We start from the raw sequence: 72089 nt of genomic DNA, 5'->3' as shown, positions 1-72089 counted from the left end.
CACTGTCGATAATAAATACCAGTTATTGCTGTTGCTTATCCACACCACGATTCAAAGAGACAATCAAACTAGGATAGGTTTCCCATGACTTTAATGGTACACATTTTTGCTTGCAAGCATTTCTGCAGGAAAAAAAGTGCCCTGAAGGCCCTCCTACATCTTGCCTCTTCTCACAATTCCTCTCCTGTTTTTTTCTTGGGAATGTGTTTTTTTTAACAGAATAGTTAATCTTGCTAGCCATGTGGCTCAGCCAATGAGGGATCCTATCACCAGCATGGTGCTGTCATAGCACCATGTAACCAATCAAGTATAATTAAAAATTTGAGTGATGACACTCAGTGAGAACTTTTTGCTTCATTTCCTAGCCTCCTGCCAATTATTACAATGGGCAGGTGGCAGGGGATCTTGCCAACTACCAGTTGCAACTTTTATATTTACTGATTTTATTTAAAACATATGTTGCCTCATTTTTCTCCTCCACATAAAGGATTTGCCCAAAAAGTATAAAAGCGTAAAATCATTTTCAATTTAGCTTCAGTCACAGCCTTTAACAAGGAGGAAGAAGATTTTGTTTACTGCTGCTTTTCTTGCAGAGGTGCCACAGTGGCCTGTATTTGCTCTTCTACTCCACTGTTTCAAGAACCCTGGTCTCTTTTCTGTCTGTGAGAAGTTGAGGGGAGGAGATGGGAACATAAAAAAAGGAAGGAGGCACACCAAAGCTTATGCTCCCAGATCTGTTGACTGGGGGGTCTTGTGGTGCTCTGGTGGTCCCCTTCCACTATTGTAGAGGAATTCCATATGGATCTCTCCAAAGCTCCACAGGGAAACTCCATAGGCATAATGCTACCATCAGAGGTGTTCCCACTGGTAAACACCAGCAGAGACTGTGAACCAGAACCTGCTGTGTGTCAGACAGAGTAATGGTTGGTCTCATCCATTGGATACAAGGTTTGTCCTTTCCCACTGAGGCCCCAAGCAGAGGCCAACCCCAGGCTGACTTAGGGATTTCTTCTTCCATGAAAATCACTGGGAGAGGGAAATGGCTGAGGTCCAGCAGAAGAAAAACTGGTGAACCATTCACCATGCCCCCATCACTGGTTTGCCAGTTGTGTTGTGGCAAGATTTGGGATGCAGCAGCGGCTTAGCATGAGCTAACCTCAAGTTCAGGTGTGCAGAATGAGCATCATGAAAAGCTCCATGCATTGATTGAACTCTTTCTCAAAGGCAGTAGAGTCCGGCACCATTGCTCTTTAGACGCAAGGCTAGGCTGGCCATTTGGGAGAAGCAGCCCACTTTAGGCAGCAGATTTTAGAGGACAATTAAAGTGTCCAGCACTGGCAACTGCTCAGCTTATTCTGATATATTTATATACCGTGAGGTCTCATTTGAATTTTATGCCTCAATTATAAAAGTGTCCTCTTGGGATCGCTTTTTGCTTCTCTTCTCTTGTGTTGCTCCCTTTGCATCTGATTAGCACCTATTAATACATAATACTGACATCCTGGAAGGCCACTTACTCAACCTCTAAACTCAGTTAGCGGCACAATTAGACTCAGGACATAGTAGCCTTACAGGAAACTGCCTTCTCCCCACCCACCTGCAATGATTCGGTGTATTGCTTCACTTAGTTCAAAATGTGGTAAGTCAGCCCTGCAACACTACAGCGGATGCTCTGGATACTTGCCCTAAACTTGAGCTCATTCTAAACTTGAGCTCATTGAAGTTGTTTGAATATAGAGCACGTTTCAGTTCAAATCTGTATCAGGTTGTAAGCTTTATTGGTGTTTGCATGAAAATCTGCATACATTTTCCTGCATATTTCCCAAAGATATGAATTGTGTGCATCTTTGAAATGTATGCATTCTCCTCTCATTGATTAAAGAATCTTTCTGTGCATTTTTCAAAAGTATGTCTTTTTCAGCTGCATTTCCCAAATGTTCACACACTGTTGAACACATTTAACAAAATGTGAATCACCCTGCGAACTTGGAAATATATGAATTTCAACTGCATATTGCATCCAGGTCTGAACTCTGGGGTTTGGAAAATCTCCTTAAAAGAACTGAGCACACCAGTTTCATTTGACAAGTAGAAACAAGGCTTTCTGGAGCTCTGATTGATAGCTGAGATGGATAAACGTACTTGGAAATCTCACAGTCTACCTCCTGCAGTGCAGATGTGATACAAAACCGCAGTGAAAATGTATATAAGAAGACAAGGGGAAAATGTTTTGGCAGAACTCACCGTCTGTGGGTAGGAGAGAGGCCTCAAGCGGTCATAGTCCTCCTGGCCAGCTGTATCCCAGAGTCCCAGATTCACAGGTTTGCTATCCACCATCACATTGGCAGAGTAATTATCAAATCTGTAATGGGCATATGTGTTGGGTCATTCAAGTTTAACGGAACAGGAAGTATTTATTTGGGACTCTTCGGGGGAACTAGCTTTAGCTAGTTTCACAGAAAGAATTTCCTCCCTCCCTTCCTACCCCTTGCAGCCACCCAGACTAATGCAAGATGGGGCTAGCAATGGAAGGGGCTTGTTTTGTTGGCCCACATTTTAAAGTAAACTAACCTAATTTGCAGTTCCTCATCTAATATGTTGATTAAAACAGGTGTCCTTCAGATTCTGCCCTTCTCTGAATGTTGCTCAAACCAAAATGCTTATATTAGGAAGAGTTGCAAACAAAAATAAACTTCTTGGGTGACACTGCATGTTAGGAAATTGTGTGCATATACACAATGCATGTTAGGGAAAGTTGTTTATATACATTCAAAGATGCATGTGTGTTATTTAAAATTGTAAACTGATGTGGAAATTGGATGAAATGATTGAACATGTGCAAAAATGACAAAGAACAGATACATTTTGTCTAATCCTGGATGGAGCTCAGAAAACTGTTCTCCAAACCCTTTACCTCGCCCCTGTAACTTTACTTACACAGTAGGGATATATTCTCCTGGGAAGGCATTTGTGGTATAGCTGATCAGGAGGCAGGTTTTACCTACAGCTCTTGAAGAAAGAAAATGAAAAGCACTTGGTACATGTTTTTGTAAGAGGTTCCCTCTGGCCTAAGGAAGGCCCAAAAGGAAAGGATAGCATTGCCCTGCCTTGCTTTATCACTGAATAGTCAAAGCTAAAAAGATAGCATGAAAAGATGTCATCATTTTCATTAATTCATGTCATACGTTCATTCATTTGCAATATGAAGATATTTCTATTAAAACACTCAAACGAACACACATGTTCTTAAACTAGATAAAACACACAGCATTAATAAGATCATAAATAAGTATTATAATAACAATTAAATATAACCCTCAATTGCCAGTTTAAATGCCAATATAGCAGGAATGCAACTTCTGATCACAAAACATTATTAACCAAGAAAGTATTTTGCAACTTAACTGGGTCCAGTACCCAGTATGACACTCAAACATTTACCAACATGAGAAGCAGGCTTTTCGCAGAGGTCTTCTCGAGCCACCAAACATCTTATCTGGCTTATCAGTCATAAGTGAACATCTAGCAGCAAAGCTGTCTCTGCTTTGCATTATCCAGACAAGACAGGGATAGACGAAATGTCCAACTGAACATCCCAAGGCTGCATTGCCATGAACAAGAGCCAGGAGCTTTGGATACTGCTCACAACAGGTTTAAGAACATAACACTGTCCATTTTCGGTCACTGACTAGAGCACCATTTTTCTACTGAGTCCTGTTACTTTGGGTTGCATTTCCTAAAGTACAAAGTGCCCATATTCTTGGTATGGTTCAGAAGCACCCAAGAGAAGGAGAAATAACAGACCAGCCTTCCCAACCAGATGTTCTCCAGATGTGCTGGACTGTAATTCTCATATCCAGGAACAAATGGTCTGGGAATGATGGGAGTGGTGTCCAACATTGCTGGCAGGTGGGAAGTTGGGAATGGGAGGAATAGACACAAACTTTATAATATCCACATGAAGAAAACATGCAGGAGTCCAAGTGGTATAAAGCCTCATCCCATCCTCCATGTCCCCAAATCTTGGAGAATGTCTTCCCTGCGTTGTTTCTCCCTGATAATGTTGCTCCAGTGCGGCCTTTCCCAATGTGGTGCCATCGGGGCATTTTTGAAGGCTGATGCCATGGGCCAAGCTGGTGGAAGTTATAATCCAAAATACCTGGAGGGCAACAGGTTGGGGAAGGCTGCTTGAATGCCTCTGCTAAAGGAAATTCAGATGAAGAAGAGCTCTTAATCAACAGAAAACCATGAAGAATGTCCCTCAGTTTAACTCCTTTGGTGGCCAATTGTAAGGCAAAGCAAGCAGCAGGCAGCCACTTCCTCGTCTTAGTCATGCCCCTCAGCTCAGTGAAAGAACATGAGAGAGCGTCACTCAATTGCCTAACAATTTGATTGTGTTTGTTTATTTAATTATGAAGTCATTACATTTCTCACTGCCCATTGGTTGACCCTCTTTGGGCAGTTTCGTGGTGACACTAAGAAACTATCCCTTTCCTTTCCCTGCATACTGCAGAATGAGTGAACTTTGGACGTGTTTATAGGACTTCCTGAAAAACCAGTGGAGTGCAGGGATCCAACCACACAGCCTGCAAGAAGGCCTGAAAGGTTAGGGCTGATATTTTGACTCAGCCCTGGATGAACATGGCAGTTTGGCTGGCAACCAATGCTGTGCAAACATGATTGCCCATAGAGATGATGAGCTAGAATCTTTCCTGCCTCTACATCAAGTGGTGCCTTTCACATGGGAACTGACGGTGATGAGGTATCACTCTATTTTGCTGTCCCTAGATGATGAGCAGAGCAAAATTCCAGTGCTCATCTGAAAGCCACCATTTTGATGCAGATCGGAGGAGATGCTGAAGCCCTGCATCTCAGTTAAGTGGACCTATTTCCAAGGCACTCCTCATGTTCACCCGGGAAAGGGCAATGCCAACAACCTGTGCTGGCAGGTAGTAATTGCAGTTATTAAGCAGCTGTCAAAATATGTGGATCCCCTGCAGAGCACATCAATAAGATCCAAATTTGTATTCAACAAGAACTCCATGCACACTGGAACAGGCAGGGCATTCTCTTCATTTTGGATCTCAGTGTTGGCAGAAGGTCAGTAGCGACTGTGTGGGGAGGGATATGGCAAGGCAAGCTAAGATCTCTGCCGTTGGCAGAGGCAAACAAGGACAGGATCACTGCCATTGGCAGAAAGTCTGTTGGCATATCAGTTTTGCCCCCAGTTAAAAGGAGGCAAATTGCAAACCAAGCAATGCTGTGGAGGGATACTGCACAGGTAAGTTTCTTTTATATGTTTTGTACTGATTCTTTCAGATTAGGGTTGCCAGGTTTTCGAGTGGCCCCTGCAAATGTGACTTTAATAACAATGTGCTGATTTTAGCAGGGGAACATACCAAATTTCCATGCAGAGCTGGTGTCAGGATTTGCAGAGCAACATGGCTGCCTCAGTGGTTGGTTAGAGCAAGCAGCCTGGTTCACTGTACAAGTGTTTTCAGAACTGGTATCAGTCCTGTAGGTGCTTGCAAGGATTAGAAGCACTGCAATCAGGGACACCAACTGAAAAGCCTCAAGAAGGTTAGAAAAGGCCACTTGGCCCTGCCTACTTTTGCTGGAGCAACATAAGTCTTTGTTCTGCCTGCTGAAAGTTCCTCAGTGTCTTCATCTGTGCCTTGACTCCTGCCTGTTCCTGATTCTACATTGCCTGTGGTCCTACCACACCTTGCTGGTGTCTGACCCTTGTGTCTGCCTTTATCTGTGCCTCTGGCCCTACTGCATGTCCCTAAGACCTCCATCCCCTGCCTTCATCCCTGGTCCTGGTACTCTAGTTGCAGATGCCTGTGACTTGCATTGTTGCCCTAGCAGCTGGCCCCACCTTTAGGCGGGTGCCATGGAGCAGCAGTGAAGCATCGGGAGGGCAGAGCTAGGTGCATCAGATACGCCCTAAGCTAGCTTGCTGCCCTGGGTGCAGTGAAGAATATTGTCAGTGTTGAAAAAAAAAGATGCAATTCTCAGTCGGGTGGCTTTTTATCCATGCGGTCAGGCAGGGTGCTATCTCGCCCTTTACCTCTGGCAGGAAAGTCTTTGGCCAGCCCTGCCTCCGGGTTGTGATAAGGCTTGTCTGCACATCACACTGTCTCTAGAGAGTCAAGAGTAGGTTTAGTCATTTAATCTTGCTCAGTTAACAACCCGAGTTATGCTTGGCTTGGGGGCAGCCAGCATGGACAACAAGAGGGGATGTTGGGAACTGGAATTCACAGCATCTGGATGGCATCAAGTTATTTTAAGGCTTGCATCCTATGCACTCCTAACCAGAAGTGATACCCAGCAACATCTGTTGCATTTATATGTGGAGAAACATATTTAGGAATGGGCAAGAATTAAGGTATTGAAGGTCCAAGCCTAGCTAACTTATGACACAAAAAGGCCTACAAGTCTCAGCATGGCCCATAGTCCCCAACTTGGTACCCATGGCTATGCTACCTGGGAATGAGAGGAGCTGCAGTCCAACCCATTGAGTGAGCACCAGGTTGGGAAGGCCAACTCCTTTCACAGAAGAATTAATCTTACACACTGTGTTACGTTTCTGCCCTCCACTTTAGACTTGTTTAGACTCTGATTTTGGCAATGTGTGTGTCCGTTTTCAGACTTCTTCTCTGGAGCCTTTTAAAGCTGCAGGGTCAGGGCAGAGTGTACTTGCTGTAAAGATTTTGGTTTTTGTTGTTGTTGTTAGTTTGCTAGTGGGTCAGGTGACACATTAGAAAACCTAGCATGGGAACAAGTTTGCTGCTAAACTTAGGGAAGTTTAAGGAATCCAGGGTTGGGGGGGTGAAAATCCAATAGATTTTCACAGTTTGCTCACACTCTGAATTCTACTTCATTAGCACTGCACTGCTGCTGCTTTGCTATGTAATGGAAGCTGAGCTACCTTACAGACTTCCGTCTCCAAGACAGACTGAGATTTGCACATTTTAACCAACTAATTTGCACAGATAAGCACCCCAAAACTGTGACTTTATGATGAATTGTGCAGAATCAGCCAATTTGCATGAATTGCATATTTGTGCAAATTATGATTTGAACGAATCAGACAATTCGTACAAACTGAGAAAGAATCGTGTAGTTTTGGCATCCATATTTTCACAAATCTCATTAGCAGATTAAAAAATGTACAAATTACAGTCTGTCTTGGAGAGAAATCTGTGGGAGGAAACTGTTTAAGTCTTCATCTGATCACTGGATCAAAAGCAGGCAGAAAATCTGCGGGGCTTAAGTGAGCTAGATTTCCCTGTCTCAGTATACCGCTAGCTGAGCTCAAACTCTCAAAGCAGGCTTCTCTCTTCATCCTAACTGCTAAGAGTACCGCTCTTACCAGATGTGTGCAAAGAACCTGCCTGAGATGCAGGAAACTGATAGTACAGTTCTATACATTTCCCCTAAAAGCATGTACCATGCTAAACTTGGAGTGGGTTACATTTGAATTAACATACATAGGATGGTAAGCCTTTTACGCTCGTATGTAGACAAGCAGTAAGTGTTTAATGAACTGACTTCAATTGGAGGAAAAAATGGTTTCAAGCCACCAAGGGCAAGAAATCAGGAAGGACGTGAAGATTCAACATAATGAGGAGCTCTCTTTACTGCAAATTCTCTTAACCCATCACACACTGTTTCCATTTTATTGCTCTTTCTTTCTTTCTTTCTTTCTTTCTTTCTTTCTTTCTTTCTTTCTTTCTTTTTGTAACTCTGCTGGCATTAGATCATGGCTTCTCTCTCGATAAAATGTAGGTTTACAGAGAAGGTGGAATACCGAGAAAGGGAGAGGTATGTGACAAGCCAAGGGCCTAACCCCACTGTATGTCCGCAGAAGTTTGATGGCAAGCCCAAAAGCTGCTCTCTGTATGACTTCCTGCCTTTGCTTCTGAATGGCAAACTACTGGGCCAGTTGCAATTTGCAAAGAAGAAGCAATGCATCATCTCCTCCCCGCCTCTGCCCCCCACGCACCCAAAGAGTGCAAAAGAAACTACACAAGGAACATATACTAATTTATATGTATCGATCCAACTTCAGAAATAATGACTATACTTTAACTATACATACAGTACACCTCTCCATTGTGTGGAAGATTGTGACCAGAGATCTGTGTGCCTGCATAGACTACTGTCACGGTGCTCTGTATTGATGGGAAACCTCAAGGCCCAGTTCCCTTCTGAGGGTTCTTCAACTTTTGACTGGACAGCCTTTCCAATAGAATATGTCTTCCAACAGAAGGCTGCTTTCTGACAGGCCCTCAAATAGAGGACTGTCCTCCATAAAGTAAGGTTCATGGCTAAGCTATTTTTCAAGAACAACTTTCATCCCTTGAAGCCACAGCTAGTTCATGAGTAGTGACATCAAGAAGTAATCATTCAAATTCCACCCCCAGGGGCCCTGTAATCTTGCATTTGAAGCTTCCAAGCTGCTAATGCTCCAGGCCTTCTAGAAGCAAATGTTTTACTAATTTCACATGCAAAGTGTTGTCCATGAATGATCAGATGTATTCTGCAGGTTAATCAGTGTGGAGAAAGCACAATCAAGGCACATGATCACAAACCGAAGGACCATACCTTCATTCCTAATTCAACTGTAAGTCCGCTACATTGTTCCAGGCTCACTATCCATCAATGCGAAGGATGCATGCATTCCTTATCTGAGAAAAGTCTATCTGTCCAAGAGTGCTTTAAGAAAGTGGCCTTAGACTAACAGTCTCCTTCACTCTGTCTCCAATTCCACCACCAGTGGTAGCTCTGTCAGAAAATGCTGCTCAGAAACAACACGTACTTTTTTACCGGCAAGCATTAGCTGAAAACATCTTGTCTTTATGGTCCATTTTGAAAGAGTGAAGTGTTATTTCCCCACCCGCGATGCAAAGCACCGTTCCTTCTTTTGCTAGCATGGCCTCTCTGAAGGGCAGAGGGAGAGATCAAGCAAGCATGCCCACACAGCCCCAGAGGGTCTCCACAAAGACAAGCAGCCCGTCCACACAGAGTCGACCCTTCCACCATGCTCTCCTGATCCTCAAAAGAATGGTACATACATACCCGTCTCCCACCACCACACACTTAATGGCTTGCATGACTATGGCCTAGCAGAGTCAGGAAGTCCAGCAAGTCTCTTGGGCAGAGATAATGGCTTTCTGTTGATGGAGAAAAGTCTTCTGCGGTTATGTCAAAACTGAAGCTGAGCTGAACAGCAGGTTGTGGGTTAGGGAGGAAAAGGAAGGGAAAATGTTTCTCAACCCGCCCACTGCGCCCTTCCCCCAACAGCAGCAGTGCCTGTTTGCTAGTAGGGGGAAGGGCATGCCGTTCGAAAGATATTTCTATCTTTGCATGCCCCAGATGGCTAAGAATTTCCTCTCATCACACTCTGTGACTCCAAGCCTTGGACAGTATGGGACGAGGTTGCTATGCAGCTTCCACCTAGGAAAACCATCCAGATAGCAGATGGAGAGGAAAGTACACACACACACTCCCAGAGGACTTTTTTTGGTGGAGGGTAGGTACCTGGTTGTGGAATTATTTGGCTTCAACACTGTCTCTGATGCCATACTGAAGAAGGAGAAGTGTTGGACAGAGAGAAGATGGCTTACATCAAAAATAGAATCCCAGGTTTTAAAAGACACCAAAAAATGGCCATGGTCCACTGTATAATATTGTCCTTTAAACTTCCAGAACACTGTCAACACCATTGCTGGCTCCAGGTTTGCAGGGGGGTGTCCGGCCTGAGTGGGTCCCTCTTCCCCAGGCTCCTGTCCTCAGTCCCTTTTCACCTGCAGTGTTCCTCTGGATCCATCCTGCACAATTGCCCAGAGGAGAGGACAAAGCCAATAAAGGGTGCTGCTTTATCTCCTAATTTTGGTCACTGCTTACACGTTTGGAGACAGCGGGTGAACAAGAACTGACAGAGAGGAGGGGGAGAAACAGCAGGGCCAGGAGCTTGCAAGGGTAAGCAATGGGTCCCCTTTAAGAGTTTGGACCTTGGCAGTTGCCCAGTAATGCCTTCTGCTGACACCAACTCTTGGTTCTCACTTCCACTTAAGGCCAGAGGGGGCACAAGACATGTTTCTGCCTGAGGGGGAAAGGCAAGAGTCCACTATTTCAAAACCTTTCCGTATGCTACAGATGCTGATGGGATTACTGGTTGACTCTTGCCTCAACACTGGTGATGGGACAGCAATTCTACCTCACTTAATGGCTTGCTATCAACATTTAGCAGCAAAACACCAATTATTTTTGCCAGCCTGCTGGGGATTTCTGCAGGACTGCACTGGCAGGAGTGTGGCCTGCAAGGTGTGTACAGAAAGTGTGCCCTGGATACGCTGAAGTTTTGCCCAGCCCTGTTACAGATGGACACATGTGCTAGACTCAGAAGATACGGTGGCAAGGAACACCGTGGAGGGAGTGGTGGTGTGCTGATGATCCCCATCCATTTAAACGCAAGTCGCTCAATTTTAACCAAGGATGTTCATGTGATAATTGCAGCCATCACGTGATAATTTCAATAATGGGTTCATTAGTAAGTGCACTACGTGATCTCATCACAGTGACCTATTATCATATCAAACAATTATCAGACAATACTGCAAGTCACTGGCCATGTGTCAGCTCCAGAGCCATGATGGGATAATTCTAGGGCTGTGGAGGGGCAGATGGATCATGTCCTTTAACACACTGAGAATGACATGGCTTTTCACAGTACTTGCAACCTTTCCAAGGCATTGTATCATCAGTGGCTGTTCAACACAAAAGGTAATTGCAGAATTACAATCAATCTGTCTTCCTGTTCCATCCATAACAAGCCCTTCAGTCTGTGGATCTTTCTTCCAGTGCCCGCTCAAGAGCTTTCCCCTGCAATCTTCCTTTCACTCGCTTCTCAAGAGCCTCCATTAGCCTTCATTATCCCACCTGCCCATCCATTCCATCCCTTCCACTGGTCCTCCCACTTCGGCTCAGGGCAAGTGTCATTTCTAGAGCAAAGATGAGAAAGGATTTCCCCTTCTATAGTCACTAGAGAAGTAGTGCTGCTTGTACACTTTGCTGAATCTATGCCAACTTGCCAACAAATATACTGGGGTGGAGGATGGGGACTGCACTTCTGCCACTCCTGGAACATTAAAATTTGGCAATTAATGACGCCAAAAATAGGAGCAGTCTACCACTAAAATTCGACAGCAAATCAGAGATTCTAATGGGCCATCTTTAACTTGCATTTTGGTGTTGAACTCCAAATTATTTGTGTTGCCACAAATTTTGGCAGTGTGGTAATGGGTGCAGTGGGGGCCACACGTGAAGCCATGCGGAGTCCAGGACACCTAAATTTCCTGCCCCAAATTCAGCTGACAAGGTTTTATTCCAGCTAGGATCTGATGTCTAGAAAGCAAGAATGTACAGTCCTCTGGGCAGGATTTTTGGGTGGCGGCGGTACAGGTTCTCTGGTCATGAAATAACCTGCCCAGATCAGCTAACTTGGTTACTTTTCCTATAAGCTTTTTGATAGAACATGAAAACATTTCTGGCCTTCAGATGTTTAGACATTTATGCTAGCAGAAATTAGTTCCATTTTCTCTTTCTCTTTTTATCAGTGATGTTGTAGAGGAGGATTGCGAGGAAACATGTCTTCTGGACTTCTTTTTTTTTAAATGAGGATGACATCTGCCAGGGCCCCTGGGTAATTGAGAGATCCTCTGTATTCTGGCAAGTGAATAATGTGATAATAAAACTTCACTATGTGTGGCATTTTAGTATAGCAGAAGTTAGAGAATGGGGAACAAAACCAAGCTGCAGCTAGACATTTCTTTCTTTTTCTCTGATAGTGTTCCTGCTTCATGTTAGCAGTTGCAGTGGTAACATTTCAGTGCAAGGTTATGTGCATTCCTCATTATGATCAGAAGGTTGCATTTCAGCAGGTCAAAGATCTTTGCTAAAATTCAGTGTATTTCACAAGTCAAATGCCTACAGAAGAAAAGAAACACTACTGAGCCGAATGGAGCTTACTTCTGAAAACTGCACACAGAGTTGTTCTCCTGGCCCAGAAACAACTGCGAAATTTTATTAGTGATTTCTTTGGTTTGGGCATCTGTGATTAATGATGAATCTTTTATCTAGAAATTCACCTGTTAGCCCCTTTAAGTATGTGTAGTAGGGAAACAGAGTGTAAATAAATATATCCTGGAGCTTGACTATGGATTCTCCTTGGGGACACCACTGCTGGGGCTGTCCTGATGAGCATCTGGGTTTTGTGGTTAAGCAGTTCCCAAATGTGCTTTATCTATTTTTGTTATCATACAATTAGGGAGCAATGCTATGATGTCCAGATGGCATCTGAGGCTTGACGTTCCTTTCCTCTGATGTCAGGAAAGGAACTTCAGAAAAGGGGAAAGGGAATTTCAGGGGGCAGGGAGGAGACTGGGCAGGCCAGGATATGCGATATCTTGAAGGCACTCTGGCCTTCTTCCCTTCCCCTCTAAGAGGGGGAAAAACATTCATTCAGCCATTTAGCAGAAAATGTAGGGCAGGAGGATGGGCAGGAGAAGTTCCCTTTTGCCACTCTTCATTCTTTACCTAGGATGCTCATTTGCTGTTAGTCGCGAAGTCGTGTCCGACCCATCGCGACCCCATGGACAACATTCCTCCAGGCCGTCCTGTCCTCCACCATCCCCTGGAGTCCACTTAAGCTCACACCAACTGCTTCAGTGACTCCATCTAGCCACTTCAATCTCTGCCGTCCCCTTCTTCTTTTGCCACCAGTTGTTCCCAGCATTAGGCTCTTCTCCAGGGACTCCTTCCTTCTCATTAGGTGGACAAAGTATTTGAGTTTCATCTTCAGGATCTGGCCTTCTAAAGAGCAGTCAGGGTTGATCTCCTCTAGGAAGGATGCTCATAAGCCTTGATATTCAGGAGCTTACAGGCCTTAAGGTGCAACTCATGCAGGGCGGACTGGGAGATGCTGAGAGTGGTAGATCTTTTCTTTCTAAACATGCATAGGATGATGATGGTGATGATTACATTACACTACATTACATTTATACCTCACCTTTCCTCCTCCTGCAAGGAACCCACATCAGCTTACATAGTTCTCTCTCACTCCACTGTTATCCTCAGAACAACAGCCATGTGAGGTAGGTTAGGCTGAGAGTCTTTGGCTCAGAGTAACTCAAAGGCCAAGTGGGGACTAGAACCCAGATCTGCCAGGTCCCCAGTTGAATACTCTGACCTGGCTCTCTATGCCCTTATCATGTTTGAATATTTTTTCCCTGTAAATTGCCAAATGCCTGGCTGTGGCCTCAGCATCTAAGCTATCTCTAGGAATGAGCATCTTGGGGGTTATTAGCTTTCAAAACACCTGTTTGGAAGTGTATTATTTTGGTTAAGGTAAAGGGCTACTTCAGGCAGAAGCAATCTGTAATTTTTGAATGTGCCTGGCATATTCTATTCTTTCTTTTCCTATAGGCAGTTTCCAGTCACATAGTGTGGATCTCAGATGTTGCATATATAACAATTCTGGATTCCAAGCAGGAATCCAGACATCATGTCCATCTTGTAAGGCCTGTAAGGAGGATCAAATCTGACCAAGCATGTCTGGGATATTGTTATACTGCACTTGTACAACATTGTATTTGGAAATAAGCATTGCAACTATATACAGCCTCTGGACATGATATACTGATTTTATTCACTTATTTTTATTGTATTTATACCCTACCTTTGTTCCTTCAAGGAACCCAAGTTGGCCTATATATCCCTGCTCCTCCTTTCTATCTTATCTCACAACAACCCCATGAGGTACGTTAGGCTGAGACTGTCCTGAAGTCACCCAGTGAGCTTCATTGCCAAATGAGGAACAGAACTCAGACCTCCCAGTCCATGTCTCTAACCACTAAACCACACTGCCTGTCTTACAGTCATGTGATAGGGCAGTAATGATGCTGCCGCTGCTCCCTTCACTGCATTCCTCTTGGTCGGCTTGTCCTCCAATCTCTGTATCTTGTATAAGACAAGTGCTAACCAAGTAAGCTCAAATAGAAGCTGTCCTATCTTAACCTTGGCCATAGTGTCCAGCTGCAGAACTGCTGAGGCGGTTTATATGAAAATATTCTAGAATTGTATAGCACCATTTAGAGTCCTCCTTTTTCCTTCAAGGAATTCCACCAACTTTTCTGAAACTCACTGCTCTTGTGCAAGGGTGGAGGGCGTCATTTGGCCCACACTCAGAGATCAAGTTTGCTATCAGCTGAGAGGACAATGTTACTTTATACTGTTCTGATCACTGGCCTAAAATCTGTTAGCTGGAGATGGAGAAGCAGCAGGTGGAGAATTCCAGAGGTTGCCGATAGCTAGTGTGGGTCCAGGTTTTGGGGGACCCTTGAGCAATGCCCCCATGCCCCGTGAGTCACCGGCTGCTCATGCTGTTGGCCCAGCCCTCAGCTTGCTAGACAGTGAGAGAGCCAGGGACCAATAACCAGTGACATCCTTTCCTTCATGGCCATTGTCCAGGCCTGAGCAAGAGGAGGGCGAAGAAACCCATTGCCACGGCAATAAAGCAGAACAGCTCTAGGGGTCTTTTGCCAGTGTACCCCTGCTGAGGTGTTGCCCAACCTCACTCCCACCTTTGATGCCAGCCCTCGCCATAGCCATTTGCCAGCCAAGAAGTCAGAGCTTAGCCCTTCTTGCTGCTGCTGCTTCTCTTCCTCTTCCTCCTCCTCCATCTTTCTGTCCAGCTGGGGGCGCTGTTGCTCAGGTCTTTTGATCCCATGAGGAAGACACTGTGAAAAGGGGAGTATCAGCTCGGAGCATTTTCTGTTTTCTGCCCTGGCCATTTGAGGAAGCTATTAAAGAGAAGTGGAAGGGAATAGTTGATCTCTTGGCTCCACTCAGCTGTGCCTTCTGACTCACTGGAAACAAGACTGCGGCAGTGTAGAATGCTAGCGGTGTGGGGGAAGGTAAAAATTTGTGGAACTCAATGTACAGCTTTCTCCAGCCATAGATCCAGAGAATGGGATAGCTCAGATCTTGGGAGTGCTTCTAGGCTGTTGTTAAAATGGGTGTGTGTGATCTGTTTACATGTCTGTATCTAAGTGCTCTTTATAGCATGCACCACACTGTATTTCAAGGGTTTTAATCTTTGCAAACTGCATAGAGAGATTTGGTTATTGGGTGGAATAAAATGCAATCCTTGAAATGAAGCAAAATGAAATTGCATTTCAAAACCCAGTAGAATGAGTTTTGGGAAGGAGCAAAGGACCACTTGAGGGAAGATTCAGTCACAGCATTAATATAAGTTGCCTCAATGTAGGGTCAACTCTTCTTCCAGAAAATGCACATAAATTAGGGCAATTGTCAGCAACTTGGTGTCCTCTAGATGTGTTGGACTACAACTCCTGGCCTGTCCCAACCAGCCACGCACAAATGTGTACTCTTCAGATAGAAAGGAACAGCCAACCTATGGCCACGTTCTATGCCTAGTCAGTCCCATTGAACACAATAGGACTAATTTCTGCCTAAAGCAGAAGGAATCCTGGCCTTTGACGCTATAAGGACTATTCCATCTCTATTGCTGCTCTGAGCTGTTTCCCACCTGAGAAATGCAGTCCTATAAAACCCTGTGCATGTGCATTTCTCTACAGGGAGCAGGCACACATGATCAGCACAGAGATGCATTTGTCATAGTGTTGGGACTGGCTCTGATTTCCAGATTCTGTATTTGGGCAGATGAGCATGATTCTATTGGATAAGAATGTGAAGGCTGCATCAGTCTTGTACTGAACAGCAACAGCAACAACAGCATAAACCATGTAAGTGCTATAAGGTTTGTGATGGCTCAAACCTGGCCCACCAATGGGGGATCTTCTATTTATTTATTTATTTATTTATTTATTAACAACATACCACTTAATATTAAAATGCCCAAGTGGTATCTATACTGATAGCAAAATCACATTTAATACAATATTTAAATGCTATTAAAAACAATGTCAACCACAACAATCAAACACATATTTAAAATGCACAATTAAAACAATTTAAAAACAACTGCAGCAATGCAAAACTGTAAAAAGCAGTATGATGGATCAGCATATGATCAACTACAGTTACATAGAAGTCAAAAAAGCCAATGTGCATTTTCAGGAGGCATTTGAAACATGCCGCAGTTTCTGCCCCCTGAAAAGTATGGGAGAATGTGACTAGGGATGTGTGAGGAATCAGCCTGAGGGCAAGAAATGGATGGATTTCCTTGGATCAGCTCCCTGGACTCCAGTTCATTTCGATGCAGCCGTGAGTCCAAGTTCCTGCTGAAGCACCCAGTGTTCATGCGCAATTCACCAGGAATCAAGCCCCACGCAAATGCTGTGCAGGCAGCATCCTTCTGCTGCTCCTGTGCAGCAGCCTTGGTAAGTGCTGCTGCCCATGCTGTGGAAGCAAGCTGCTGGAGTGCGTTCTGCAAGCATTTGTAGACTTCTTCTCACTTCTTCTCAGCCACTTCAGGGCCAAGAGTGAGAGGAAGTCCACAAATGCTAGAGGGACAGATTCTGCAGAGCTTTGATACATCCCTCGTGGCAACCTTGTCACAGAATGACCAGCAAGCCTCCTCTGATGATCTTCACACTTGGCTGAGAGCAGTCAGCCGGATGTGCTGGTCCCAAGCTGTTTAGGGCTTTGTATGATTGTTACTTTACATACATTTCCCATCTTTCTTTCTCTTGCAGGGAACCCAAGGCAGCTGACAAGATTCCTTTCCTTTGTATTTGACCCTCATAACAATAACCCTGTGAGGTAGGTTCGGCTGAGAGTCAGTAACTGGCTCAAAATGAGCTTTGTGGCCAAGAGATGAGTAGAAGCCAGAACGCCCAAGCTGGCTCCAGCACACTGGCCGCCATGCCACTTTGTCTGTACGTCAACATTGTACCTGTGAATGTGGATAAGTAGCTAATTCTCTTAATCTATAACTCTCCTTCTCTCTCTCTCTCTCTCTCTCTCTCACACACACACACACACACACACACACACACACACACATAGAGAAATCTTATATGCACTTAGTTAGGTGTCCCACTGAGTGTTTGAGCTGCTGCATTCCACACTAGCTGCAACTTCCACACTAGCTGCAAGGGCAGTCCTAGTAGCCTTATCATGAAGTTACTGAGCGAGGGTACCTGTGCCGAGGCTGTTCTGCCCAGGAAAGGATGTAGATACCAATGGCTCCTCTGGGCCTCTGAAGTCCCCTGAGCCTCCAGTGATGTAGATGGATGTAGGGGCATCCTCAAACAACATCCTTCAGAAAATCATCCCAAACAAGGAAACAGCCCAGTTTCTAGACCTGGGAACCACCCTCCCTATAGGGTCTCTTTCTTCTGAGGAGACAACAGCTTCAGTTGTTTCACCTTCATCCAACCCACAACTGCATCCAGACATCAGTTTGGAATATGCACAACTTCTCCTGATTCTGATATTACAAAGAAACTGAGCTGGATGTCATCAGCACACCAGTGCCACCTCCTCAGATCACCTAATGACCACTCCCAGTGGTCAGATAGCCATGACGTCCCTGTGGCACCCCACAGTTCAACTGCTAAGGCACAGTCAAGCAATGTTATTCCCTGCAACTGATTCTGCAATGTTATACCTGAGCCATTATAAGGTTGCGTCTCCAATCCCAAATTCATGGAGAGGATGCAGAAGGATCCTGTGGTCAATGGTATCAAAAGCTACACAGTGATCAAGAAGAAGCAAGTCTCCCCCTGTCCTTTTCTTGAGGAAGGTCACCCCTCAGGCCAACCTAAAGGGCCTGGACCTATGCTGGAATGGATTCAGATAATCAGTTTAATTCAGGAGCACCTGCAACTGAGACACCACCACTTTCCTAAGCACTTGGAACATGAAAGGGGTATTTTGCCTGGACAATAATAGCACAGGTCTCAGGGGTGGTTGTGGTAGGGGGCTTCCTCTTCAAGGCAGTAGGGACCGCATTATCACGCAGTGATGCCTTTACCACTCCCTGATCCATGTGATCTGATCTCTCCCCCATGGCCAGCTTGAAGAAGCTGTGAAGGGCCAGGATCAAGATAGGATGTGCTACAGACACAAGGGATCCAGACAACAGCCCACTACAACATCTGTCACAATTGCACTGGGCGTGTTCCAAGGGCCCATACCTCAATGGAGGCCCACTGAGAAGAGTTCTCTAAGCTTGCTCCTCCTTTTATTATGGCACTCGACTTGTTCCTATGCTTCTTGCGCTAACCCTGCTCAGCACAGAGATGGTCAGAAGGAAAGAGGAGCAACAGAAGAATAAAAACTAAGATATAAGTATTTAAGACTCAAAACTGAGAAATAAGTCCACGTCCCAAATTGCTTTAATTGGAAGCACTGGGGAAACATAAATCCAGGACACAAAGAACTTTAACTTACTCTACTGGATTGCTGTGCAGAATCTGAGGAGCAGGATAGTTAGATATATATTTTACAACACAAAATCACCTCTTGAACATACAATCAATTCTAGAAACCTTTCTCAACATGGTATCTTCTCAATGTGGTGGACAACAACCTCCAGTTAGGCTGGCTGAGGATAATGGAAGTTGTTATCCAACACAGCAGAAGGGTATCAGATTGGAGGTATGGAATCTCCACGTACTTTCTCTCCTACTTCATCCAGAGTGCAAACAGCTAAGGTGATCATTCCTCACAACTCAGTGAAGCCTGCTGAAGCCAGGTGGTGTACCGCACAGTACATTTTGCAATTCAAGACCCTTCTCGGCAAAAGCTGTCTGCTTGCACATTCTAGACTCAGTGGCTATGCTGTGGGTTTTTGTTCAGGAAACAAGCAAAATATTATCAGCACTCATTTCTGTACTATGAGCAAATGGCTTCCTCTGTCAATCTGAATGCACAAAGAGGAACCAAGATCGGGTGGAGTCTCCAGTGAGCATAGTCCTCTGGGGTTACTTCACGTTCAATTATTGTTCCTTTAATTCTGAAGAAGTACAGTGTGGGGGTAAGGAACTGTCACAGCTGAGCAGACCTCCATGATGGATACTTGCGCCACCAGTAAGTTGTCTTCTAAAGATATAAGGGTTGTGTTTCTTGATGCTGCCTTCCAGATAGTCATGCTGCATGGACCTAGCAGTAGCTGTCTCTAAGTGGCCTGAACAAAATAGTAGGGAGAGCTGAGATAACAGAGGGTCTCCTGGGTTGGAGTATAACGTTTGTTGTTTTGGAGGATTCCTTGTTTTACTTGCTAACCTCCTGTTCAGGTTATCAGTGGTTTAAAAGGGAGCCATTTCTATGCCAATTCTTGATTTTATCATGCTTGATTATGTATTGCAACTGTGAGCTTCCTCGAGACCATTTGCTGATTGATAATAGATACAGACCAATATATTGGTCAATCAAACTTCAAGAGGAGTCCTTTCATTCCCTTTGGAGTATATATTTATCCTTGGGGGAGAAGGTGATAAAGAAGACAGGGTTCTTGAATCTTTCACAGTTTTTGGAATAGAGGGAATTTCTGCAGCAGTCCTATGCAGACTCAACCCGCTGAAATTCTCTCTTTCCCACAATTACTGAAACTGTAGGAGCCTGGTTGTCTTCTGCATCTGGCTGCCCCCTTTATGGTAGGCTGATGGGTCGCCTTGGTTCAGCTCTTTACTGTATCCTTTTCCAATAGTGGTGAGTAGACACAGCCTCTTGGTGATGAAGGATGCATGCCAATGACCTAGAGAAATAAATCAGGATATAGGAAAATATTGAAAGGAAGAGTGAGCCAGAAGATTAGGAGCTGTGCAACTCTTATGAATTTTAATGGTATGAGAATGCTGTTTATTTGTGCCTTGTGTAAAAGAGATGAGGACTAAGGTTGCAGTCATAATACTTTTCAAATATGATGAGGAAAACACACAGCAGGTTAGTCTTGTGCTACTCTCTGCTTGTAGAATCAAGCAAGTCAATTAAATGTGTGTGTGTGTGTGAATCCACCTGCCTCCCTGTCTATCATCTATCTATCTATCTATCTATCTATCTATCTATCTATCTATCTCCCGTCATTCATTCAAGGAATTTGAGATGGGGTACAGCATGATGCTCCATCCCATCATATCTTGTGGGCTAGGTTAGGCCAAGAAATAGTGACTAGCCCAAGGTCAACTGATGAAATTTCTGTTCCATTGGAGAGTTGTCCTCGCCCATGACTCTGACACAGGATCTAGAAGCAGAGCGGCAAGTTGCTGCACTTCAGGTCACAAGCCCTGGGGATGTTGCAGAATTCTTAGACATCTGGGGCAAACTGAAACCAGTTTGCAGTTGTGGCAGTGGGAGACGGGAGACGTGCTTCCTTGCAGGGTTTCCTGGGATACTGCCTGGAGGAGCAAGAAGAAGGAGCAGCAGAGAGGGAGTGAAGTACCCACAATGGTTCTGTGGGGCTCACAGTGGGCGCTCTGTGAAACAGCCATGCCAGTGGGCTTACTGCCGGGACGGGTTGCCCTCTCATGCAAACTCAGCCCTTGTAATAGCCAAGTGCATAGACAAGTCAGAGGGGTTTCTACAGGGGCAGCTTAGAAGTTCTGCCCAAAGGAGCAGAAGTTTGCTCACTGCCTCAGCCCATTTCGTTGCCAGAAGCCGGGATTTAATCTCAATGGTGGTAGTGATTCCTCTGGGTGTTCCTTTGTCTCTTCAGATGATAGACTGTGGTGTGGTTTAGATTCTACTTTTATTGACTGCCCATTCATTTGGAAGCGGTGGCCTTTTTTAACCCTCTGATCAAAACATCCAATTATGCTTCACAAGTCCAGTACAATTTAGGTTACTTGAATTATACACAGTGGTTATAAAGTAGAAAAATAATAATGAAAAAACCTTGTAGGAAACATTTCTTCCATAATTTTGAACCTATGATTCTATAAGGGGTGTGTATGATTGTACATGCATGTTTGTATCTACCATCAGCTGGGCTTGCATTTTGGATTTTTATTTATTTATTTGTTTGTTAAATTTATATGTCGCAAAGTAGTCCAGCAGGACTCTCTAAGCAGCATACAACAATTAAAAATATAATGAATTTAAAACATTGCAATATTAGAATCAATAAAACTAGTAAAAACCAACCAGATAAAAATGTAACAATAACCTAACAATGGTCATTATTATTATATTAAGGTGAGTAAGGACAACAATTATCAAATCATGAAATATAAACAGTAAAATCATGTATAAAAACAGTTTATTAAAATGTCTGGAGAAAAGGATAGTTTTCTCCTGATGCCAAAGCAAAAAGCAATGATGGCACCAGGCAAACTTCTCTGGGGAGCCTATTGCATAGATGTGGGGCAGCCACTGAGAAGACCCTTCTCCTATTTGGCATGCCTTTCCCTTCCTTGAGGGACAGGTCTTCAAGAGGACCTCTTGCTCAGATCTTAATGGGAAGGTAGGTAGGTATGGGAGAAGGAAGTACTTCAGGTAGCCTGGTTCTAAGCTGTTTGGGGCTTTATAAGTTAAAACAAGCATTTTAAATTGAACCCAGGCTTCAACTGGCAATCAATGCAATTTATATAGAATAGGTTTTATATGGGGCTGTGATCTGGTACCTGTGTGCAGCCCTATTTGGCACCAGTTGCAGTCTTCAAACCATCTTCAAATACAGCCCCACATTAAGATCATTACAGCAATCTAATATGGGATATTACCCGTGCCTGAGTAACTGTGGCCAGGCTCTGTCTACTCAGGTAGGGGTGTAGCTGATATATTCACCACAGCTGAATGAAAGTGCTCCTGGCCACTGAGTCACTTGGCCTCTAGCAATAATTTTGGGTCCAGGAGCACCCCAAGCTGTGGACCCTGTCCTTTAGGGGGAGTGCGACCCCATCCAGGACAGAGTAATGGCCACCCAACCTGTCAGGCAAATCACCTACCAGCAGCACTTCTGTCTTGTTTGGATTGAGCTTCAGTTTATTGACCCTCATCCAGCCCATTACCAAGCTCAGACATGGATTCAACACAGAGACTGCCTCATCTGGATTAGATGTGCACAAGAAGTCAAGATGAGAGGTCAAGATGATCAGCCCAAACTTCTAGATGACCTATCCCAGTGGTTGTTGAGCAGCATGGTGGATAGTATAGCGCCCTTCAGAGCAACCATCCCCCAGCACCACCTTCTGGACATGTTCAGCCAGAACGGAGTGAAACCACCACAAAGCAGTGCCTTCCACTCCCAACCCTGTTAGCCTGTCCAGAAGGACACTACATGGTGTCAAAAGCTGCTGAAGGGTCCAGAAGAACCAACAGAGTCACAGTCCCCTGCCTCGCTCCCACCAAAGGTCATACCACAGGGCAACCAAGGCAGTCTCCATCCCAAAGCCTGGCCTGAAGCCTGATAATCCACTTCCTCCAAGAGGGCCTGGAGCTACCTGGCCACCACCTGTTCCAACACCCCTTGGATCAAACAGAGAATAAACTCTGGCCAATCAGGGCCAATGAAAGAGGTGTGGCTGCCTGGAGCAGAGCAGCAAACAGAGCCAGTCCCACCTACACAATCTCACAATCGCCTTTTACCCTAGCAGTGAAAATAGAAATAGAGGCAAACAAGAGGCATTTTGTAGGAGCCACAGGATTCAAATTCTTCCCATTCCCCAGGCAAGCTTCTGAACTGGCAGCATGTCTATGCCAGCCATGGAGCTGGTATAGATCAGTCTTCCCCAAGGTGGCACTCTCCAGATGTTTTGAACATCAGTCCCATTGGTCCCAGCCAGGTTGGGGAAAGCTGGCGTATACTTATTCCCTGCCATTGCAATTGATGGGAGGGAATGTGGACAAGGGGTGGAGAATGGCCTAGAAAAGGAGAGCAACCACCACCATCACAATGGCAAATTTCTGCCCCTCCCTCCTGGGTTGGCAGCTGAGCTTTGGAGATGGTGGATCCTTGGCCTTCAACCGCCTATAGTACAGTTGCTTTGTCCCAGTGCAATCCTATGCACATCTAGTCAGTGGAGCCTATTTGCATAGGATTGCACAACTGTATCCACCCTCTTCCTACCTGAAAATCTAGTGAGCTGCTGCAAGTGCCAGGCTAGTCTGACAGTTTCTGATGATGAAGATGCGTGTTGTTGTTTTCATAAGGATTGCCCTTCTTCTACCATCACAACTCAACAGTGCCAGTCAGCTCAGATGGTCTGACTAGCTCAGGGTCTGCTTCCTGAATACCCTCAGAGGCTGCTCAGTACTCTCACCTTTGGAATTTAGCTGGACAGCGTCAGGGGACACCATTGCCCCAGGGGTGCTTGCTGGTGCTAACCATATTGCCTCATATGTGTGAGGTTCTATTTCCTCACTGTTCTAATCCGGGCTGGTTCTTCCAGGCAGTAGAATTGAGTGAGTCACTTCAGGGAAGAAGGGCAGGCGGAACAGAGGAAGGCATGACACGTATCTGAAGAACACAGGAAGACGTTTTCAAAATTTCCCCCTAAAATAGGAACAATGGTGGGGACTGGAAATGACATTTGAGTTTCTAATTGAACTGTGAATTTGATTTTCTCCACCTGTACTTCTGCTCTTTGCTTTCACTATACTATTTAAACTTTATGGATGTTGCACTGCTCTTTTACGCAGTTTGGGTTTGTTTTAGTTTTAAACAAACATCCCTGTTAATTGGACAAAAACCAAGTAGAACAGCCCCCTTTGCATCACCAGGGAAAAGGACAAAAGGGGACTCAGGCTTGCATAAAAATTTCATGTGCTCATTGATATGCAAAGATACACATTGACAAAGGATCGCTATGATTGCAATAGAACTCCCAATGCCTCACCAGAGTGGGAAAAGCTGACCAAGGGACAAGTGTGCCCGCTGTGTTCTCCAGGGATTCACTGTTGATGGGCAGCTTCAAAGCCCTCTATGGTTGCCCTTCTTAAGGTCTGAAACACACTTGGAGTGCACGGTCTTGTAAAGAGAGGACACCATCAAATGGAGTATGGGAGCATCAGACACATGGCCATTGCTAAAGTAAAGGAGGGCTGATGCCACCATGGTCTTCTTAGACTTGCTATTGGGAACAGAACAGTAGATCCATGGTTTGATGGAGCAGGATCCTGCTAATGTTCTGATTAGAAAATGGTGCCTACAGCTTCATCTTAACGCCTGCCCACAGGCACTGAGGCAGGCATCACTTGGTTGTGATGCAGTGATCCAGCGTGCTATTTCAGGCCACTGCAGAGCATGTAGGTAGAATGCTCCAAGTTAGCTCCACATAGCAGACAGTGACCACACAGTCTGAATGGCTACTTTCCATCTTGGACCATGGCATGCAAGGAAGTAAGTTGCCTGCACTTCTCAGGGGCCCTTTCTGCACTCTCAGATGTGCTGTACTAATGGGAATGTAGGATATTTCATTGTGGGCATGTTCCTGTCAAGTGGCCCATCAGAACACATGCATCAACCACAGGGATGGGGAAACCTCCAGTCAATGGAGGTACCACATTTGCCTTATGGAGGCTTGGGTTGGGCAAGCTCCCCAAGCCCTTGCCCCAGCGAGCTATTGCTATCTCTGATGCAGAGAACTGCATGGATTCCCCTCGACAGACTGACCTCTTGCCTTCCACTTTAGGAGCATGACCACCACGGTAACTGCTTCATCTCCTCCACATCTTCCCCAATAGGGGCAGGGGTGGGTGTGGATGCAGGGGCAGGGCAAAAGCAGCCACCTTGCCCTGGGGAGAGACTTGCTTCTCCCCTTCCTCTGTCCCCAACTTGGTCAAGGCAGCTCCAGTAAGCTTTTCCTTGGTGGGGAAAGCCCATGTGAGCAGAATGAAGTCAGGTCTCTGGCCAAGACAACAGAAGAAGAAATGTTCTTGCATCCCGTGCCTCAGCCAGGATGGCTTTGGTGAGCCTAGGCTTCCCTTGGCTGGGGAAGGTTCCCATGTGCTCAGGCTGGTCCCTGGACTCATGTCCGTTGAGCTAATGGGGCCACAGCCTCTTGCCCACCATCTCAGGGCCCCTCTAGTTAGCTCAGATTCTCAGCTTTCTAATAAAAATGGCCACTCTCTGACATTGCAAAATATGAGACAGAAAGGTCAGGCAATCATTTTGTGAGCAATGAGCCTGCTGATACCACCTTTCAGTCTATTGTGGAGAGTTATCGCTCATCTGCAGTAGGCACTCCCCGGTTCATTTTGAGCACGAGGGTACAGGGGCTCTGCCTATGTGAAGTAAAGATTACTGCACATGGAAAACAATTGAGAAATCCAGAATTTTAGTGTAGCTGTAACTGAGCAGTATATGCAGCCCCAAACAACAGAGAGCCAGAATGGCAAGAATGCCTGTTCTTTGTAGCTCAGGTCTTCTTTCATACTTCTCCTCACCAAAAGGGAGAGGGAATACCTTCTTAATCATTTACTGCTCTAAAGATTAAAAAACAAACAAAAATGCAATTGTATTCCACTATTCTACCCATACAATGAGGAAGTGGGTGGGTACAGGGTGTGGGCACAATACCGATATCAGCCCCAGATAGACCATTTTAAAAATACCTGAATTGCTGGGAGGGAGAGCAGTTCATGATGCAACCATAGTGTCCGGAGCAGTCCAGTGTTGTTAACTGGCTTGATGGTAGGTGGGTTATGTTTGTGGGCAGGAAGGCAGGTGGAGTGAAGCCAAGGGCTAGAAGGTGTTGCATAAGGTTTTGTAACTGTTTTGTAATGCTGTCCACATAAAAGCACATAAAAGTCCCACTTGGCTGATCGGACGTTGGTCTCTAGTAGGTATACCCTCTTACCTGGGAGTAAGCCTCAATTAACTCCAGGAGTTACTTACCTGAGCAAACATGTGGAGTTGGACTCTCTTTACTGCCTGCTTGTTCCCTTTGAGCTCAGCTGATGCTGACAACCAGTCTGGGTCTCTCATTCACAATTGAGCTTTGCCAGCCCTTCCTGGAAAACGAAGTGAGTGCTGTTTGTATACAAGGAATTTGAAATGCTAACGCACTAGCTGGTGATCTTTTGCTGACTCTGCTATTGGTATTCCCCAGCCCTGTGTGCAGGTTAGATGCACTCCCGGCAGCACTCCAGCCCCAGTAGACAAGGGTGCCTAGCATTTCAGACCAAGCATTTTTACCCAGTGAGTGATTTCTGTCCTTCTGTCATTGCCTATTGAAAGGCAGGAGGGAAGAGATTTCTGCTGCAATTCTTTGCACACTCACCTGGCAGTACATTCTATGGGTGGGCCGTTGCTAGGTCTCTGCCAGCATACTGAACGTAGTTAGACCCTTCCCCCTCCCCAAACTTCATAAGTAAATGTGCAAAGGATTGTGTTGTAGGGCTGCAATCTTGTATGCACTCACCTGGGAGGAAACTACCTTGGAAAGAAAAGGACTTCCTTCTCAGTGGCTGTGAATAGAACTACACAGTGAATATCACTGAGTTGAAGATCATGCAGAGAAGATGAAGGCGTGTGAGAAAGTGGATGCTTTTCAAATTTTGAATTTAGTTCAGCCAACCTCCTCAGGATCCATATAGGATACATTTCCAAGAGATGCACCATACACCATGTTGCTAGTAAACATTTGGTAGGGTTCCTCAGGCATCCAAATATCCTGCACCAGCACCAACTCTTCCTGTTTTGTGTACCTGCGCTGCACTTTCAGGTAGGGCTGCTGTGTCTGAAAGAAGCAACATGTCCTTTGTCCTCTTTGAGTGGTGGCAGTGTGCATGCTTTTGCTTTCACAGCAACAGGGAAGAGAATTTCCACTAAAATAAGTAGCCATTGTATTTTCGCAGAATTGTTTATAAATTGATTTTTGTCTGTGCATATGCATGCATAAATTTTGTGTGTGAGGGCAGCATTATGGGCAGATGTAAGCAGTCTGATGCAGGCGGCTGGTTCCAGGCCCATCATAGCCTTCATCTGGCCTTGCCTGAACAAGTTGCTACGTGATGGATCCATCCTTGATGTCACCTGGCTTCCACTGCTCCAAACTTTATCTGGCCCATGAAGGTCTGGTGGGGAGTAATCAGCTTGGCATAGGAATAGTGATTGGAAGGTGGGGGGCATTTAGCTGGCCCCTTCATCATGGCCAGTTTCTGGAGACCAGTGGTCCCTAATGATTTCCAGATGGCCTTCGGAGGTTTTCAGTGGTAAGGATGTGCTGAAACCTGGGTTGCTCTCTGGAACATGGAGAAGGAAGTTGACCTAGGAAGTGGACAAGCACACTCCTGAATGCTCTCTCTGTAACAGAGCATAAGATTCCATGGTAAACCTTGGAGTTGAGAACAATGAAACAAAATAAGAGAAAGCTTGAGTGCAGACGGATACAACTCCTAGTGGATGCAATTCAGCCTTGGTATGTGTCTAAGTCCAATATACCTGGGGACAGTGAGGGAGGCAAAGTGAAAACATGTCACTGCCTCTATTCAACTGTCTCTTGGTTTCCCATAAGTGTTTTCAGGGACATCCAGGTCTATTACATGCTCCCCAGGGTTCTTAGACCCCTTTGAATCCCACTGCAATGTATTTGCTATGCACTTCCAAGGCAAAATCATTTGCATTCACCTGTACCTGGTATTTAAAGGCATAAGGTCAACTCATTCACAAATACAGAAGGACAAAGAAACAATATTCACATTCTGTTACTCCAAACATCATCTTGATGTTCATCATGCTTTCAATTTCCACATGCATTTGTGATTGCTGTTCTAGTTGCCTGAATGGGAAAATTGCACAAACCCTGCGGTATCAAATGAGAAAATTGTGCAAACCCATGCAACTTGCTTTCATTCACTAAAACATAAAATTGTGCATTTTTTAATGGAGCAATTAAAATGACTTTTTCTACTGATGTTTGCTCAATTTTTAAATGCAAGCACATGTATACATTTGCTGATGATTTCACAGATCATGTCTTCATGTTCTGGTCTGCATTCAAGGCTGTGAATGGCGCATGCCTGACTTTTTGTGCATGCACACAAAATTCGATGCCCAAAGCCATGCGTTTTACAACACTCCACAAAGACTTTGTGCATTCACCTTGCAAAGGGTGCCCCAGGCAAGTTGTGGTTTTCAGCAGGTGCTGCAGGGATTCAGCCTTTCTGCTGGATCCTTGGGGCTGCGCCTTTGCATCTGGGCATCTTCACCACTCTTGCCACATACGAAAGATGTCTTCTGTAGTTCAGTGGGGAGCAGCCATTTTTCTTTCTGTGCATTTGTCACCAGCCACCGAGGCTTAATTTAATCCAGTGGTCAGACCTCAAACTGTCCTGCAATGTTTCAGCAAGTCCTCAAATTAACTGTTAGCAAGTCTGAATTCCAGGCCTTGATTTAAGAAAAAAGGATTGTTCTCAGTGGTTTACAATCCATCATGGACCTCTTTGCTCACCCATCATAAGCTCCAATAACAATGCTGAGACTTATGCCCGGAATGGCCTGGGCCCAGCAACTCTCAGAGGCCTCCAGGAGTCATTTGACTGCTGTACAAGTGGGATAACTTTTTAAATGAATCCTTCTCTGTTCACGGTATGACCTATGGCTGCTAGATAGTCTAGTTGGCTGCAGGATAATTTGGTTTCCCACCTTTGACCTCAGAAGCTTACCCCAAGGCTAGTGCTGGGACACTGAACTCAGCACTCCCTCCCTCTGTCCTTTTAACCAGTGTGGAAAGACCTGCACTGGCTGCAGCTGCGCAGTCGCAGGAGCAACCTCAGCGATGGGCTTTTGCAGGTAGGAAGGGGGGAGATCTCTGCAGTATCTTGGAGGCACCTCAGCCTTGGGTGAAAACTCTGAATAGGCCCAAATCTGTCTGTTTCCTGGTTTGTGGGGCGGGAAAAGCACAGAAGGAACCCTTACCTCTCAGCTTCTTCCAGCCCCACCCCACAGGATGCCCATCATCCTCCATGCACAGAAGGTTATGGGTAGTCTCATTGCATGGTGCTGCTTAACGCCTTTTTCAAAGCATGCGTTGACTTCATGGATCTCATAGAACGTGCACATTTCAAACACAGGGATGCACTGGTACTTCTTTCAGTTTTATATTTAGAATGTTGAGAGTGTAAGGCTGCAAAATAGCTGTTTCTTTTCTCAAAGCCAGTGCTAAGTTTTTAGCACTGCAGGCAGGCACTGGAGAGACAGAAAGAAGGATTGCATCAGTTTGATTGTCCTGCTTTTTTAATTGCTCACCAACATGGGCTCTAATCTGATCTCTCTATTCAAGTTCAGCTTTGTTACTCTGACTGTTTCCAAAGTTTCCTGAAGTCTCTGGTTCAGTTCTTCCCAAAACAGAACTCTGTCTATGAAAAGCCTTTGTGTGTCTTCTGAAATGTGTCATTTTCCCCTACTGAAATACCCTCAAGTGCAGGAAACAAGTCCAATTTGCAAAGCAGGAAGTACTCATCTGTATGTGTTCTGTATCCAAGGTCACTCGTGAGTGACCAAACATAACGGGCATCTGAAGTCTGGAAAAGTACTGAGCCCAGGCAACCCCCTAAATAATACTTCCACATTCATGATGGAAAATGCCCCAAATGGTTCGTTTGATGTCAAGGTGCTCCCACTGTTATTTATCCTTGTTCAAGTCACTTATCTACTCCACAACTTCTCTGCATTGTTCTTGATCTTTGACACCCATCTCTCAAATACTCCTGTATTGTTCTGCTTTGCATTTGGAAAGGTATTCTAGACTAGGGACCATTCTGTGGCTAGCATCCCTTCTGTAATAAAGGCTTGGAATGCTGTCCTACACCCTCTTGCCTGGACGTAAGCACCATTGAATTATGTGGAACTTAATTCTCTTGAAGGCATATATAGGATTGCCCTGTGAGAATGTGTTTTCTATGCCTACAGTCCTGAAGATGTTAAGCTTGTTTAAGCCTCGTGGCAATTAATACAACTTCATCACTTATTTAAGCACTAAAATCTTTTGAACTTAATATGAGTGCTGCATGTTCAACCCTTTCTGGATTCAGTGGGGTGAGGATTCTGACTGTCAGTCAATTACTTACAACAAGAGGCTTTCTGCAGTGGCTTTCTTAGACTTACTAAGATTCTAAAATCAAGAAAGTCGTGGTTGGGGAACACACCCACCAGGTGTTGGATGCAAATTGAATCATAGAAACATAGAAACAAAACAAGTCTGAAGGGGTCTCTTGGGCCATCTAGCCTGTCCCCAGCTCTGCTCCTGTTATCCCCAGCATGTGGTTGTCCAATCTTTCCTTAAACACCCTCACTGATGGAGCCTCAACCACCTCCATTTCATGTTCTAGGGGTCCTAACTGCCAGGAAGTACTTCCTGACATCCAACCTGAGTCATACTCCCAGTAGACCCATTGAAATGAATGGACAAGTCAGTCCTGACCAATTTGCCTCCCACTGGTTTCAATGGGCCTTTTGTCAGTAAATCTAGATCCAACTGAAGGAGTGTATTTTTGTGTGAAAGGACTGGGAGCTTAGTTCCAATACATCCCCCAACCCCAGGTACCATATTCCTTAATTCTAAGTGTCTCCCTACACCTCTCCCCCAGTATTGTGTGTTAATATTGGTGGGACCTTGCGATTTCAGTAAAAATAATAAATAAAAAGTAAGTAAAATGTCCCTTCCTTGTTCTTCTTCTTGCTCCTTCCACCCCCTCCCCTGCATGCTGCCCAAGATCTAGGTCATTGGTTCCCCTTTTCTGACCATATATTTAGCAATAGTCTTACATCTGAAATGCAAACTACAGAAAGTTTCCAAGACAAATGGACAGGGAAAATGTGATGAAAACCAAATAGCAGTTACCATTGCCAATATATTTAAAAAGACAGTTCCAGGGATGGGTGAATTTATCAGTCACTTGTTCCCATATTTGTTGCTTATACATCTTTTCCCATATGCAAAGTTGGTAAAATCTGCTTGATTTTTTTTTTGCCCATCTGTACCAACCAAATCCAATAGCTACAGCTATTCCTAACTGTTTGTCATTCTGTCTGTCATGTAACTGTTAAGGATGAGGAGCTGACAGGAAAAAGATGTTGGCAACCCTAAGTCAGCACCACAAATATGGGTAAACATACCAGGATTCAACCCCAACTTATGAGCTAAGCACTCAAAGCCCTGCCCTGGATAGCCAAATCTGTCAGCTTAGGTTTCTCCCACATTAGAACTGGGTTCATCCCCAATGGTTTGTCTACCATTTGTAAAGAAATGAGCAAAGTATAAGTTCTGATTTTACAGAACTGAGCAAAATTCTTGCCTATCCCTAGGAAGCACTTTGTGAAATGTAGCATTGTTTTTAGGGCCACTGGAACTGATGTAGCTTCAACAAATAAAGTCAAGAGAGAATGGTTTTGTCTCACTCTGTGTGTCTAATTTAGCTCTAGCAAATGCCACAACCTTCACAGATAGATGAGAACCTTGGTGTACACATATTTCCAGCTATAGCAGCCACTTTCTATTCTGGGCAGAATCTTGCTGAATGCACTGGACAAGCTTTATTTAACTATGGAGTTGGTTTACCCCCCGCACCCCATTGAGACAGCTACTTCTGCCTACTTTTGCCTTCAGTGAGTCATTCTGTGGTCTTATCTCTGACATTATCTACTCAATTTCCTAAGAATTAAGAAGGAACTGAGCGCAGCTTAGACTTGCATGCATTTGTAGCTACCGGTTACAAAGTGGAGGTTACAAGAGATCCATTGCCTCTTCTAAAATCCACAATTAGCTATGCATAATATGGGGAGGTACAACCATCCAAAGAAGTATTTGCACACTGAGTTTAAAATTTTGAATTTGGGCCAGTCTTGCATTGAATACTAACTTGTAGTTGTTTAGGTCTAACCATTAAAAAAGTATCACATTTGGACCTTTCTGCTTTGCATTGCTTTGCAGATCATGACACATGAAGCTCATTCAGTGACTTTGGGCCAATGGTGGTCTCTCAGCCCAGCCGCCTGCAGCATTGTTGTGTGGCTACAGTGTGTGGGCTTGTGTGTTGCTCCAAGCTCCTTGGGGACTGGGCAACTTAACAATGTAATACAGATCCTTCCCTATGCTATCCTCCTCACACAGTGGGTTATAGGAGAGTAAAAAGATTGTTTTCTTTCAGAGTCACCTGATTTGAATGAGACGGAGGCTACCGAGATAGAGATCATCAAGAAGCACAAGACTGGGTTGTTGGAAGACATTCAGGTAAGGGCCTGCCAAGGCTCTTGCACGGATTATCCAAAGCATTGCCAGAATTATACTAATCCTTACAAAGGCATAAAGCCGAAGCTTTGCTCCAACATACACACCGTGCAGGACTTCCCTACATGGGGCTTTTAATCCACCACTTTATGGATGCTTCTGTTTCCAGATTCTTTGCAGGATTAATACCAGCCTCTACATAAACACACACAGAGACAAGCAAGTGTGGTGGGGGAGTCTCTTTCTCCACGCAAGCGCAAGGCGCACTGCAGTGCAATGCCATTTCAGAGTACTGCTACATTGTCCTCCATCTATAACTGCTGCAGAAATAGTTGCCAAGCATGGGAAAGGCCCTGGAGGATGATGAAGTGGTTTAAAACACTCATAAACTGCCATGAGTGAAGAATCACAAGCGTACTATAAATGCCTCATTTAGAAAAGCTCACATTTTTAGTGCTAATGGATACCTTCCTGGGGGAAGATTCTTGTTGATTGAAGACCTACTGCCTTCTTGAAGTGTTGAGTTGCAATTTCCGTCTTTCCTAGCCAGCATGTCCAATTGCTATGCTGACTGGGAATGATAGGATTTGCACTCCTGCACAACTGGAGGAGCCCAGGTTAAGCAAGGCTGTTTTACTTGATCTCTGAATCATTGGAGGGGAAATCTCTTTGGATAGATGTTCTTCTTCTGTAAAATAGGAATGATGGTAAGTGATGGCAGGAAGCTGCTATGAGGATGAATGGGACTAAAAGTGGTATGGCACTGAGGGAAACCATGCTGCCCAATTTCTGGAAATAGCATTTGGGAAGTGCTTCATCTACACCCAATTTTTCCATTTGCTTTTTGCAGCATAGATTCCCTTCAAATGAGGTGAACTGACTGACAGAATGCCAACATGCATTTCAGTAATAAAATGCCTCCAACCCTCATGAAATGCCTTTCCAAGGGAGATTCTCTTGGCATCTTCTCTGCGTACATTTAGATCACAGGTTAAGAACAGAAACATACAGGTTTAGTTCAATCCATGTGATCTCTGTTTTGCAGATTGTCAGGCCTTATCAGCTCTATTTTTCATAATAGATTCACGTTCCCCTGCACCATCTTTGAAAAAAGTATGCAGAAAGGTCCACCACAACTTACAGAACTTCCACTGGCATGCAGTATTTTTTGTATTTTCCTTAGCTCAGCATGCCATCAATAAGCAAGACATTCACACACACAGACACAAAGATCATTGCGCAGCAGAGGCTAACTCATCATCGTGTTCCTGTTTTTAAATACTCTCTGTATTAGCACACTTCCCAGCCTTGTCCAAATCTGCATATAATTCAAGGAAGTTTAAAAAACTGCAAAAAACTGTAAAATCTGCAAGTTGAAGTCATACAGATCGAAAGACATTTGAATTCATTATGTTTTTCTCCAACATCCTGAGTTAAGAATGTTATTTCCCAGCAGGCAATTAATCTTCTGCTTTGATTATTAATGCCACTGCTGTCTCTTTAATATTAGGAGGGAGTGATTCTATGGCCCCAGTACCATCTGCTGGGCCATAGGATAGTTCAGATTTCCAGTCTTGAGGGCAGGGTCACACCTGGTCTCAAAGCTGGGAATCAGAGCTGCAACCCCTCTCCTGCAGCTGTTGTGGAAAAGAGGACTTGACCTCAGAGGGGTAAAAATAGGTGTTCTGGGGGTGGCAGGCAGGAGGCTGCAGAAGCCACGATATGAAGAGTTGTGTTCCCCTGATGCCTCCTTTCCTCTTCCTCTGAGGTGCTACAGCTGCACTGATGAAACTGGCCACCTAACAATGGTACAGACTGAGAGGCTGGGAAGCAAGGAGTCCCTGTGGCTCCACCCACTCTGTGGAGGACGTCTACAAGCCCCGAGTTCACAGGCTTATGGATTTTCCCACAGGATTGTGTCCTTCATGTGTTAAAGTTTGATTATTTTGGCAAGTTGATCATTGAATCCATTGTTTCAGTTGTCATTTCATTGTTGGCTTTGTTTTTTATGATCATTAAGTGCCCTGAGGGCACTTCAAATCCTGTGTACAATTCTGGTCATCACACCTAAAGAAAACAACGTAGAGTTGGAAAAAGTCCAGAACAGTACAGAGTTAGGAAAAGGGCAACTAAAATGGCTGGAGTAACGATACGAGGAAAGGCTGCAACAGCTGGGATTGTTCGATTTAGAAAAAAAATAGGCAAAATAAGAGGAGGCATAGATGGAGATGCAAAAATCATGCATAGTGTGGAGAAAAGTGGAAAGATGTTTTTCTTCTCTCATTCTAATAGAATCCAAAGAGGTCATCCCATTAAGGGGATTGATTGAAGATTTGGGACAGATAAGAGGAAGGGCTTCTTCACACAGGATATAGTTAAATTATGGAATTCATTCCCAACAAATTTTAGTGATGTCTACCAATTTAGATGGTTTTAAAAGCAGAGTGGGCAAATTCGTGGAAGAGAAGGCTATCAATTGCCACTAGTTGTGATGGTTCTATGACTCCACTATATACACCAGTTGCTGGGGATCATGGGTAGGAGAGTGCTATTGCACTTGTGTCCTCTTGTGTGCACTCGTGGGTTTCCTGCATGCACCTAGTTGGCCACGGCAAGAACAGAATGCACAACTAAATACAGCCTTGGATTTGTCTAGTGTGGTTTATTTTCTTATGTTTATTTGTTGGGTAGTATATATATTTAATAAATAAATAACCAGAATACAATGCAACCAATCTTTGCTTGCTTTCCATTCACAAGTGTATAAGGAAAAGGAGCCAGTGTTCTCTTCCTTCTTCTTTCCTTTCATTATTTCTCTTTGTTTCTTACAGAAGATAAATGATGAGATTGCTGAAATATTGAAAGAGATCAATAATTTCCAGCAAACACAAACAAGGTGAGAAGCCAGCCACAGATGAAGAGAACTAGCAGAGCATCCTTTGCTTAATTACTTTCCCTTTTCTTTGACTTCTATTATAATCTTGTCACAAGCAAGTGACATGCAAGCTTTGATATTTAATCTATTGCCAGAGCAGGGCAGCTCTATTGGCTACCTTCCTGCTAAGGCAGATGATATGACATTAATGGTCCTGCTCCAAAAAAATTCCCGAAGCTACATTCCTTAGTATTCCTCTTCTACCACACCTCTGCTCTGCATACAGAAGGGACCTGAAGCTTTATTTTTAAAGAAAACATGCTTCTCATGAACACTGATCCTTTTGAGAACCATTTCCAGAACAGGGAGTCTCCTCACATCCTTTCCCAAGGATGAGACTGAGGGCTGTCAGCATGCTGGGTAAAGCCAAAAGGGACATGCTTGGAAACAGTAAGCAAATAGCTCAGGCCCAGCCCTACAATGAATGTGGCAGATGCTGCATTGTGGAGAGCAATAAGGAGCTTCTGGACTACCAATGCCAGTCAGATTCATTTGCCAGTCCAATCAGCTGCTGTTGATCAGCTGCTGTTGTACCTGGCATGGGTGCTGATGGAGTTTCTACCTTCTCCACCCTGGATATCAGGCTGGCTCTGAACTGACTTCATAGGTGGCAAGCAGTGGGCTGAAACATTGCATGATCAGTTACAGGCAACTGGTCAACCCTGCATATTACTGTACCTGGTAGTGCTCCATGAGAGAGCAGATGTTGATTCACCCAAAGCTATCAGAGTCCTGCTGTCCCAAGTGAGGGGATGTTTCATATCCCCTCTTTCCAAGCCCACTTTCCAATGAAGTTAAAAAAATGAAGGAACAGTGCTCTGGATTTTGGACCTTTGCACTGTGGTACCATTGAAGGGCCACAAATTGTGCCTTTTGTTGCCTTCTCAAAACCATTGATCTTCAGGACAGAGAATGTGCTTGGGCATTTGGGCTGAGTCAGACTTCCTTACCTGAAAGGTCTGGCCTGCCACATCCCTTCCTCCACTGCAGCTTTGGAGTCTAGTAACTGCTCCTCATCCCCAGAGAGAAGTCTACTGTAACAAGTTCTCCCTCATGCTCAGGGTTCAGGGTCCATGCAGAGAAGGCCATCTTCTCCATAGAGCTGTGGACAAGGCCAGCCCTACCATTTGACATAGTTGTGAAAAGAGTGAAGGAAAAGGTTGTTCTTTCATATTGACACCTGATCCAGATGCTGCTTCTGATGTGGTGGTCAGGCTGAAACCCTGTCACAACAGTAGTTTGGATAAGGGACAGAGGGTGCCCCAAATTAAGGCATGTTCTGTTGTGTGTTTACTGTTTACAGCAGAGCAAACAGCATGTTACATCCAAACTTGGGTACCAATAGGTTGCTGGGCATTTTTTGAATGGAAAAGTGCTTTGGGGGGAATTGGAGAAACAGTTGGAGGTATTTAACTCTTTCTCTAAAGCAGGTGTATTGAAATTCTGGCTGGTAGGCCAAGTCCAGCCCTCAGTCCAGCTCTTTGGGATTCCCAATTAATGACCACCTCTTTCTTCTCACTGCCACATTTGTGGTACTTTCCTAGCTTTTGTGAGGGGAGGGGACCTTATTCTACATGGCTGAAACACCTCTGCTAAAACTTAGTGGCAGTAAGAAGTTTAAGATAAAATACACTGGTACTAGGGTTTTTTCCCCACCCATCACCTTTGCATTTATGCCTATGCCCTTTGCATTCAGCACTGCTCACTCCTGCAATGTGGTCCCTCAAATTCAAATTTATGAAATTGAATTTGGCCCTCAGGCTGAGAGAGGTTTGGTGCACCTGCCTTTCACACTGATCTCCCATTCCAGATTACTGCCTGCAGAGGTTTTAAATGCACAAGCATTCAGACCTGAATGTGCTCATATGCACAACAACACAATACTCAGCAACCTATCCTTGTGCATGATCACCTGTGTTGTTCAGTCTGGCATTGTATTTTGGTTCAGCCTGAAGGAAGTGAATCATAAAAGTGTTCAACTTCAATGCACTTAAGTGAAATGGTGGAGCAATGGTCTGTCAATTTCCCTGGACTGCATCAGAATAGGAATGATTTAGGATATCTTGCTAGGAACTAACATGTAACAGAGAAGAAAAGTTTGTTCTTCTTCAGTTCATTCTGCATTAGCTCTCACCTTTATATTTATAGCAAAATGATCCAGAGGGACAAAGATCTTTGCACAGGTCGGAAGAAATTTAATATGGATCCTGCTAAGGTAAGATCAAGTGCAAGTGTGTTTTGTACTGTATGTACTGGAATTGGTGATTGACCGTAAAATTTAGGAAAATTTTAGCTTTAAGAAGCAAGTTTCTTGTATTTAAGACTACAAAACTTTTTAAAAGAAAGTGCAGCATATTCACAGGCTTAAGTAAGATGTATCTTTGTACCCCTACAATTTATTCAGGTGTTCATTCAGCCAAGTTACAATTGTATGTGGGGGAAGTGGGGCTGTGCCTGCCAGCCCCATCCTGGCCATCATGTGCACCTGGCCCTTGCAACTCAGGCAACAGGACCCATGGACCAAACATAGATGGCACCAAACATCAGAGAACAGATTAGAACCACCAGCTCAGAATATGCACACTAATTTTTAATGCTATATTCTTCCTCTCAATATTGCTCAAAACACCTAACATTCTCCATGAAAAATCAACATTAAGGCCAGTTCTGAAAACACAAAATCACAGTCAACAACCAATACCACAGCATCAACCTGCAGCAGAAGGAAATAATTTCACTACCATCAGTTTTCACTGTGTGTCAACACCTTGCAAGAAGCAGGGGCACCTGTAATGGATGCCTAACTGCCAACAGTGTTGGGGCCAGTTGACTGTCCACAGAGAGGGAGTTCCAGAGCCAAACTGTGACAAGTGGATTCTACCACCTTTAACAGTTATGATTTCTTGGCAAATAGGGAGTGTATGGCTAAGAAGGTAATTCCCACCCAAACAGATCCACACTCAGACATGGTTGAGGTGAATAACATCACAGTAACACATTTATTAACATTCTGGACACATCACGAGAAGACAAAACTCACTGGTGAAGAAAATAATGGTATGGAAGTTCAAAGACAGAAGAAGAAAAAGACCAAGTATGAGATGGATTGTTTCCAGAAAGAAGCTACAGCCTTGAGTTGACAAGAGTTGAGCAGGGCTGCCAAGGGCAGACCGTTTTGGAGGGCCTTCATTCATAGAGCTGCCATAAATCCAAGATGGCAACAGAAAGATTCCTTATAATGGGTGTGTGCATCTCATTGGAATATGTGCAAGTTCACAGGCCTAACAAGAGTGCATCACATCACATACCTTCCTCTTCTCTGCATAGTTGACAGCCCCTGCTTTAGTGGAAAAACCGCAAGCAGCAATATTCAGAATGAGTAGTTGTTTTAGAAACACAGAAACAAACAGAGTGAGTCAGAAAGGGCCTCCTGAGCCATCCAGACTGACTCCCAGCTCTAGCTGGCTTTGCTCATGACATGCCTACCATGTGCATCTCCAGTCTGTCCTTAAACACCCTCACTGATGGGCCTTCAACCACCTCCCGTGAAAGCTCATCTCAGTGCCTCTGCTCATCCCTAGTGCTCGAACCTGCTGTGTTTCCACGCATCCTCCATAGCTGCAAGAAATGTTGATGAGCATGGGCAGACAGTTCACCCTGAACTGAAGGAATTTGAACTTGTGCATCTACTCTTCTCTTTCTTTCCTTGGTATAATAACACCTGTGTATTATGCCAACTGTCCCCAGCCTATGCTAAATTTCTTGTCTGTTTCTTTCCAATGGTCCCAACCAGTGCTTTTTTTGTAAGAAAAAAGGTGCCGGAACTCATGAAATTATTTACCTTCGCATATAGTCAATCACTGTACACACACCCACACACGTCAGTTGTGTAACGAAACATAATGGTCGCCGCCTGCAGTAAGCACTCAGCGTGCGACCACATGACCAATCACAGGCCGAGCAGCGCCATCACAACCAGCGCGGACGAAGTACGCATGCATCGGATTCGACACACAAGCAGCCCGCATGCACCGTTTTAATGATTTTGCCACCGACCTGCTACGCTCGACAGGGCGATTCAAATCCACGTGGACCAAACATCAAATTTTCAAAACTTACTTTTAAAACTTGGAAAATCTGTCGAAAAAAGGTGCCGGAACTCTGTTCCGGTGCGTTCTATGACATAAAAAGCACTGGTCCCATCATACTTTTTCCTTTACTCGCCCTTCCAGGCAACACAACAGAGAGATGCAAAAGCACAGTGACTAAGTGATTGCTAAACATCAGTGGAGCAGCAGCTATCCAATGGTGCAGGCTTTTGCCAGTGGTAACTGTGCCGCTTAAATGGGGATGAAGTTTTGCTAGAGATGGACAATGCAAATGTTAAGGTTTATTGGGGAGCTGAGGACAGCTTGGTAGCAACATTATTATTCATTGTGTCATGCTCAGACCCCACCCCCTGCAGTTCCATCCCCATCCTCCACTGCACATACACAGGGCTTGTGAAGAGGAACCCCCTTCCCTCATACACTGAGAAAAAGGGCACTGTGCAGGAGGTTGCCCTTGCATTCTGCCCAAAGCAGCTCCCCGCAAGGGGTGACCCCCATTGGTGTCATCACCATGGGTACCGCCACCCCACGCTGGGCCAGCAGAAATAGTCCTGCTGCATCTCGAGAGGAAGCATTGCAGGCAGTGTTGCCGCTTTGCATGATTGGGCCCGGGAGCTTCTCTCAGCAGTGCCCCAGTCCAACCAGCCCCAGTGTCAGCCAGGAGAGAAAGGCTGACAGGAGGACAAGGGGGCTGGTGAGAGGGCAGTCCAGGTGGGCGAGAGGCAAGATGAAAAAGCCAGCATCCCACCCTTGCTGAGAGAGTGCAGGGCTGCAGTCTAACCTGAATCCTCCCTGAGGCCAAACCATCCGGGCAAAGGCAGATCATCCCCTGTAGAAGCAGCACCCTGCCCCTCAAGGACAAATGCAGGGCCTGTCATGACTCCGTGTTTCTCAAACAGGGCATCCGACATCTGATTGAAAGCAAAGTCCTGTCATCAGATGCACAAGAAATTGCCAAATTCCTTTACCAAGGAGAAGGGCTCAGTAAGACAGCCATCGGAGAATACTTGGGTCAGAGGTATGTACCCCCTTTGTCCCAGGGAATGGGTGCAGTTGTGCATTGTTCTGCTTGGCAGGCTATGGGGAAGAATATGGGTCTGAGGGAAAGACCTGCTTGCCCTCTTCCCATGTCACTGTGCCTCTTTCTTCCACAGGGATGCAATGAACCTCCAGGTTTTGCAGGCCTTTGTAGAATGCCACGAATTTGCTAATCTCAACCTTGTGCAAGCACTTCGGTGAGTGAGTTCCCAGGCAGGCCATAACAGCGGCTACCTGTGCTTATTGGGGACACCCTCCTCCCCCCCATACCCAAACTTTCAGACATCCTGGTGCTGCTGAGCCAGAGTAATAGGGTGTCAATTCTCACATGAGAGGGGTCATTTGTGTGCCCAGGTAGGTGAATTCCAGTCATGTGCATTAAGACCAGAGCGACTGGTGACTCCCATGTCAGCGGGGCTCCTCATTCATTGCCACTTTTCTTTTCAGCTTTCTAGGAGATATCTGGTGGCATTCAGCACCACTGATAGCTCCTATAAAGCTCCTTTAAAGCTCAAAAGAAAAGCTGCAATGGTTGAGGAGCTCCAGCAAATCAGGTGTGACCAGATTTCCTGGATCATGAAGCAAATCCCATTGATTTTCTGTGGCTATTGGGTTTCAGCGACGCTGAAAAGCAGTCTCATCTTTGTAGTGCCCATCAGAAGGATTTGATAACATTGTTTCATTTACAGACAGTTCCTGTGGAGCTTCCGTTTGCCTGGGGAGGCACAGAAAATTGACCGTATGATGGAGGCCTTTGCCACCCGGTATTGTCAGTGCAACCCTGGAGTTTTCCAGTCAACAGGTAACAGTGGGAGAGGATCTATGGAGACAATTGTGGATGATTCTGCCAAAATGAAGCATGGGCTTATCCTAGCAGCACAAATGATAGATCTGTCTATTTCTGGTCTGCATCAATTTTGCATGAATTCATTGATAACTCTGTTCCAGCTTGTTTCTGCATTAGTATGCATTTTTGTTCTTTTTTTTTTAAGCACAAAATCTGCAAAGTTGCAATCCAACCCCCCACCCCACTCCCAACTGCGATGCATATAAATCTCTGAACTCAGAGGCTTACCCACATCCAGTGCATGGAATGAGGCGCAGTAATGATCATTGGTCTACCCTGCATTTCAGCTGGATGGGCCCTTTCAGCCATTCAGAGGAAGCTGCCTGGAAGTGGGGCTGCTCTGTGGACCAGCCTGATCCTCACTGCCCTGCCCCACAGTAGCCAGCGCAATCCTTGCCTCACCAGCAGTGAAAGGGGCAGGTGTGGGGTCAGCCCTTGGAATCCCAGCACTGAGGCCATGAGATCTTAGAGCTGGGATGCCAGATAAACTTATGACCCCACACACAGTGGAGGAGGCCACAGGGTTGTGCCCTAAGAGTGTTCATACATTTTAAAATGTATTTTCTCATAAAAATACATAATCCTACATCAAATTTGTCCTAAGATACCCACTTTGATAGGGTTTTTAAAAAATGAGAACTCATTGCAAATCCAAAGGATTGCTACTTCCAATCTGCAAATTAGTCCAAGATGTACAGATTAGGTTGGTTAGTATTACAATGTGCAAAGATCCAATTCCTCAGCTGTACCTAAAGATGGTATTTGTCCATTAGTAGGAGTGGAATGTATCAGTTTCAGTTTCTCAGCTTCCCTTTATCAGGTAATTCTGTCTCATTTTCACATTAGTTTATTGTTTTAACTTCAAAAGGTCTGCATGAATATTTTTATGCACTCTCATGCACATTTCTCCCAATACACCCTCTTTTGTATGCAGCTTTTCCCTTTAATATTTCATGATAATGTTGCTATTATTGTTACTTGTACTATTATGGTTACATGTTATTTTATATGCTAAGCTGCATGTTAATTTTATGTATAATATTATACATAATTATTTTGTATGCATTTGAAATACATTTTCTCAACCTGAAAACTGTGTTTTGGGACCAGATTGTGGTAAATACGAACAGTATTGAGGAGTGTTCAGTGGGTGAAAAGCAAAAGAATGCTAGTATGGCTCAGTTGTAGTTATTAGCTTGGGAAGTACATATTAGGAAGGTTTGCATTAGAATGTGAACCAACCAACTTTCTCCTCCAACCCTGTGTTTGCTGGGCCGCCCCACTCCTCCTCCTCCCTGTACTGGAAGCTGCTCTCACACTACTGCTAGCGTAAGAGGTCCCAGCGTGGACAAATTGGCAAATTTTAGATCACTATAAGCAAAACACAATAAAACCTCTGGGAATTATCTCATGGAATGTAGCAGGAAGGGCATGCTATAAAAGCCAAGAGTATTCTCTTTTCCAGCAGAAATACAACACAATATTAGTTCAAGAGACATGGACAAATGAGGAACTTTTGATCGATGGATATCATTCCTACAATAGCAGGGCAATACCTGGAGTGGGCTCAGGGAGGCTCAAGAAGGAGCTAGGTAGCCACCACACTGAGGGCCAAGTTGACTTTATTACAGCCACTGAATCATCTGACTATGGCATTATTCATTAAGTTAGTCTCTGTCACGATATTGATGATGAATATATATCTCCCCCCACAACAAAGGAAGACAATTACTATATCTATCTGGACTGACTTGGAACATTATGTTGAAGATCTAATAGTAGATAATGTTCCAGATAAGGTCCTTTTAGGGGGAATTTTAATGCCAAACTAGGCCCAAATGATCATTTTCTTTCTGCGAAATATAAGCTGCCTATTGAACACATTGTGAAGGAGTACTCACTTCCCCATTATCCTTGCCTCTCCAAAGACGGTACAGCAAATGATGCTGGTATATGCTTTACAAGCATGGAGGAAAGACTGAACCTACAAAAACAGAACAGCCTGCCATAATTTTATGGCAGCAGCCATTTATTTCTGCCACAGTGCCCCAAATTTCCAAATTTAAGTCTTTGGGACATTGTTGGCAAGAATCCATCCCCTCACCTCACCCCCAACTTCACCAAATAGGTCTCCTGAGCTTTAGAGGTTCTCACTGGATTTTGCTTTTGAGGTCCTGGTCCTGGGACCACCCTGTTTATCGGCTCCTCTTCGAATCCAAAAGCGTTGCCAGGCACTTACCCACCCATTCGTTATCTGCAGACACCTGCTATATCCTGTCTTTCTCTGTCATCATGCTGAACACCAGTCTGCACAATCCAAATGTCAAAGACAAGCCCCCATTTGAGAGGTTCGTGTCCATGAACAGAGGCATCGACGAGGGAGGAGACCTTCACGAAGCCCTCCTCAGGGTAAGAAAGTGGCATGCTTTCCCATTTAGTCTGCCTGTTGGGAGCCAAGGAATTAAAAATACCTCCTTGAGAATGGTGGAGTTTGCACCTACATGCTACCTGGTTCTGGCCATATTGTACAGAAGCCTCAGGAATGATTGATCCTAAAGTGGACTTCTGAGTGGGAGGAAATGAAACCTCTGGTTCTACCACTTGCAGGGCAGAGTACTAACACTGGGGAGTTTGCGGCCATGCATAGGGCATGGCACCACCCAGATGTGCAAGGGCTTGCAAGCCACATGCATTTCTGCAGGACTTGTGGTGGAAAGTGAGAGGGGAAGTCGATCCAGAAACTGCAAACTATAAGGAATTTGTATAAGAAAGGCAGAACAAAAACTAGAAAAATTGATAGCTCCGAACTAAAGCTAGTAGCAGCAAAGTAACAGTTGTTCTGCACTCCACTATTCTGAAAGGATTCCTATGCTTTTTACAGCTGTGTGTCATTCAGAATTCCTACAGATCAGTTGATTATTTATTTCATTTCTATACTGCCCCTCAGGCAAAGCTCTTTGGACAGTTTGTAGATTGTATTCAGCTTTTAAAGACAGCAAGATGTTGTGAAGCTACCAATCAATACCAATCTCTTTGATAAGTACACAGGGAAGTTAAGACCTGGGGAAATGGTCGTCACCTTTATATACACCCAGGTTTTCAGTATTCCTTGCTGTTGGAGACATTGTGGCTGTCCGGCATTATAAGGTTAGCAAGGAAGGCCATATCCTAACCAGGGGCTGACACTGGGCAAAGCAGGGGCAGTGAGGGCTTCACTGCATCCATCTTTTTTGCTGCACAGCCACAGACATTTTCTGCAAGAACGTCGCAGTGCCTTTCAAATTCAGCCTCAGGGATCACACAGTTTCTCAAACCAAGCTGTCCCTCAGGGCGCAGCTCTGGTTTTCTTTGGGAACCACGGATGCCCTTTCCGTGCAACAACAGACTTCTTGCTCTTGGCAATCCGGAGGTAGTTGCAGGCCACTTACATAATAGGTGACATCATATTCCAGTAGCTCCAATGTCATTACATTATGAGATAAGCATTCAGAAGGAGAGCAAAAAATCCCCATATCAGTGAGTCAGTTTCTGTGCTTTCAGCAATATGAAAGTGTCATGGAAACCCACTTGCTGAGCTTAGAATAAATTACTGAAACTAAAAGGGTGTGCTGTTTATATTTGGAGACCAAAACTCAAGTTTGGTCTGATGAGGGGAAGGGACAGTGGATGAGGAGATTACCTTGTAGCATGTGACGGGATTTATTTTTATTTTATTTATTTATTTATTAAAACATTTTTATGCCGCCCCATTCGCCGAAGCCTCGGGGCGGCTTACAACAAAAAATAAAATAACATTTTAAAATACATACAATAAAATACAAATATATAATATAAAACATACACTATAAAACAAGCCGCCCTGGCCAAATAAAATTCAATAATATTAACATTTAAAATACTGCTTAAATAAAAAGGTCTTCGCCTGGCGCCGAAAAACAAATAATGACGGCGCCAGGCGGACCTCTCTGGGGAGCGCATTCCATAACTTAGGCGCCACCGCTGAGAAAGCCCTCCTCCGAGTAACCACCCTCCTAACTTCTTCCATGGAGGGCTCCCGGAGAAGGGCCTCTCCCGCCGATCTCAGGGGGCAGCTGGGCATATAAGGATGTAAGCGCTCCTTCAGGTAACCAGGACCCAAGCCGTTTAGGGCTTTATAGGTCATAACCAACACCTTGAATTGGGCCCGGACTTCAATGGGAAGCCAGTGAAGCTGACGGAGAACTGGAGTCATGTGAACATAACGTCCAGTCCCCGTCAGCAGCCTGGCAGCTCTATTTTGGACCAATTGAAGTATCCGGACCGTCTTCAAGGGTAGCCCCACGTAGAGCGCGTTACAGAAGTCCAAACGGGAAGTCACCAACGCATGTGTCACTGTCGCAAGGCAGTCATTCTCCAGATAGGGGCGCAGCTGATGAATTAGCCGAAGCTGGAGGAAAGCGCTCCTCGCCACTGCTGTTACCTGAGCTTCCAGTGAAAGCTCTGGGTCGAGGAGCACTCCCAAGCTGCGGACCTTGTCCCTAAGAGGGAGTGCAACCCCATTCAGGACAAGGTTCAATTCACCCTCTCCGAAGCCCGATCCGCCAACCAACAGGACCTCCATCTTGTCTGGATTGAGCTTCAGTTTATTGGCCCTCATCCAGCCCATTACCTCGGCCAGGCACCGGTTCAGCACAGCCACTGCCTCACCTGGATTGGTGGAAAACGAGAGGTAGAGCTGGGTATCATCAGCGTACTGATGGTTCCGCAGCCCACACCTCCTGATGACCTCTCCCAGCGGTTTCATGTATATGTTGAACAGCAAAGGGGACAAAATGGACCCCTGCGGTACTCCATGGCATAGCTGCCATGGCGCAGAGCCATAGTCCCCCAGCACCACCTTCTGGAACCGGCCATTGAGATAGGAGCGGAACCACTGCAAAGCAGTGCCTCCAACCCCCAATCCCGCAAGCCTATCCAGAAGGATACCATGGTCGATGGTATCGAAAGCCGCTGAGAGGTCCAGCAGAACCAACAGGGACGCACTCCCCCTGTCCTTCTCCCTGCACAGGTCATCATACAGGGCGACCAAGGCAGATTCAGTACCGTACCCGGGTCTGAAGCCGGACTGCAATGGGTCCAGATAATCAGTTTCATCCAAGAGTGCTTGGAGTTGTCCCGCCACCACTCGTTCTAACACCTTGCCCAGAAACGGGATGTTGGCCACTGGTCTATAATTAGTGGCCATCTCTGGATCCAGTGACGCCTTCTTCAGGACCGGTCGGACTACCGCCTCCTTCAAAGGGGCAGGCACCCGACCCTCCCTCAGAGAAGCGTTAACCACTTCCAAGATCCAGGTTCCAATCCCGTGCTTGGAATCATTTATTAACCAAGACGGGCAAGGGTCCAAAAGGCAAGTGGTTGGACGTACTCGCCCAAGCACCTTGTCCACATCATCGGGCCGCAATAACTGAAATTCATCCAATAAATCTGGACCAGACGGCAGCGTTGGTGTCTCCTTTGAAACCTCTGAATCAATAGTGGTGTCCAGCTCGTGACGAATCTGAGCGATTTTCTCCCTGAAATGCCTGGCAAAGTCGTCACAGCGGGCCTTTGAGGGTGGAATCAGGTCTTCCTTTGGACCTGGACGGACCAGGCCTTGCACCACTCGAAAGAGCTCCGCCGGACGGCATTGTGAGGAGGCAATGGAAGCGGAAAAGAATCTCTTTTTTGCCGCCCTCACCGCCACAGCATAGGCCCGATAGTGGGCTCGTAAGTGTGTTCGGTCAGATTCATCTCGTGATTTCCTCCACCTACGCTCTAGTCATCTCCCAACCTGCTTCATCGCCCTCAATTCAGGAGTATACCAAGGGGAAGAGCGGGCTCTGCCCGGTGGGAGAGGACGCTTAGGAGCGATTGTGTCTACAGCCCTGGTCATCTCCCCATTCCACAGTTCGACCAGAGCCTCGACAGGAGCACCCGTCTTGTCAGCCGGAAACTCCCCCAGGGCCTTCAGGAATCCTTCTGGATCCATCCGGCTCCGGGGGCGGACCCACATAATCGGGTCCGCACCCTTACAGAGGGAGAAGTCGCTCTCGAGCATAAACCTCACCAGGAAGTGATCTGACCATGACAGGGGAGTCAAGCATAAATTACTCACCCTCAGACCACCCTCTTCCTGCCCCGTCGAGAAAACCAGGTCCAGAGTGTGTCCCCGTTCATGGGTGGGGCCGGTGACATGTTGAGACAGCCCCATGGCCGTCATGGAGGCCATGAAGTCCTGAGCCGCCCCGGTCAGACTAGCCTCGGCATGGAGATTGAAGTCCCCCAGGACCAACATCCTGGGGGTCCTCAACACCAGGTCCGAGACGGTCTCCGTCAGCTCAGGCAGGGAGACTGTTGGGCAGAAGGGTGCGCGGTACACCAACAGAATCCCCAGTCTGTCTCGGTCGCCCAACACCAAATAGAGACACTCCAGCCCTGGTCTCGAAGGGACCGGAAGTCCCGTGAGGGAGATGGAGGCTCGGTAAACCAAAGCAACCCCCCTCCCCTCCCCTCCGGCCGTGAGCAGTGCTGGACCAGATACCCGGGCGGGCACACTTGGGAGAGGGCAACATCCCCCCCCTCTCCCGCCCAGGTCTCCGTTATGCAGACCAGGTCGGCCCCCTCATCCACAATCAGGTCCTGGATGAGGGCAGATTTGTTATTGACCGACCTGGCATTAAGCAACAGCACCGTCAGGCCGGAGGGGCGACTGACGAGACTCCCTGGCACCCTCTGGCTGGGAGCAAAACCAGAAGTAGGGACAGGTGTCAGCCATCTGTCCCTCCTTCTTCTAGGCGGACACGTTAAGCTCCCAACGCTGTTACGTCCCCTGCCCATAACCACCTCAATGGCGGCACCCGTGCGCTCCCCAGGAAACATAAGCGGCAGCATGGCCAGGGACGACTCCATAAAAAGATTTAAAATACTACTAAAAACACACACACACACACACACACACACTCACCCCTCACTCACAGCCCAGCAGGAGGGCCTACCATCGCCAAGCGCAGGCCCCTGGCCAGCCCCGCCCCCTGCTCGGCCACCCGAACGGTGGCGACCGTCCTTTGGCCGACGCCCTTTGTAGCCGCCGGCCCTGCGTCCCCCGCCTCGTCCGAAGCACGCCTGCCACACGTGCTGGGGCGTGGCGGAGCAGCCAAGTGGGCGGTGGATGGCGGCGCGGTCTTACGCGGCCAGGCAGCGGCTCCCCTCCGGCGCGGCGCGGTCTTACACAGCGAGGAGGCGGCCCTCCTCCGGCGTAGGCTGCCGGGCGCAGTTGGTGCCAAAGATGAGTAACTATAGTGAGAAAGAAATGGTGTTGAGTGGTGAAATATTGGCTTGCTTTCCTACAGTGCTTCTCTGGAAATATCTCTCTGGAAATATCATGATTTGTTTGCTTGTTCCAGAAAAGTCAAATCAGGTCATGGACAGATCATTTCATTGCAGGATTTTCTGTCTTAACCTCTTGCCATGTTTCAGAATGCAGTTATATATATATATATATATATATATATATATATATATATATATATATATATAATATAACATGCATTTCCAGTGCCAGCTTGTCCAGTTTGGGCTGGCAAAGAGCTATTGAGGCAGCTTCTGTGCCTTTAACAAAAAGTTTCCTGCTTGCAGGTCCAGCTCATCTTATTGCATCCTGTCAAGTGCCAGAGTTACAACCTCTTACTTGGCCCTTGAATACTCTGTACTAAAAGCCTCTTGTTATCAGTTTGTGATGGTGGGGAGAGTACTTTAATTGCCCATTTCCTGTTATATTTTTTATCCTTTCATTACAATATAGAAAATGGTGCAGTTCTAGTATAAGAAAACAGAAAGACAAAAATTAAAAAATAACTATTCACATACACACACACATTGATAAGAAGTGGCAATTACTAAAGGCAATCCAAAGGGCAAAAAAGAGGTTATTGATTCGTAATTGTGAGCTCAGCAGCTTAGCTGGGCACACAGAACTTCAGCTGGATTTTCCACTTGTGCACAGTCCTGGCAGTGCGATATCGTTTGCGTTACCATTGCACACGGCCTATGCAGTATGTCTGTGTCCACCAGTTGCTGGGTATGTGGGCCGGAGGTGCTGCTGCACTCATGTCCTGCTTCTGGGCAGCTTGTTGGCTACTGTGTGCACAGAATGTAGACTAGATGGCCCCTTGCTCTAATCCAGCAGGGCTCTTCTGTTACGCTCTTATGCCCCGTGTGTAGGAGCAGGTATAGCTCAGTTCTTTGCATGATGTTCTTGCATGATTAATTGCAAAAGTCCAGAGGTACCGAAGATCAGTGGAAGAGCACCTCTTTGCATGCAGAAGGGACCAGTCTATTCCCTGGCATCTCTCATCAACAAGATCAGGAGCAGGTGATGCACACAACTTCCCCCTGGTTGAGACTCCAGGGAGCCTCGGCTAGTCAGAGTGGACGATACCAGGCTAGGTGGACTGACCTGGCATAAGGTGAGACGCATGCTGGTGCCCTTCAGGATTGTCCTTTTCTTCCCTCCCTTCTTTTCCTGAGGCAGAATTTGTTCGACAGCATCAAGAATGAACCATTCTCCATCCCAGAGGATGACGGAAATGATCTTACCCACACCTTCTTCAACCCCAGCCAGGAGGGCTGGCTTCTTAAACTAGGTAACACGTTTTCTGTTCTGCTGGAAAATCTCACTGCTCCCCTCCACCCTAAATCAACCCACCCTCAAGGAAACCGGCAGCGTCTCCGGATTAGCTGAGCACTGCAGCAGCGCAGCCTGGCAGGCATCAGTTGTGTGGGGTGACAGTGACCCCTGGTGTTCACTGTGCATTGCAGTCCCCGGAGAGCCCCGCTCCTGAACACACAGGCTGCCAGCAGGCGGAGAAACCCTTTGCTCCTCTGTTCTCACCCAGCCTGATTCTTTGTACGTGTGGCAAGGGCAGAGAGAGACAGAGAAGGTCGCCAGAAGAGATCTTTGGAGAAGGACATTCACCAGCGATGATTAGGGCACATGTCCATAGAGACCAGAACAAATGACATGAGACACCTTATTTATCATGCTAGAATTCTGTCCTGGCTGTTCTTGCAGTCTTTATAATCTGTCTTTATAATATCTCCCTATGGCATTTGTTTTCAAAACTCTACAAGATGGGTAGATCACCCTCCAGATGTTTAAGACAGTGACTCCCATCATGGGCCATAATAGCTGGGACTGATGGGAGTTGCAATCTGAAATATCTGGAGGGCACCTGTTTAAGATTGAGCCAGCCTGAGGGATAGTGACTTGCTTCAGGAAGCATCATTGCTGAGCTGAGATTTGAGCTATTGCTGCTGAGAGCCAACAATTTGACCAAAAAGTTATGCAACTGTTTAATTCATTCTAAGAGAAATTACCCTATAAATCCATATATGCAATTTGTTACACTAAATTGTTTATGTAATTCATCAGCTCATTTGCTTTAAAGTAAGCCTTATGGAGCTCAGTGGAGCTTATTTGCAATGGGACATGCATTGGATTGCACTATTGATCTTTGCTTTTGCCTCTCCAGACCCTAAAATGAATGAATGATCCCTCTAGCATGGGATTAGAATTTTTCAAACCTCTGTGCCTGGTTTTTGTTTGTTTCTTTGTTTGTTTTTGTTTTTGGGAAAAAGCCTCTTTGGAATGTTACAATACCTTCTTTTTTATTTTGCCAAAATGCTAGTGGACTGAAAAACCCAATTCAACCTGAGAAAACCCATATTGTCCTAAGCCAGGGGTAGGTAATTGGGTGCTTCTAGGGGTTTTGCACTTCAGTTCATGTGAGTCCTGGGCCCAGCTAGTATGACTGTGGGACTTGCAGTCCAAAACATCTGGAGGGCATCAGGTTGCCTACCTAAGTCCACATTCTAGACAAAACACATCACCACACCATGAGTATGTGTATTAAATGACAGATTTCTTGAGAGCTTGGTCATTGTTTTACTGCCGTTTAAGGATCTACCATCCTGTTTTAAAGTGTTTTAGAAGAAATTCTAACCCTCACCTACTGTAAACATTTTTTATTATCTCATTATCTCATCTCTTCCTTTTTTCTTCTTGCAAGGAACCCAAGCTGGCTTGTAGGGGCCTCCTCTCCATTTTAAAATCGCAACAACCCTGTGAAGTAGGTTAGGGTAGTGGCTAGCTCAAAGTCACCCAGTGAGTTTTATGGCCATATGGAAACTTTTCCCAAGATATTATGTCTTGATCTCCAGAATCCTGGTCCAACACTCTAACCATTCCACCAAACTGGATCTCATAAATTAAGGATTAGTCCAGCTGTTGCTGTTCTTTATATATTTATGTGTGCTCGCATGTGTGTGCGTGTACACACATGGGCTAACAAATTGTGATTGATTTGTTTCTCTCCAGGAGGCCGAGTCAAGACCTGGAAACGCCGTTGGTTCATTTTGACAGATAACTGCTTGTACTATTTTGAATTTACCACGGTAAGAGCTTTGTTGAAACAAATCTTAACTCAAGGAACACGTGCTCTGTTCAACTTTATGGCTAACATTAGAATCCAGGCAGCTCAGTGACTTACCTGAGGCCCATGGATAAAACCCTGCATGAGTCCAGCTCGAACCATGACTGAGCCACTACTAAGACTCCAAGATCTCAGAGCATCTGAAAGATTGGACATGACAGGAGCACTGGAGCTTGGGGCCATGTCATACATGAACTCAACATCCTGTTGTGCCGGGTACTGGCGGCCTCCCTTGCAAGAGCAGACCCTTTGAGCCGCCTCTGTTTTGGGGGGACCTCTAATCACCCTCCCTGATGTTCCCACATGCTTGGCAGACTAGTGGGGAAAGCATATTAAGAACTGGCAGTCCTCTACCGGAAGATGCCCTTGTGAACTAGAAGGGCTGGCAGAAGGTGTCCTTTAACTATTTGAAGCTGTCCTTTAACTGAAGGGTTGTCCTATCCAATCTGCTTTAAAGGCGAGTAGTCCTAGAAGGGAGAGCCAGCAGGAGTCTTGGAGCTGACCAGCCACAGAGCAAGCAGGCATGTGGTTGCTAAGATGTGCAGTATATTGCATTTTTATTTAAATTTGCATCTCTGTATATCTGTTAGTGTTTGTGTGTGTATGTGTATCTATGTATCATGCAGATTTTATGCAAATACATGTCCTCTTTTGTCCTTATGGGAGGATGTATTTCCTCTTTTTTTGGAAATGCATAGGAAATTAATATGTGCTTTTGGGAGAGAGGTGACTTTTCCCTGGACTTTGTAAAAGATGATGCAACATCCCTCATGACATCAAGGCAGGGATTCCAGTTCATAATGAGACAGAATGGAATGGATTCAGAATGACTGAATCTGGCGATCCCATTGGCTGTAGTGGCACCATCTCTGAATGCCTTTTTAGGATGAAACTTCTTCCTGACCCCTTTCCATCTTTCAAAGATTTGCCTACCATATCAAACTCATAAGAAGCAAATTTAATATATTCCAATGGGCTTCCCATTCAAGGCATAGGGTGCATTTCATGGCTTACCTATCACAAGTGTTGCCCTCTTACTGATGAAATGGCATGGATACAGAGAACTGGGAACGGTCTCTTCTACTACCCATTCTTGGTGGAATGTTACCTAGGGCAGTGCTTCTGATGACTTCATTGATCCTGTGTGTATATATTGGCACTGGGTGGTAACCTGTCTCTGATTTGCACTGTTTTCTAGGACAAAGAGCCTCTGGGGATTATTCCACTGGAAAATTTATCTGTTCGGAGAGTAGATGACCCAAAGAAACCAGTAAGTCCATGCCACTTATAGTGTGATATGTGGCTTGCCCCCAGTTTTAACGAGAACTTTCTTGCTCCTTTTCTTAAACACAGGGACGGCTGTTTCCTCTTCCCCAAGTAGGTTGGTTAGCTGCGGCATGACTGGTCAGGCAGACAAGGCCTCCGATTTCATTCTGGAGACTTCTGGTTTGGTGTAAACTAGGCAGTATATGTAGACCTGTGACAAGATGTTTGCAGCATGGAGTGCCCTTGTTCGAGCGTCTAACCAGCTAGCTATGCTCTTTACTATTCCATTCTCCCACTCCACCCCGTCTTCTGTTTATTCCCCCACAATTAGGCAACTTTCCATGCCAACCAAGCATCCTGGTCCCAGTGGTGTAGTGATCTACTCTAGCTCTGTCCCAACTTTCCTTATTCTGAATTCACCTCTGACTACATCCAGTTACCAGTATTTTTGAAGTTCTGAGCTACCAAGCCAAATATTCAAAGGAAAAGGAAGTGAATAGAAGGGAATTTATTTTTCCTTCTCTCCAGTCTTCTCCTTAGCTCCAAAGTCAGAACTGGAGTGGGGAAATATAGGTACACCAACATTTCCATTTTGAGTTCACACAAAACTTCTGAAAACATGGAAGCGAAGCCTATTTAGTGCAATAGACCTTACTTCTGAGTATATATGTATAGAAATACATTATTAAGGCTGCATCCCTATATACAGCTTCCTGGAAGCATGCTGAACACAGTGGATTTATTTCTAAGTAAGCATGCTTTGGATTATACTGCAGCAAATTTTATATACTGAAGGTTAGTCTGTGTGTGTGTGTATAAGTCTGACGCTTTGTACTCATTAGCAGTGAGAACAGTGAAAGGTGGAAGCAGATTTACCTTTTACTGAACAAGTCACAGGTTTGAATATTGGGTCTCCCTTGCCCCATTTACGTAATGAAAAGGGCTAGAGATTTAATGTTTCGTTGTTGTTACAGAATCTGAAAGTAAACCTGTATTTCCTTAAGGACATAGGCCTTCTCTCCCCGTTGCTTCCCCAGAAGCCCTCTTGCCACTTTGTATTCTTTGCTTCCAGCTGCTCACGCTCCTAATTAGAAAAAAAAGACTGGTAGGTTTTTAGAAATCCTAAAGATTCTTACTGTGAAATGAAGATATACCAAAAGGACATATGGGAATGAGTTTTCTTGCAAAGAGTTAAGCTGGAGAGCTCAAAAGCTAATTCAGAGTCTCACAGTACATTAAAATAGGCACCTGGAAAAAAAACCCAATTCCTTTTACAGGTAGGTATCTTCAGAGATGGATATCAGTGGGAACAACACACCTGTCTTCAAGAAGACACTTGAGAGTCAGCCCTTTGTTATTGGTGTCTAGTCTAATCAACATCTTGAGGGAGGCCACCCTTTAGTGGTGTCAGTCAAGATGATTTCATCTGAAACTTCGGCTGGGGAAAGCCAGTGCCAGATCAGAACAAATGAATCTTCCCAATAGCCCTTCCCAGAGGTGGGGGAAGCAGCCATTCAGCATGTTGCTTGATGGCTTAACTAGTAGCACTCCACACAGGGGCTGGGAGTGCAATTCCCCAGCACGCATTGCACACAGTGCCACAGAAGGAGCAGAAAAGGAGAAAGCGCTCAAGCTGTCCCACAAAACGGTCAGCAAAACACCCACTACCCAGCTTGTCATTTGGGCAGGCAGTGCCAAGAAGGCCCCGTGGTACATGACCCTTACCAAGAATCCTGTGGCTGAAATGTTCTTCGGTTGGGCAGCCACTGTGGGTGCAGAGAGATCCCTGCCTAGCAGGCCAACTGACATGAATGCTGCTGTGTAACTCCCTTGCTCTGAGCTCTTCTTGGTGGTACCAACACCAGCTGAGGATGTTCTTACTTTTGTTAGCTTCGGAGTGTAGAAGCTTAGGTCTATGGGCCAAATCCAGCCCTGTGGGAATCTCAGGCAGGTCTTTCAGGATTTTTCAGAAGATCCTGCCCCCTTTCTTTAACCACCTAGAAGCTTCCTAGCTTCTGTGCCATTTTCCTCTCTTCTAAAAGGTTGGATTTGCTGGAGGAGAGCTTTGCAAATACCCAGGACCAAAAGAAGATAAGTGAATGGGTCCCAGATCAAATGAGGCCAGAACTTTCCCTTGAAGCATCTGTTTATTTATGGCTTGCATTTATATACTGTCCCAATAGCCCAGAGGGCTCTCTGGGTGGTTTATAAACATTAGAACCCCATATGCAAGATTAAAATTAGGAAAAATCTAAAGCTGCAGTACATCATGAAAAGGCAAGGCTCACTGGAGGAGACAATCATGCTAGGGAAAGTCACAGGCAGAAGAAGAAAAGGGAAATTAAAGAAGAGAAGAGAGCGGAAAAAGAGGAAGACTAACTCTGAGATGAATTGATTCCATAAAGGAAGCCACATCCTTGAATTTACAAGAGCTGAGCAGGGCTGTTAGAGAAAGGACACATGCAGGCCTCTCATCCATAGGGTTGCCATAACTCAGAGATGCCTTGATGGCACATAACAGCAACAACAAAAGAGTGGATTGCCTTCTGGCAGTAAGAGCTTTAAGCTAAAATATGTTGGTATTTTGGTCTCCTTTTGCCTTCAGCCTTTCCCACCACTGGGACATGTCCCCTTCCCCAAATTTCTCCAAAACAGAATTCAGTCCTTAGGGCAAAAGAAGCTCCATGCCCCTGCTTTTAGCCCCAGGACATGCGTGGGCGCTGGATAAAGGAAAACAAGCAGACGGGAAGCAAAGGTTTAAATTTCTCCCACATGCATGTAGTAGTCCCGATCCAAATGAAAGATGGGATACAAATGTAACAAGAAGGGGTGGATGAATCGATGTATTTCTGATTACTATAATTTGCAAATGGATTAGCTCCTAATCTGTTGTATTTCATGGATGAACACATAAATCTGTTCATCTGTGATTTGTTTTGATGTACTTTGTCCACCTAATGAGAAGGAAGGACTCCCTGGAGAAGAGCCTAATGCTGGGAACAATAGATGGCAAAAGAAGAAGGGGACGGCGGAGGATGAGGTGGCTAGATGGAGTCACTGAAGCAGCTGGTATGAGCTTAGGTGGACTCCGGGGGATGGTGGAGGACAGGAAGACCTGGAGGAATGATGTCCATGGGGTCGCGATGGGTCGGACACGACTTCGCGACTAACAACAACAACAACGTTAAAAATGCCCTGTTAATACATTTTCAAATGAATTTTCTCTAATCAACTGCATTTAGAAGTATTGTTCCTCAAAATACACCATTTTAAATGTTTTTTGATGCAGTGGGTTTGCCCCAAACACTTTGTGGCAACACTTGGGGCAATGTGAAATCCGACTGAGATTAATGCCTGAGGTGCAGATCAGATCAACTCATAATAGAGATGAATATATCTACCAAGTTTGATTCCACTCCCTTTCCCCTCTTTCCTATATTATTACTATTCTATTGCTTCACCAGTCTTCGTATTATAAGGTCTTCAAAAAAATGTATGTGTACTTCTGTGAACATGTATCTAAATATACATACTGCATATTTGTGTACACATTTCTAAGTATACACTTATTTGGCAAGCAATTTCACCTAAAATAATGTATTTTTTGCACACTTTCCCTAACTGTCTTTATGTTCCTTCTCTCCCATTGCATGAAATTTTGTGCACATTTCCTTCAACTAGCCCCAATTTTGTGTGCAGTTTTAAAATTTTACTAAGTGATCAGAAAATTGAGTAAAGTGAAAATATCAACATATTGCTACATTCAAGATTGTTCCTAGGTTCTGGAAATGTGGACAAATTTCTTACCCATACCTGCTTCATAGTGGGGTCTACAAGGGATAGATTCCTCAAGTAAATAAAGGAACTAATATAATAGTAGACGGTCTTGCAAAGACTGCACACTGCAGAAAACAATGGAATAAAAGCACAGACAGCGAAAGAGATCCTAAGCAGTTTTTCCAGGAGCAGCCCTTCTATCTCCTTGCACTGGATCATGGGGAATTTCAGCATGTGTACATGTCAAGCGATGAAAGGGGGTGCCTTTGCTTTTTCTTAACCTAAAGCACAACATATGCATACACCAGATGCCAGAACTTGTCGCTTGCTGATCAGTCTTAGATTCCTGGTCATTTTCTCCCCTCAGAATTGTTTTGAGCTCTTCCACGCCCACTGCAAAGGGCAGAAGATCAAAGCCTGCAAGACCGATGGGGATGGCAAGGTGGTTGAAGGCAAGCACCAGTCCTACAAGATCTCTGCAGCAACGCCAGAGGAGCGTGACCGATGGATGGAAATGATACGGTGAGGGCAAAGAGGATCAAGGTGATATGGGGTGGAAAATGATGTCATGGGGAAGTTGACAGCCGGATGAAGAAGAACCATTCATAAATGCAAAGTGTGGCAGAATGCCATCAGTTCAGCAGCCTGGAGTCCAGTGTGTGGTTCACACACCAACAGGGCTGGCCTGTTGGCAGAGTTAGACAGTCATCTCAGGTGTTAGAAGAGAGGGGCAAACTGCTGGATGATGGAGTTGCAAGAGCCATGCAGTTTCCCTTCCTATCTGCTCCTCAATGGAATTGTCCCACTGCCGGTGGGAAAATAAGATTCAGTTGCCAGCTCTTTTAGATTCTCTGCAACTTGCCCTTTGATACAGGCAATTGCATATCAGCTCTGCACACCAGCACCTCATTTAATTTTTTCATTACCTGCTAAATCTTGGTGACTCACAGCAGAATGTCTGAATAGAATTCACTGAAAGATCACCTTTGAATGCATGTGACATTTCTGGTTTCGGTGTTCGATCTAAGATGCTCATCCATGCATGCAACCGCTCACCTAGTATGGAAATCACTGAGTGAGAACATGCATGTGCACGGCCATGAAGCATGGGATTGGGATAGCAGAAAAGGAGCGGTGCAAACATATTTTGAAAGGAGTGGAGCCAGCCTTCATCAGCCTATTGATTTCCAGATGTTTTGCACTTCAGTTCTGCTCATCTCCAACTAGCAAGGTCAATGGTCAGGAATGTTAAGAGATGTAGTTCAAAATATCTGGAGGGTACCAAGTTGGAGAAGGTTGAGTCAAGAGTTCTTCAGGTGTTCCCCAAAGAAGGCTTCCTTGTAAGCATGGATGGAATGAGGGATATGCACTCCAGGCTCACCTGCTCCACATCCAGCTTGCTTTGCTAAAGGGGAAGGTTTGCGAAGGGTGTTGTAAATAACCACGCTAACCCAAATGCAACTACAAAACCCCATGCAATCAGGAACTGGTAAGACGTGATACAGAGCCAGATGGAGTACCATAAATGCATTCAGCAAGATATGCTTTGCTGCTTCTGCAGACCTTCCTCATCAACATGGGTATGACCGAGGTGGAGGGGATGGCGTGCATCTTTGCTTTCTCCCTGATTATGTGAGCCGGGGATGCTTGTGTGTTCCATTCTTTTCACATGTCATGTCTATCCCTCCCTGGCTACTTCTTTCACCCCCAAGATTTTTGTGCTGAGCACCAGATAACCTTGATGCTCCCATGGTCCCACATACTGCTTCTACAGTGGCCAGCCGCATGCTACAGGAAGCCCACAAGCAGGGTATGAAGTCAGTAGCTGTCCCCTCTTGTTCGTCCCTAGCAATTGATATTTGTTCATTCGTGTATTACTTTCCAGCATAGAAGATCCATATTACCATAATATGTTCCAGATTTATTGTAGTGTCCTCCAGATTTTACTGGCTTCCACCTCCCTGCAAGCTTAGCAAGTATAGCCAATGGTAAGGGATTAGTGGAGCTGTAGCCCAAAACACCTGGAGGACACCAGCTTGCCTACTTCTGGCTTGCTTTGTCTATTTGAGTTACCAGAGTTTCAAGCCCAGTGACTCTACTGTGCCTCCTGAAGGGGATTGCTATGTTGCTGATGGCTTGGTCTTATATTCCTTCATATTTCCTTTATTCTAGCACCAGCATCACTCATCACCCCTTCTTTGACCTGGTTGCTGCTCGTAAGAAGAAGATTGCCAGAAAAAATTAAACCGCTCTGGCTACCATGTTGTCACCTAATGTTTCAACTTCAAGAAAATTGCTTCCTTGGAGTCTTGCCAGCAGAAGAACTCAAAATAACCCAACTAACAGTCTGCTATAGGCAAATGAGTGGCAGGCTTATGCATGGCCTCCTCTTGCCACTCCTGGAGCTGGAATCTGAAGACCCTGAGACTGCTGAAGAGATCATGGCTCTTCTGCATGTACAGGTATCAAGTGTCAACATTTGCCTCCTACAGCACTGGGTTTGGATGGGTGTATCCATCTATCCCTGATCTTGGCCAGAGAACCCAGGACAGGGGACGCCTCCACTTCAAATGACTAGGGATGCTGTCAAATTCTTTATTTATATCAACCAAGAAAGACTTGTGTATATGGATTCCTGTCCTGTCCAACTTGTTGCACAAATCATGATGCACCCCAAGTTATGTAGCATGTAATTAATAAATCTAGTAGGAATAGTAGAGTAAAGGACAAAAGTTACCTGGTGGAGCGAAGGGTAAGAGTTCCAGAGTCTGGCCAGTTTAAGCACTTACATGCTATTGGCTTACTAAACTTGGCACATCATCCAAGACGTAAAGATGTGACCTGCAATCAAGGTTACAGTATTGCTAAGAATCTTTCATCAAGAACTTGGCTCTAAAATAACCATGCAGCAAATAGTTAATTCCTATAGTTTTCCAGCTGGCTGCCCCATCAGTGCAGAAGCAGAGTAAAGTTGGAGTAGCGCTGGGATGAGTTATGCACTTTTGTCATCTTTTGAGAGAGTCACTAGTGCATAAGATTGAGAGCTGGGCTTTGGATTGGGAGATGTGCATTCAGTTTCAACCTCTGCCATAGCCATGGTTTCAGGTAGAGTGCCTCCTTGCACACATGAGTTCATCTGTGAAATGGACGTAAGATGGGCTGCTTGATTGAGTTATTGTGGAAATGAACTGGATTGTCATAAGTATGACAAATGCTAAATAAGCCAGAGTTGGAGCAGGCTTCATTAGAACCCTGAGCAGGGCCAGAATGCAGAGTCATGTGGGCAAACGTAAGATTTAAGCAACATGCACAGCCCAGGAATTCAAGGCCAGGACCAGGACCAAGCTCATATATCCTTTTATGCAAGAAATCCAGTCCTGATTTCTGCCTGCCAACACTGTTTTCTGCAACATAATTTAGGAGGGAGAAAAGGATGTTTATTTGTAAGTATTGTTAGATAATCAAGAGTTGGAAATCCTTGCTGATCTACTGTAAATCACCAAGAGATCTATAGATGGATTCCACTTTTCTTTTGTTTGGTGCACTTCAGTGTAAAGAACTTTTTGAATCACAAGTGCTTTGCAAATGATACATAGACGTTATTAAAGAAGTTATTTTAATGATTTTAAAGTGAAAATATATGAAGATACTATGTCAAATGTAACAACAGACACATGGAGGAAATAGGTGCTTATTTTTTCTGCACAGTCAAAAAATAGAGAAATGCTGAATTTCTTTTATAAAATATTTAACTTTGAAATATCTTTCAAAGTGTTTGCATTTGCACCTGGGTGGTTGTGGTAGTAGTGTTCCTTTTTATCAAGACAAACAAATAAATACAGTACAATACAGAGTCATGCTTCATTTCTGCGGTTCTTTCCTTTCCCCTTTTAGTATTATGAGTTGGTAGGTGCTGATTTCTGCTTCAGGAATGATTATGGCTCAGTGGAAAGGCAGAGGCTTTGCAAGCATAAGGAGCTCGGTTCAGCCCTGGCATCTCCACACAGGGCCCTTCTCTGAAACCCTGGAATCATCACCAATCTTTCAATATAATATTGAGGTAGAAAAAACAATAACCTGACTCAGTATAAGGCCATTTTCTGTGTACCTAGTGCTGGCCATCCACCAGTGCACTGGAAAAAAAACCCGGCAGGGCAAAATTCCTCTCCCCAAAGCCCCAAATCAGTCCTAGTGGCTTGAGGGACCCTCTAGAGAAGATATGGGGCATGTGTGTCAGGCAGAAGAAATCAAGGGGAAACCCCACTGGATCTGGCTATAAACATTTGACTAAACATTGAACTAACTCTATGTTACAACCTGGCTGGTTTGAAATTAGACTGATGACACTTGAAAATGCAAGGAATGTGCTACAGTGGATAGGAGTATTGGATTTAAATCTCCTTCAAAAACAAAAACAAAACAACCCTCAACCATTTGATGACCTTGAGCAAGTCATTATTTCCTCCTATTACTAATAGACGCGTCTGGGAGTGGGTGGGGGGGGGGAGGTTTGGGAAGGCTGATTCAGACTGGGACATTTGGGACCCCCATCCAGCTTGTTAGCTTTAATCAGGCTAAATACACAAATAATTCCATGTGTAGATTGGTCCTTAGACTTCACTTGTCATATAAAACACTCAAATTTCACTGACTGATCTCACAGGCTTATTATGAAAATGTGCAGTAGGGAAAAAAACTGCACAGTGAATACAAAGTTCTTTGCAAAATTTTAGGTAATAACAGCTATAATCAAGGCTGTGTGTATGCCCTAATTCTGGAGAGGTGTGGAAAAACTGCACAAAAAGAGTTGTATCCCGAGAATCTTCACTTTTATGAAAGGAAACAAAGTTCTATGTTTATGATTGTGAAGACTGGCTTGAGACTGCTGAGATAATGCCAGAGAAGTGCTGGCATAAATTCTAGGTGGCGGTGACCTCCCTAGTGGTTATTGTTGCATTGCATGTAGAACCTGCCTTTTTCCTCCTGTGAAGAACCGAAGGCAAAGTTCCATGTTATTCTCACAACAACAACCTTGTGAGGCAGGTTAGGCTAACAGCAAATTACTGGCCCAAAGTCACCCAGTGAGCTTCATGGCTGAGTAAGGACTAGAATCCAAACCTCTCCAAATCCCAGTCCAACCACATCACACCTCTAGTCGTTTACTTCTCTCTATGACTAGCAAAACAACTCCAGAACAACATGCAAAATTATGCAAAGATGTCCCAAAGTCAGTTTTTTGGGGTGGAGCAGAATTTGGATTGCTTGCATGCTGAATTTGAATTTGATTTTTTTTCTTAGCATGGAACAACATATTGTCCCGGTCACAATGTCTGTTATACATTGGTGGCCAGAAAATGGATGCCGGGACTGGAGATAAACTATCAGGACAACATGTCTCTCTATTTCCATTTTCCTTGGGTATCTTGGCTGTCCTCCCTCTGCATATTCCCTGGCCTTTCTTGTACATCTTTCTTACCTTTTCATCTGTATTCCAAGCTCTAATTTCTCAGCTCTCCTCCTGAAGGGGGCTCTGTCCACAAGGAAATCCATATCACAAGCACTGCACAGCCAGTCCGTCTTTCTTTCTTCTTTTTGCCAATGCAACAGGGCAGTTGAATTAATTCCAATAGGCAGAGCAAATCTATCTTTGAGTCAAGGCACGTGCAGTTCCAAGAGAAGAACATGAAGGTTTTCCTTGAATGACGGCATTGCGCTGCTCTTTCTTTCCTCTGATGATGCCAATGCATCAAGGAGTTTATTCATGGATTTAGTCAGTTAGCAGTCCCTGGGTCTTTCCCTTGCAAAGGAATAAAGCCCATCATCCCCAGCAGAAATCCCTGTGAGTTCCAGGCATGGTATTAGCAAAAGAAGAAGAAGTAATTGGGGAGGGTTAAAATATTATACTCAGCTGGAAATTAATCTGTTAAATGTATTGGAAGGGTTGAATAGACTACCCTGGCTCCAGCCCAGGAACTCTTTGGAATGCCTGGTTGCACTACTTGTTCTAAATATTATTTGGAGGCTGCACAAAGACAAAATAAATAAATAAATAAATGTGTTCTTAGGGGCAAAGAACTCCAGTTGTAGGTGGGCTTTATTTTTTGCTCCTCCCCAGAGGAGCTTTCAGAGTTCATTCCAGGTAATTTGAGATCCACTTCTGTTTTTTCCTTCCGGTCTGAGCAGCACTTAATTTCTGAAATGAATAAAGCCCACCCAAATGAGAAGAAGCCCCAAAGGGAAGCTTTCTATGCCTTTAGCAGCAGAGTTTCAAGCAGAATCCAGGCCAAGAACTATTTTAACTGTTGCATGGCTGGCCCAAGGTATTTTGCAGCCTTCAATGGCACAGAAAATGTCCACCTTGCTTCCAAAGATGAGGTGCACAGAATCTAAGGCTGGTGGAGCTATCTTGGTACCTGAGGCAAAATATCCTAGAAGAACTCTCCTCCTCTATGTCAGTAGAACTGCCATCATCATCTTTAATAATTAACATATTGCTGACCTTTCCTGCCACTCCAACTCTGTTGCTTGGGGCAGCCACCTCCCTCTTTCTCACAGTAGAGCTAGCCCTGACCTGTTGAATTTTAGTCTGTTGTGCAGCTCTTTGAAGCACACAAACCTTGAACTGCTTTGAACTTTGTTGGGGAAGTCCATCACAGCATCCCAGTGTACTCTTTGGATGCAGCATGCCTTGTTCTTAATGGCCACAGGGTCCTGCAAGCCAGGTGGCTTCAGCCATCCTTTCATAGTAGTCTATGCATAGGAGGAGAACAAGGTGAAGGTCAAGAAAATGGAAGGCCACGAGATGAAGAGTTTGCTCAAATCTCATACCACACCGATTGGCCTAAAGAGAAGGAATATGGATTCAGCAAAGAATTCTGAAGGAGGAGGAGAGGAACGAAAAGGAGTAATTCCTTTCATCTCCATGGCAAGACAAGTCACCTGTCACTCACAGGTCAACTTATATTATACTGTTTTATTCTGTCCTTATTTATTTATTATTGTGAGCCGCCCCAAGGCTTCGGCGAATGGGGCAGCATAGAAGCCTTCTAAATGAATAAATCAATTGTTATACACCTCACCTTCCTCCAGAAGCAATGTCCCTGAGTTCTAGGTTTTTGTTTCCACTGGACGAGTGAGCATTGGAGACTTACAGCATCTCCATGATATTTGTTTCATCTCCACATAAGCAGGCAAAGCATAACCAAAGCAAGGAGACATCTGGGCTTTGCAGCAGATCTGCTACCTCAAATCATGTCTCCAGAGGGCTACACTGAACAACAAGATCCCTCACCTGAGCAGAGGTGTGCAACCCATGGGTCTCCACAGGATGCTGCATCCCAACAACAATTAGCTCCAGTCAGCGTGGCCAGTGACCAGGAATGCTGGGAATTGTAGCCCAGACACTTCTAGAGAGCCAGTGCTGCCAGTGAGAGGAGACCATACTGGACTAGATGGACACCGAGTCTCAGCTGATACATGGCAGCTTTCCAGGTCCTTGTGATTACTTTGAATGTTTTCCCCTCATACCACCAATGCCAATAATAGAGTCAGGATTTAAGTGCTGTCAGAGCTTTGGTTAAAATAAAGTGCTTTAATTTCCCACAATGCCCTGGAGTAACATTATATTGGAGGCATTGTGGGAAATCACAATGTTGGCTAGACCAGACACTGCTTGGTGTATTGGGCCAGATCCCTCCTCCTCCTCCTCCTCCTCCTCCTCCTCCTCCTCTTAAAGCAGGAGAATCCAAGGCAGATGGTGGCAGCGGCACTGTCTGGACACAGGAGTCCTGGTAGTTCTCCAAGGACGATACCAGCTTAGATCCAATCCTTCATACAGTCACCAGTTTTCCACCCGCTGTCAGCACTGACTTCCTGTGCTGCTGCCTCTGTATGTTATCAACCCCATTGTAAACACTGCCTCACTGCCCACGTACACCTTCCCGCCTGCACATATATGGACACGCAATGCTCTGTCGGATAGTAAATTTGATAAATTGCCAGCTGGCCAACAAGTTTCTGTCTGCTCTCGGGAGCGCAAGCATGCCTGGAGACAGAAAGCAAACGCTGACACTTGGGGCTTTCCCCCCTTCCTATCAAGGACTTCTGAGTGCTGCTGGTAATTTATTTTCATAATAAATGTCTATATATCTTCATAAAAGGCCAGGAGGCAGCAGGCATAAAGCAGAGGAATATGGCAGGTTCTGGCTTTGTCTCCCCCCACCCCCAGCACCTTCTCCCCCTCACCTGTGTTTATCAGCTCCTCTTTGGAAAGATAATGCATTTTAAAAGGCTTCGAGAAGTCATTTGCCAGTGAAGGAGATTGAAGCTGGGAGAGCAGCCAAGGCTGAGCTTAGAGAGACATGTAGGACAGGATGCAGCAAGCATACAATGCGGAAATGGAAGAATGGTGGTAGCAGCAAGCAAATAAACAGTGGTCGGCTCCACACGTAACACTGCCTCTCCATACAGAGCCTTGTCAAGATGTAATTTCAAGCCAGGTTTTGTAGTAAACCAGGCCAGATATAGAGGACGTATGAGAAATTCATTTTTGATCGGAAGTTTGCACTTTGCAGAACCAAAACTGGAACTGAATGTAATCTGCAGTCAAAGTCTGTCCCTTTCTAAGGTTGCAATGTGATTGTCAAGACAACAACAAAAAGTTGAAAATGGGTACATAGCAGCAGGCAAAGATGCAAGCTCCTGAAAAATGAACACAAACTCAATTTAATTAATGGGAGGAAACAGGCGTAATTGATGGATACTTTTGGAAACATGCCCCATATATTTCCATGCAAAACGTATGTTTTCCTGTAACCCATCCCCCAAAGCACCAAAGCTCACAGTATGAAGCAAACACGAATCACAATGAACTCCATGGTGCAATTTGGAGATGAATTCAGGTACTATTGACTCATACAACCCTAATCAAGCAGGTCAGATTCATAGAAATCGGAACTCATTTCAGTCCATTGTGGATTTCTTTGACACCTCTAACTGATATACTGTAACTTTTCTTCAACCTAGGAGCCTGCTATTGTTACTAAGATCAGAGAAAAACAACATTTCCCAATTCATGTCAAGGAAAGGTATATGCTAGATAAGAAGGAACTATTATTAACATATTATGACACAAATAACAAAATACTGTGGAAGTAAATAGAACTAAAAGACACTTCAAATGAAAACAGTCCAAGACAATAAATCTATAAAAGAGAAACAGATGCTATCCTACAAGCATCAGGGAACTGGGTCTCAGTATCACTGATAAAACAATGAAGCAAATGGATTGTTCAGAATCATAACCTGGAATTTGGAAAAGTAATATTGCATTGTTAAGGAATCCTGCTCTGATATTTCCTCTTAGAGAAATATCATGCAAACCCTACTAATTAAAAATATATGTATGAGAGCCACATTGCGGGGACGCCAGGTCATCATATCTGTCTGTACTGGGGGAGCGTGCCACCTGTCGCATTAACTACTCTGACCTAGGGATGTGTCAACCCTCCACAGGATCCATCCCTCTGGTGTTCACACACTTGCGCTCATGCTTCGCCCTGTCTTGAAAAATGAACTGAGATGAGAGGAAGCTGCGCAACCAGCAACCTTCTTCCAAGTCACACACAGTGGCACAACCAAAGGCTGCTGCTTGTGGCGTGGAAGAGGGAGGCACAGAGTTCCCCTGGGGCTAGATTCCTGGCAAGTGCCATGTGAGCACTGGCGCTCTTGCTACAAAGTCAGACTCACGACCCATGTCAAAGTAGTGAGGAGTCGGGGAGCCAAGCCCAGGGAATCTGACCGATTTTGACCCCCAGATGGAATTCCTCACAATCCCTACTCTACACTCCTTTTGCTCCCAGTTCATAAGTGTCACTGGGGTCAGGGGCCATCCAATGCAGCTGCCCATAATGCTCTGTTCTCTGAGGATTATGTGTATCCAATCAAGGGCAGGAGGGGAGCAAAAATGAGGATTTCTCCTTGACTTTCCCACCCCCCAAAGACAGATGGCCAACCTCAGCTTTGTCTTATACCCATGCTTGCAAGGAAGAGAACCTGAAGCATTGCCAGATTTTCTGCAATCCTAGTGGAGCTTCGCTGCTCCTCTCACCACCCCTTCCCGCCCTCACGCCCAGTAGTGGTGCAAGCTGCAGGCAGCAGTGGAAGAGCAGGCCCTGCTGCGAGGGCAGAAGGAGGGCACTCCATGGTTAGAGTCCCGACTCTCGCCTCAGAAGACATCCCGAGGTCAGAACAAGGACCCGGACCTATCTCGAGGCCACCCAACAGCATCTGGGATCCATGAAGAAACTGCAGACTTTACAACGAATGGCACAGCTTCGAAATAATATTCAAAAAGCCTTCCAGATGCACTTTGCTTGCCACCATGTTGTGTTTTCTATGTTGCATGTGCTTTTATACAATTTGAAACATGTAAACATGGTTCCATAAAAGTAAAAAGACCCACCTGGTCTCTGAGTCCCCTTTTCAAAAACTCTTTGTGCTGCCACCAGGAATTTTGTTTTCATGATGGCAGTGTATCACCCATAAGTCAGCTGCATACAGAAATTCCATATCATAAAATCCCTGAGCCAAGGACAAATCTGTCTCAGGCAATACCAGAAGTTTATCATTTATTCTTTGTACATTCTAATTTTGACATTTCCTTTAGTGGTAGCAAGGAACTAATTAACAAACCCTGTAAAACTTGAGTTCCAGGATAAACATTCCAAGCTATTCCTGTAAATGTTTCTGTGGAGGGGCGCTGAACCTTTGGGGTTTAGCAAAGCTATTTTGTTTGTTTTGCAAAGAGGCTGAGTGCTTGCATAGAGTTAGAAAGACTGAGACGGCATTTTGGTTAGATCTAGCATGTTCAAGCAATTGCCTTAGCTCACCATAATGACTGCAGATCACCTTGTGCCAGACATGAAGTGCATAAATGAACATCGGTGTGCGTGTAGCTGCAGGGTCCTAGTGGCAGGAATTGAAATGATATCTTCTGGCCCAATTCAAATCTTCAGAACTTCATGGGTTTTGTTATGTGCTAGGGATGTTCAGATATTGTGAAATCCATTCTGTCTGTGCTTTCTAGATTGTCAAGTGTGCTGTTATCTGTTCGATAATGGAATTAGATTTTGTGCAAATGCATATGCGGGTGTTTACATAAAATTCAGAACTGTGCAAATTTGCTCTCCTGAAAATGCAGATTTCTCCCCACCCACATCTTCATGCTTTAGTCTATGAGGGACATATGCATTACAGTTTTGTGTTACCATTTAACATATTTTCCATGACAAAACTTACATAAAATCACACAATCTGGAAATGATTTGGGAAAAGATGGACCACTGTGAAATCCATGGTTAGCTCTTAGAAATTAAACTTGTTTGAGGCCATTGTGGATTTCTCCAACATCCCTGGTGTTTGTGCACCCAAATACACATGTATATTATTGTTATTATTTTATACTGCCTATAGCCAAAGCTGTCTGGGCAGTTGACAGCAATAGTCATAGAATCATACACTCAAGTCACCCATCCCACTTCTGACCAGGCCTGACCCTGCATAGCTTCCAAGATTAGGCAGGATCAGACACTTCAGGCTACATGGAAGCTATATATGCACAGTCCCCACCTTCAAGTGATGTATACAAGCTCCCACATCAATAGGACATTGAATTCATGGAGGTCAGGTCACACCACTCAGCACAATTCTCCCTTCTGAACTATATGTTTCATGAAAGTCCACACAATATGGGATTGTTTACTAAAACTCCATGAAGGTAAAACTTTGATCAGAATACAGGGATGTGTATAGGCTAGAATTAAATTATGGGAAGGAAGAATGGCCTTTAGTAGAATACGTGGCAGGTCTCCTTTCATTCAAGTGGGGTTTTTTGGTTGGTTGGTTGGTTGGCTTTTTTTTTTTTTCTTTGCGCATCCGTAGCCAAGTTCTGTGCTGAACGAGGCCATGCGACATGCTGCAATTCAGCAACACTGTGAAGAGCAACATGCCAGCATGTGTGTTCCCATATTGCCTTGCTACACGGTGGAGGGAATGGGCACCGGATGTGTTTATGTCCTCTGAGGGAAAGAGGCCTGCCAATGCCATTCTCCTCAGACTTCCGTCTAGCATCTTGCACATAAATGCTACCGAAATGTTGGACAGAATGAAATGCAATAGTAGATCAGGAAGAGAGGATGAAGAAAGACAAGTTAGCAGGATGGTGACGCAACAGCAAAGCTGGGGGAAGGAAATGATTAAATGAGACGAAGAGCAAAATCAGGCTCGATTTCAAAACTGGGCGGATGGATGCTACCACAAGGTTCAGATGTCCTGAACTTGGGTGAGCTCCGCTGGCCTCCACTTTGCATCCTCCACAATGCAGAAGTGGGTTGAATTGCAGGCGGCATTGTGTCTAGTTCCAGGGGAGAATGAGAACTTATGCTGAGTTAAGATCTGTCATCCACTTTCTAGATTCTTCTCCTGAAAAAACACATCTGTTGTTCAACCACATTCTCAGGGTGCTTTATAATTAATGTGTGCAGTGTGTTTGAGCTTATCTAGCCATGACGAGATGACTGAGGGTCCTGCATGCTTGTTTCCTTTCTATTACACAGCTCTCCATTGTTCTGCAGACTCACCAATTGCCTGCACGGCCTGATTTGGAAATGGGGGGGATTACTTTGTGATGTCTTCTTTAGGGCTTTGATTGAATCTGTTCTATCAACCTAACAGCAGAGCTGACTTGATCTGATGCAAGTCAAGGCAGTGTTCAGGCATCCATTGTTAATGCAGGCTGTGATTAGTACTTTTTTTTAAGCCAGGGAAATATCAGCAAACGTCAGGACTCTGCTCTGCATATTGGTGCAGATTTCAGAGTCCAAGTTCCAGCTTTGCGCAAACTTGAAAATAACAATCATAAAATTCAAGGTGGTCAATGTGGGACATGTGCAAATCCAGTGAAGGGGGGGGGGTTCTATACAACTCATCTTAAATATTACAAGAGCAGCGTCAATGGCTTGGATCAAGTGAGTTAAACCTAATTTTTGCAGGCCACAATTTGCATAAATTATGCTAGAGGTCCAAAATTCTCAAAGGTCTAAATCTGCTCAAATATTTTGTGCAATTTTGTGGATGGCTCCCGCTCAACCACTCATAGACGCTTTCAGCTATCAGGTTGGAAATGTGTCAAGCAGCAAGTTTCCAGTGCTACACATCCCTAGCCAAAACGTACATCCCATCCCGATAGCTGCCTTTCTGGATGTGCCATTGCCATGTGAGAATGATGGGAGCAGTTGTCCAACATAACTGGAGGGCGCCAGGTTGGGAAGGAAATGCCCGTGATCTGCCCAGAGAGGCAGTTGGTTGCTTGGTCCCACATCCATATGCGTTTTCCTCTTCAATTCCTCCTCCCACATGGATTCCACGCTCACAGTAGAACATGGCAATGGCTTCCTCTCATCCGTCCTCCTGGCCAGGCTGAGACTGGCTGGGGATCCATCCTTGCAGGAACCATCCCCGCGGCCCCTTTCTTGAACGCCCACAGGCCGGAGTCTAGCAAGCAGCTGCGTGGCATCGCTCTAAGCAGTTGTGGCAGGGGTGTGCTGCAGTCTAATCCTGCTGTGCCATTTCCAATCTGCCCTCCTCACCTTGATGATGATGAATGGGGCCTGTTCCATGGAGGAGGAAAGGAAAGATCTGGCACATGGGAGACACACACGTGCAGGCTCTCTCTGTGCCACAAGCATTAGCTGAAGTGTCAGAGGCAGGGAAAAGAGGAGGTTTTTCTCCAGGGTAAGGAGTAAGATCTCAGCATCGGGAGAAAGAGCCAAGACAGGGGGCTGCTGTTCGTTCTTTTTCATTTCCCACACCCCTGATGCTCGAAGCTCAGCCCTCGTGTTTGACTCCGGGTACCAAACCAGATGATACAACATCCACGTAGTTACAAATTGTGTCTTTTAAAAAGTAAATTGTATGTGGTTGCTTTCTGCTGAGACCTGGAGGTGAGGATGCTCTCCGGAGCATAACAGCCCTGCTGCAGCCCGTCCACATGGCACGCTCAACAATGGCTTGCTTGCTCTTCCCTTTCTTGGTTTTACTGGAGTCCTCCAGGGTGGATGGGGGGAAGAGTCAGGCTGGGGAGGCTGGAATGAACACGGTGCTCTTGCCCCTTGGTCTGCGTGCTCTGCAATATGGCTGGGCCATTTTCAGCCCTCTAAGGGAGCCAGTAGCCTGGAGACAAACCAGTAGCCAGGAAGACCAAATCGCCAGACCAGAGGACAAACCCAGAGCTCATATCAAAGAGCAAGCCAGGTGTCAGAAGTGCTAGCTGTAGCCACAGGACAGCCAAAGGACAGGCTCTAGAAACAAGCTAGAAGAAGGGATGTCAGATAACCCCTCAAAGGACTGAAATGGGTTTGCATTCCTGTGATTCGGACTTGTGAATTCTGCAGGGGTCCAGCTTTTTCCAACTCATGCATTTTGCTGAACTTGTAATCCAGTTTTTGGGGAGGGATTTCTACAGGTTTACAATTCTGCTAATGCACATTAGCCTAGATGAAACAAAATTCTCATAACACCCCCTAAAAAAAAGATTCCGTCAATGAGTGGATAACAGCTGAAAGCTGCCCAAGAAACAGACAGATTTAACCTAATCTGTACATTGCTAGCTAGAAGTCAAAGCAGAAGTGCAGGTCAAGTCCAGAAAGCAAGCCAGAAATCTCTTTGTTCTGCTTTGGGCAGGCAGTAAAGACTCTCCTGTTCCAACAGGCTTTCAATGCTTTATGTGTTGCTGCTCTTTAATTTTAATGCCATGCCACTCTTTAATTTTTCCCTTGGTTTTCCTCCTTGGGTTTTATGTGAAGTGTTAACCTTTTTATGGCACATCACCCCAAGCATCTGCTTGACAGCAAATGCAGTTTTCAGCACCAAGAACACAGTGCACCCCATGGTTACTGAAACAAAGCTCTGGAGAAGCTAGAGGCCATTTATGCTCCTTCCCACCCAGGGAGATGCGAGGACCGGCTTGCGTGGGCTCCATTAGGTCAAGGCCTGAAGGCAACTTCACTGCACTCTGCAGTCCAGTGATTTGCCGTTCAGGGCAGCAGCAAGCCGTGTCTGCGCATGTCCCTGCAGTCCACACAACCGCTGTTTGTGCAAAACACAGTGCAAGCAAAGCAGCCTACCCTTAGCCGATATTGGTTTTCAGTTTAGCCCATTGAGCAAAGCTTTACAAGTATGAAGATGCTGTAAATCACCCAACATACAGCTTGTCTTGATTAAGCCGTAATCTGCACCAGAGCAGAAGATTCAAGAAAGCACTTTTGGGCATGCACTTTCCCCTAAAGTACATATTTCTGTACATGTTTTTCCATTAGAAAGCACCACTGCAACATTCAAAGATATGCAAATATCTGAAGGATAGCTGGGTTTCCTTCTCATATT

At 45.1% G+C, this 72089-nt stretch overlaps 2 protein-coding genes across 2 annotated transcripts in view; one reads left to right on the top strand and one right to left on the bottom strand.

The window, feature by feature from the left end:
• Positions 1 to 9210, bottom strand: part of RAC2 (Rac family small GTPase 2) — a 21223-nt gene extending 12013 nt beyond the window's left edge. The window contains exons 1-3 of the mRNA XM_044441217.1: positions 9085 to 9210; positions 2938 to 3009; positions 2245 to 2362 (exon numbers count right to left, since the gene is read on the bottom strand). Of these exons, the coding sequence (XP_044297152.1) occupies positions 2245 to 2362; positions 2938 to 3009; positions 9085 to 9119 (225 nt within the window). The 5' untranslated portion in view covers positions 9120 to 9210. The remainder of the gene's footprint in view (positions 1 to 2244; positions 2363 to 2937; positions 3010 to 9084) is intronic.
• Positions 9211 to 18996: 9786 nt separating this feature from the next.
• On the top strand, positions 18997 to 60501 carry CYTH4 (cytohesin 4). Its single transcript, XM_044441281.1, has 13 exons — positions 18997 to 19086; positions 32086 to 32168; positions 34997 to 35061; positions 37249 to 37315; positions 40109 to 40227; positions 40364 to 40444; positions 40937 to 41049; positions 43355 to 43503; positions 49646 to 49757; positions 51491 to 51567; positions 52804 to 52875; positions 57016 to 57170; positions 58821 to 60501. Exons 1-13 carry the CDS (start codon positions 19065 to 19067, stop codon positions 58891 to 58893), a joined length of 1188 nt encoding a protein of 395 aa, XP_044297216.1. The 5' UTR covers positions 18997 to 19064; the 3' UTR covers positions 58894 to 60501.
• The last annotated feature ends 11588 nt before the right edge of the window (positions 60502 to 72089 follow it).

Source organism: Varanus komodoensis, unplaced genomic scaffold (genome assembly GCF_004798865.1).
Source record: "Varanus komodoensis strain SLA01 unplaced genomic scaffold, ASM479886v1 scaffold39, whole genome shotgun sequence".
Taxonomy (NCBI): domain Eukaryota; kingdom Metazoa; phylum Chordata; class Lepidosauria; order Squamata; family Varanidae; genus Varanus; species Varanus komodoensis.
This window is presented reverse-complemented; position numbering and strand designations above follow the sequence as displayed.

Coding starts and splice junctions, on each gene's coding strand:
- CYTH4 (XM_044441281.1), top strand. CDS start 19,065: ATGATGGATACTTGCGCCACCA. Junction 49,758..51,490: donor GGGCTGGCTTCTTAAACTAG/GTAACACGTTTT, acceptor GTTTCTCTCCAG/GAGGCCGAGTCAAGACCTGG. Junction 52,876..57,015: donor TAGATGACCCAAAGAAACCA/GTAAGTCCATGC, acceptor TTCTCCCCTCAG/AATTGTTTTGAGCTCTTCCA.